The 72,089-nt window shown below is 40.2% G+C and overlaps 1 protein-coding gene across 1 annotated transcript; it reads left to right on the top strand.

Annotated features, from left to right (window-relative positions):
• The first annotated feature begins 15,955 nt into the window (after window positions 1-15,955).
• LOC133881460 (outer envelope protein 64, mitochondrial) lies at window positions 15,956-63,910 on the top strand. The gene is made up of 13 exons (XM_062320394.1): window positions 15,956-16,400; window positions 16,873-17,025; window positions 17,132-17,256; window positions 18,522-18,647; window positions 21,365-21,547; window positions 21,775-21,919; window positions 47,039-47,207; window positions 54,022-54,156; window positions 54,249-54,449; window positions 56,003-56,130; window positions 56,217-56,268; window positions 56,675-56,744; window positions 63,559-63,910. Exons 1-13 carry the CDS (start codon window positions 16,048-16,050, stop codon window positions 63,639-63,641), a joined length of 1,923 nt encoding a protein of 640 aa, XP_062176378.1. The 5' UTR covers window positions 15,956-16,047; the 3' UTR covers window positions 63,642-63,910.
• Window positions 63,911-72,089: the final 8,179 nt, after the last annotated feature.

The following is a 72,089-nucleotide window of genomic DNA, read 5'->3' as shown; positions in this document are numbered from 1 at the left end:
GGCCATCACCCCAAAAATCCCCAAGAAACCCTAGAGTTTCATCTCTAAGTGAATCCCAACCAAAGTCCACAAAGTCATTCCTCAATCGATGTCCACAAAACCCAAGAGATTCAGATTTCACTACGATACACCACACATCAGCCAACACAACAAAAATCAGTAATCAAACACAACATCAGAGGTCAATCGGTCAAATCCCCTTGGAACCCAACAAAAAATCCCAACTCAAACAAAGCTCTAATAATACCATGAAATTTTGTGCTATTAGGCAGTGGGTAATCTGAAAATACAAGAAAAGGGGTAGGAATTTCACCTTTGGAAGCTTCTCAGAAAACTACCGGAAATCTCCACCAATTTCGCTTCATTTCGCCAGAGATCGTGTCTCCTGGGTTCACCGGCGACGACTCACCGAAAATCGAATCCCTCAGCCGGCCACTCGATCACACGGATCACTTTGATCTCTCCCGATCTCAAGCCTCTCCAAGTCTCTCGGTTTTCCAGCTCTCCCTCTCTAATTCGGGTCTCTCTCTCTGTGTATCTCTCTCATCTTCAACGTGTGTGAGGAGAAGAGAGGAAGAGAGAAATGGGAAGGGGGTGTTGTGTGACGGAAGATGGAAGGAGAAATGAAGAGCGGGAAGGGGTCAGGCCGTGCAGAATAAGGAGAGGGAGAGAGGGGCGTGCGGCGTGAGAGGAAGGGGAAGAAAGGCAGAAGAAAAGAGAAAGAGAAGAAGGAAGAAGGAAGAGGCGTCGGCAGAGAGGGGGAAGAGAAGAGAGGAAAAGATAAGAAAGAGAAAAAGAGAAGAAATGTGATAAAGTGACATGTGGGACCTTGTGAGTGGTTCGGAGAAGATGATGAAATCCCCCAACCAACCGGGTTGTGACACGTGGCAATGTGAGATTTCTTTTTATTTTAAAACCTACACTTCCAATAAATTACTGCAGTACCCCACTTTATATTATTTCATCATTTACTAATTAACATTTGACCCCATATTTAATTTAAATAACTTTTACCCATTCAATTAATTATTTATTCCATTATAACCCATTATTATTATTACTATAGTTCTCTTATTTTAACATAGACTTATTTTATTTTCTTAACATGAATATTATTACCTAAAATATAATTATTTGTCTCATCTATTTAATAAATACAATCTATTAATTGCTAAATTTCCTATTTAATTTCGTGGTCTTTACATCATCCCATCCTTATAAAATTTCGTCCTCGAAATTTGCAATCAACACTTTTGATCTCACACACTTGTAGGAAACTACTCCAATGATCCTAAAAAATAATTTGCATCAAGAAACTTATCTTTAACCTCAAAGTCATAACTAATCCTTACACTTGGCAATCCCATACTTTATTCATTTGAACTTTACATCATCCTCTACAATCATTAATCACTTCAACTCTTGCATCACTTTACTATACAAAACTCTACAAGTATCACTTGTCTCTTTTATGTATATTTTTATCACAAGTCCAAGTCATTTCACTAAGTCTCCCCTCCTTATTTCAAAACTTACTATTCAAACTATAACTTAAGGCGAATCATTTTCATTCCTCTATCCCATTTACTTTAATTTATCCTTAGTACCTCAAACTCTTAGTCATTGTGGCAAACTATTCCCGAAAACTTTAGTTACGAAACTCATGCCTTTAGCAATCTCGATAATAATTTGATTGTCTCCCATAAATATCCTCTATTATTCACCTCACAAACTATTTAAATCATACTTGGAACGAATCCAATTAGCTTCAATTGTGACCTTTAAGACATCAAAGATCTTGTGTGGACTTACTAAGTGTCTCCCAATATTCAAAATCTTACTTAGCCTCATGTAGTTTTATGATTTATTTCTCTTAAATCATAGGTACTGATATCCTCAAATAGATGAACCATTGAAATTTTCATACTTAAACCTAACATTACTAGGCCTTGACTTAATCCTTTTTCATTATTGATGCCTTATCCTCAGTATTTCATCAATCCGATCCATTAATTTCCTACTATTCTATGGTCATTGATAGCTTAAAAACATAAATTTCCTTCAAATATTGGTTTTACAACCTACAGTATGCTATGACATCAGCATTTCATCCAAGACTATGCCATCTAGTAACCATTTTCTAACACTTGTACTTATCTCCAACAATGTTCTTCGACACTTATAGTTTTACTGAAAGCTATTCTTTAAACCATTCCTTTTTATTCTAACATTCCCTTGTGTCGAACTTTATGTCTTACACCCAAAGCATGTTGAACTTCCATCTTTTAAACTAATTCTCGTGTTAGAAATCGCGTTTTAAAAGGATTCTAGTTTATCCCTAACATTTTATTGAATGATCATACTTAATTTAACTATTTACTTTTAAATCACTCTTTAATTCATAGTTTATTAAAATAAGATATCTTAAGGTTTATTATTCTTTTCATTCACTTGTTTAGTCTATTTCACACTACCATTTTATTAGTTTAATTCGTATCTATCGGTCGGATTCTTAGTGGAGACATCTCTTGTTGATTGAGATGTTGTCTCGGCTAATGGTTGTCTCCTCGCTATGGTGCCACCTACGAAGTTTTTGATCCCCGTTCAATTGGTTGATTGCGTTCTTCAAGACTCGCCTTCTTCGATGCATCTTAGGAATATGTCGTCACTTCTCAAGAGAACAGTCGTTAGTCTACACACACGAGAAACTCTCTCTTACATCGCCTATAGCCTAACTAAACCTTGCTAGACTCCTCTAAAAGACTAAATGACTCAACACTTAGATTTACCCATTACAGCGTCACCAACAAGGGGCCACTCATATTTCGACCTAAGGGTTTTTATCCAAACCATACCTCTAAGACAAAGGAATGTCTTGCACTCGAATCTATTGAAACACCTGCAACACTTCCAAACGAGGAAGAGGTGATTGTCTAGGTGGCATAGCTTGTTTGCACAGAACTATGCTACATAAACAACACAAATCCTGACAGATGCATTACAATAATTATGTAATGCACATAAAGGACTTCATTTAAATCTTGTCTTGGTTGAAGCTTTTAAACTTCTAAGTCTCTTTTGTTATCCTTAGACTCTATTACAAACCTAGGCTTCCGCTTTCTAACAAACCCTAGGGCTAACTGCTCTGATACCATTTGCTGTGACGACCATTTTTTTTTTAATTATACAAAACATTTCATAAACATTTATCTCTTAAAATATAAACGAATCTTCACGGTGGCATGACGATGTGTCGCAAAGCCAACATATGATACATACCCCATAATATGTACCTGGTAAATCAGAGTACAACATCGAACTACTATGTAGCGGAAAACATAAACCTATAGTGGAAATCACATCTTAAACATCTATTATAAATTAATAACAACAAGAGCCATTTAACATCTATTTGTTTAAGTCTTTCCTCAATATAAATACATAACATAAATGCCTTTATACAATAACAAGTGACATAGGCGTCACAAGCCATCAAAAAAACCTATAAAATAGAGAATGCCCATAGCCCCGCAATTACGACCGTCGTGGCGAGCTTCGGTCATAATATTCCATGTGCACATCTATAACACCATCACTACGACCGGAGTACCTGCAGCCAAAGGAACATCATCTATAAGGTTGTGGGGGTTGGCCACATCCGTATAGGTGAAAGGATGAGTTCACCGCCTCAGTACTAATACCGAGACCTCAATGATATTAAACTAACTGAGTTTTCGCAATGAACCAACTTTCTTTTATAGTCATGGGAGCACTATAACAGCTACCAAATTTATAAACCTTTGTTTTAAAAACCCAATAGCTGATATAGCAAACACCGATTATTAGAAAACATTTAAAACATACTATGTAGTTGGACCCATACGTAGAAGTTCCATTGGCTTGGAAGCAACCACGTACACACCCACCTTCAATAATATTTTTATGTTGGTAGCTTAAATGCACAAAGATCTAACGTTACTAACTGTGATATCACCGTGCCTCAGGGCATTACAACTTCATGTCTATGGCACAAAGTTGTCCATGCTGTTACTAGAGTAAAACTCTGATATCCAAGCACTTGTTACTGATGTACCACGACAATCCATCTACCTACTCCTAAGTCACACGGATATCCCAACCAATAGTGTCACATCCAAGTACACCAAGCTTAAAACATGCCATCTCGCTCTTTAGTATGAGCTTACTATCATTTTCCGAATATGGTTAACACCGAATCCTAGGGCATTAAAACTTCATGTTTATGGCACATAGTTGTCCATGCGGTTACTAGAGTAAAACTCTGATATCCAGGCACTTCTTACTGATGTACCACGACAATCCATCTACCTACTCCCAGAACACTATATTACTTATACCGAACAATGACAATACCCTTGCACCTCCAAGCTCAATGTTCTTAAATCATGCAACTAGACGATAGAAGTATACATAAGTTCTTTGCCAGTAAAACTCTTAGGCATACAAATACGTCTAGCATAAAAATCACAATATCCTATATCATGAAAACATTACACAATTTAAACAATGGTATGCATGCTCATGATTGTCTTTTCTTTCCTTGTAAGGCTTACCCTCCCTTTCATTCTTATATTCATGCTTTATGCTTTACAATTCAAACTCTATACACCTATTCTTTGCAAATCATGCTTTCTTCAAATACGATAAACCAATCAACATGTAATTTTATCATTTTACTTTGTATAATTTAAATCTCAACCGCAGCTCACATTCAAACACTTTAAATCGTTTCAACACATTTCATCCATACATCATTTCATAACATCATTGATATTATTTGAACATAATTGAAACTACTCAAATTAACCAAAACAGATATATTCAACATACAGTTAGTTCAGATTTACAAAACAATATATATATTTTGCAATTCTATAATACATGAAAATAATAGTTTCTTAGTGAGTAAAATATCACCTGGCTGCATTAGACTTCTGACTTGAACATACCCTCGGATTCTAGTCACTTGGACTCTACATTGGAGAATCAATTGAAGTCTCCAATCCGGACACTATCCTGCAAACACTTGTGACGTTAGACTATGCTATTGAACTTTATACTCTATGACACACAAACTACCCACGTGCTCGCACGTTACGTTACTCACCGTAAAACTAGCTAATTACCTACACAATTATTAGATTGTTTATTGGTTCTAGGTTCTTATTATACCTTGCTTATTAATTAGAAGTTGCATTTACTATTTCATTTACCTACTTATTATTATTAAGTCACCTTATCATTGCTAACCCATTAATGACGTGTTACTTATTTACTAGGGTTAACAATATATATTTAACCCGTATACATGTATGTGTATATATACATTTATACATATACACACACAACATTTAAATCTAATCTAATAATACACATAAGGTTGGTTTAGTAATTCCTTATATGAGCTATGTCTCTTATGCTATAATCTTTATGCGTTCCATTTACTTACTATATTCTTTCACTTACTTATTCTTTTCTTCAACTATTCCATATTCATTTATTCAATTTGACACCATAATAACCTATTCTCTATTTCCACCGTATTTGTCATTTACATAAAAAAAGATCTAAACACTTTAACTTCAAACTCTTCCATCCTTTCCTAACTTCCTATACTCAAACCGCATTCAGCAAGAATTCCCATTTCAACCAACCACAACCTACCAACTAAACCAATTCATCATCATCAACCAACCCAAAATCCAGCCATCACCCATGCATTCAAAATCCACTACAAACTCACCCTATGTCATACAACCATCAAAGTCAATCAACGATTATAACCTAAAGAAAATCAACACCTAACATGAACCAACAATAATTACCTAGATAGGACATCCACACCAAGTTTGCGTACTACCAAGAACATCCCTCAAAATTCATTTCTAATAAAACATCAATAATCTACAATAAAGTATTTATCATAGGCTAACATAATCACCAATTTACAATTCTAAAACCATATTTGAATTTCACCAAAACACCCATCAAAATCTTTTAATATTCAAGATTCCATCATTGAATCAATCCTTCAACAAAACAATACAAGGATCAATTATAATCATCAACTAAACCATAGTTCCCCAAGCACTCCCCATTCTCCTAATCGGGTATCAACACCCTTAGGAAGATTTTATTAATATAGAATCACTCCAAAGCTTCTTCAAGATTTCTCCAAATCAGCCCATAAATATCATTCCCTATCAAATACTAAAGGCCCAACTATTTACGAGCAATATTAACCCGAAATCATCAAAACCCATAAGTGAATTAACTAAACACATACCCATGGTCAACACAAATTAGTACTTAAAGGAACACTCAAAAATCAACTCCAATCCATCAACAATTCATTACAACTAAAACTACATACCCAACAATTTTAACAATAATATTCTCAAACCAATGGTTTTACAAATAAACCAACATCCATACCGAATTTACAAATTCAAGCCAAAAATCATTTAACCACATGCCCATTCAGTTTCTTCAACAAGTCTAGAGAATTCATCAACAAACCCAACCAATTTTCCAGCAACCAAAAAGCAAGTTAAAATTATTAGAACCAGCACCACCTCAAAGAAATCATCATCTGGCCATCACCCCAAAAATCCCCAAGAAACCTTAGAGTTTCATCTCTAAGTGAATCCCAACCAAAGTCCACAAAGTCATTCCTCAATCGATGTCCACAAAACCCAAGAGATTCAGATTTCACTATAATATACCACACATTAGCCAACACAACAAAAATCAGTAACCAAACACAACATCAAAGGCCAATCGGTCAAATCCCCATGGAACCCAACCAAAAATCCCAACTCAAACAAGCTCTAACAATACCATGAAATTTTGTGCTATTTGGCAGTAGGTAATCTGAAAATACAAGAAACGGGCTAGGGATTTCACATTTGGAAGCTTCTCAGAAAACTACCGAAAATCCCCACCGATTTCACCAGAGATCATGTCGCCTGGGTTCACCAGCGACGACTCACCAGAAATCGCATCCCCCAGCCAGTCACTCGGTCACACAAGTCACGTTTGATCTCTCCCTATCTCAATCCTCTCTAAGTCTCTTGGGTTTCCAGCTCTCCCTCTCTAATTCGGGTCTCTCTCTCTCTATGTGTATCTCTCTCATCTTCAACATGTGTATGAGGAGAAGAGAGGAAGAGAGCAATGGGAAGGGGGTGCTGTGTGACGGAAGAAGGAAGGAGAAATGAAGAGGGGGAGGGGGTCGGGCTGTGCAGAATAGGGAAAGGGAGAGAGGGGCGTGCGGCGTGAGAGGAAGAGGAAGAAAAGAGAAAGAGAATAAGGAAGAAGGAAGAGGCGTCGGCAGATAGGGGGAAGAGAAGAGATGAAAAGACAAGAAAGAAGAAAGAGAAAAAGAGAAGAAATGTGATAAGGTGACATGTGGCACCTTGTGAGTGGTTGGGAGGAGACGATGAAATCCCCCAACCAACCGGGTTGCGACACGTGGCAATGTAAGATTTCTTTTAATTTAAAACCTACACTTCCAATAAATTACTGCAGTACCCCACTTTATATTATTTCATCATTTACTAATTAACATTTGACCCCATATTTAATTTAAGTGGTAATTACATTTTTCCCCCATCAACTATCAGCCATTGTCAACATGCCCCTATGAACTGACACTTGGACAAAAAAATAGCATCAAACTATCATCTTTACATACTTTGGCCCCTTTCGTCAATCTAATTCATGCAAAGACTTAAATGCCCTAACTCAATTTAAAAAATGACCTAAATACCCTCATCTAAAACAAAAAAAAATAACAAATAAAAAACTAAAAGAAATGGGGGTGGCGGCAGCCACCTTTTGAGGTGGCCAAGTGGCGCGGCTACCCCGGAACTAGGGGTGGCCACCCGGCCACCCCAGCATATCTCTAGGGTGGCCGTGCGGCCACCCCAAAGGCCGTGGGTGGCCCGCGAGCCACCCCTAAAGGTGGCTTCGGCCACCTCTTGGGGTGTTCACACGCCACCCCCTTTCCACCCGACAGCAACCCCCTTAGTTTTTTTTTTTTTTTTTTTTTTTAAATATATATATATATATATATATATATATATTAATTTTAATATTTTTTATTAATTATTGTGGATGGCATTTTGGTCTTTAAACCAAAATTAACGGTAAAAAATGGCATATTCCATCCAAGTTAACGGGATTCCCTGATGGAATGGGCCAAAGTATATAAAGATGATAGTTTGATGCTCTTTTTTGGTCAAAGTGTCAGTTCATGGGGGCATGTTGACAATGGCTTGTAGTTGATGGGGGAAAAGGTTATTACCCCTTAATTTAAATACCTTTTACCCATTCAATTAATTATTTATTTCATTATGACCCATTATTATTATTACTATAGTTCTCTTATTTTAACATAGACTTATTTTATTTTCTTAACATGAATATTATTACCTAAAATATAATTATTAGTCTCATCTATTTAATAAATACAGTATATTAATTGCTAAATTTCCTATTTAATTTCGTGGTCTTTACAAGATCATACTTAGTCAATAGTCATACAAAATAAGTGTTGTTGATATAATGATATGAACATACATTGCGCCATATCACTATATCAGTACATCACCTAACTTTTACGATTTAGAATCATATAAATTGTTATATTAGTTATAACCTATAGGTTATAACCTAAAGGTTATAACCTAATCTTTCTAGTTTATATTACTATGAATTGTATTCTTATGAGTTATGATTTAGGAATTATGTGACATTATGTGACTATAATTTATAGTTTTAGTCTTATAAGCTTATATATAGATGAATTGTTATATGCTTTATTATATCACATATGAATTGTTAGCATATGGGTTGTTAGATAATATTACACATTTTACATGGTTAAATCATACTTAGTCAATAGTCATACAAAATAAGTTTTGTTAACTTGTTGGTATGAACCATATGATTATTACATAATTTACATTATATAATGAAGATACATTGTGCCATATCAGTATATCACCTAACTTATAAGATTTAGTATCATAGAAATTGTTATATAACTTATATCATATGTTGATTCAAACTTATAATAATCGAGTTTAGTTTTGTATTCATAAATGGCTCATTTAATAATCGATTCGAGCACGAGTTGAGTTTAGTCAATTCGATCTCGAATGAACTCACAGGTAGCTCAGCTCGTTTACACCCCTACCTCCATTACTCAAGGTAAGATCACAAACCCTAAATTTTTTTTAAGTGTTGCAAATAGGGATTTGAAGTATCTAACTCTAGATTTTCTCTATAGGTTAATGTGATTAGCTAATGGGATGTCAAATGGAACTCTAGAATTTCTATGGGTTATCATGGGTAGGTGACACTTGTGATATTCAAGTGTCAATGTATTGCCAAGAGTAAAGTGGAGTTGTGATTAGTATTTAGTAGTGTGTTTGCAATGTACTAATGTAGTTGGGTATTGCGAGCTTTGGATTTAGCGCTATTCATCAACATCAACCAAAAAATTGTTAGTATTTATATTTACTAAGGATGATTTTATCCTTCAATTTTTATTTCTTAAAAAAAAAAAAAGAAGCTTAGTGAGCTTTCCCTTACTAAGTAAAAGAAATGAATTTTAAATGAACTTCTTCTAGTATGATATGAATGTTTAAATTCGAGTCAGTAATATGTTGAGATATTACATGATTTATGGTACTTTGGTGATTTGATTAATGTTTATGAGATATGTTTTGACGAATGTTCATGAGGTTTACCATTTTTGTAAAAGATATGATGTATGTTGGGAATAATCCCACTCAATCCGGCCGTTCTCAAAGGTCATGGATCTTTGAACCGGCATCGGCCAAAAAATAATCATGGGCCCCAGACCTAAACGGCATGTCTCCCGAAGAGGAGCCCATTGGAAAAATGTGTGATAAGCCACCTTCAGGAATGGCTATTTCCAAGGATACATGATCGGCGGTGTACCCAGCTCTAACCTCGGGAATGAACATGTCTCAGGCCCAGAGTCTGACTTCTCCTACTGAGTCTTTAACGTGCCTCGAAAACCAAGGTGTCAACCTAGCCGTTAAGAGAGTCAATGCGGGTTGCTTTTTTATTTATGGAAGGAGGCGACTAGGTCATAATCCCGGATAATCAGGTATCATATGCGATCCAGGGAAATCCGGTCAAAATCTTACTCCAAGACGAAGAGGGAAAGAATCCTAATTCGTGTTTGATAAATATTCCAGGTCCAAATCAAGCTCTGGTAATGCTCCTTGGACAAGCTGGGGACGTAATCCGAATTCAGGTTTGCTTCTACCTTCTAGCTTATAAATAGTCCCTTACACCAAGTATGAAACATAGATTGAATTATCGTGCATTAGGCATATTATTTCCTTAAAGTTTGACTTAGGCATCAGAGCGAGACTTGTTGGCAACCAGAAGAGTTCTCTTAACTTTGTTTGTTTTACAGCGATTGTGGGAACATGAGGAGCATCAAGGAACATGCTATCTACACCATATCCAAAACTGTTGTAACAGTTTGGTGCTGTCTATGAGAACGTTATTTTGTTTTCATTAAAACTATCTGCCATGGCAGTGCACATGCATTCAAGCAGCCAAGCCAACCAGCAAAGAGGATCCTAGCCAAAGCCAGTCATACAACCTAACCCGCCTCCTAGGGCTCAGAACGATCCCTCGCCTTCGTTGATCTAGCCGAGGGGTGGTGGAGAACCGAATTGAGTAACACTGTTGGAAGCCTTTATTATAGCACTGTCATGACAGAATGCGGAGTTGGTGCTCCGAATCCTAAAATAGTCTCATCCCGAGATAAACCTGGAAGAGCATAAGGAGTAGGAGCACAACAATCGCATAAACAGTCGTGATTATCGGGAAGATGACCACTAGGAAGATAACTTTCATGAAAAGAATCATCGGGAGGTTGACCACCAAGGGGGAGAGAATGGGGGAATCAACTTTTGGAGGAATCTACAGGAAGATGCGGGAGATTTGGGCAGAATTGATGTTGATCTAGAGAAGAGGTGCACATACATGACGTGGGAGATGGAAAAGAATAACTTAAGCTGGGGTGAATATAGTCACCAACACTGAACATGTAAGCTTTCTAAGGCGAGGGACATAACAGCCGTGAGAAGTTGTTATTTAACCTAAGAATAAGAGGTTTGAAGAAAGATTATCATAAAATACAAACTAATCAATCACAACGATGCATACTCAACATTCATTATTTATTCTACTATCTGTTACATTATCTATTTTCTATGTTTTATCTTTATTTTATGGGAACCATGAGACTCACTTGTTTGTCTATGTAAATATAATAATGTCTTCTTTACATAGATCATGATGCTGGAATTGAGAATGAAGGAGAAAATCTTTTCACCAGTTTTGATGGTTTTGAACCGTCTGCTAGGAGTTTAACGTTTGACTCTGGGAGAGCAAGCCTTGTCTTTATGTTGTTTTTATGTATATATTGACAATGTTTAATTATGTGTGTATTTAGTGTCGTATGTAACACATATTTGGTACTCCTTGTGTGTACATGTCATGTATAATAAAACAAAATCTTTTGTTTATATAATTATGAGGTAATTCAATCAGCTCACAAGTGTTATGTAGTTCAATCCTAGTATTAAAAAGAAAAAAATATTCTATTGTGAGATTATATCTCTTATGCAGTAGCATCATGTGGAAATCAAAGGTTTTCGCTTACAGTTTTGCTTGTTCAAAATCTGGGGCGTTACAATTTGGTATCAGATCGATTTTCTCTAAAGGCCATTGGACTATACTATACCTAGAACCAGTATGTATAACACAAGAGCTTTGTTAAATAAAAGACTCATAACCTTTTCTAAAAACCTTTATGAGAGAAATCGAAGTTATTGAATTGTTAAATTTTGTATGTAGTAGTCATGTCAGATACCAGTATGCATCATTATATGAAATCGATGTATAGGGGCAGAAGGAAAGTGGAATCTTTGTGTAGGACTAACGGTCTGTTCCTTTCTCCACTCTCCACCGACCCTCGTTTGCATTGTTAGTTGGAAAACCCTTATGCTTCATCTTCCTCATGCAGTCAAAGATGCTTCGTCTTTGTTACATTTTCATTAGATGAGAATTGTAATGGTCAAGGGAAAGCGTTAGCCATACCTGTGTTATTACTTCAAAATGACTAGTCCAAGTTACAATTAAAGCTCTGTAGAATCACTTATAAAGCCCAATCTCACCTAGCAAGCAACCAATATAGTATTTTGCACTTGTGGGAATATGTTTAATCCACCTACTCAATGTGGGCAATTAATCTTCCCAATTTGACACTAACTTTATGAGGTGTCACAATTTTATAACAAATGTCATAAAATATTAGCCATATTTGCACTATTACTTTAAAATTATGAGCTAAGTTATAATTATAGTTCCATAGAATCATATATAAAAAAGCTTAGTTTCAATGAGCAAGGAACTAAACTAAGCCAATACAATAGGATGAACTAAGGCGATATAGGCATAAGAAAAGAGCAATAAACCAGACCAACCTACAAAAATGAAACGGTCCCTCCATAACCGGTCATCCATAATATCAAATAAATCATTTTTATCTTTGGTAAATTTACCAAGGGCTATAGTCATAGTGATCCTCCTATTCAACTACTTCAACCATTTTCAAACACCTTATAGCATTTTCGGGGCGTTCGAGGCTTCTATCATTTATGTATGATTTGATTTCTCGTACACTGCCCCTTCCCTTCTTTCTAATGGGTTTCAAATATAAAAATCCATTTATTGGTACATAACCTGACCGAAGTAAATCTATGGACTCGATTCAGTTATTCTTTCCTAGTCTTAATAACCTCCTGGAATCAGACTTGCTATTAACGTGGGTATTTCCGTCCCTAGAGTAGGATCCGCAGCTCAACTTAAAGCCATGAAACAAGTAGCCGACAAATTAAAATTGGAATTGGTGCAATTCGCAGAATTAGAAGCCTTTGCACAATTTGCTTTTGATCTCGATAAATTAAGCTACTTAGAATCAATTGGCAAGAGGTCAACGATCACGCAAGTTGTTGAAGTGACTAATTCCTGGAAATGAAGAATGAATCATCTTTTCCGCAGAGGTAAATCATTCGGAGAGAAGTATAAGAAAATATTGATTGGGTTAGATTTCACGTAGTACTTGTGATCTAAAAATCAATCTGATTTATTTGGTACCTTTCGCTCGATGAGAAAATGGGCCAGATTCTACAGTCACCTTTTCCCTATTTCCCTCCATTTTTTGGCCTTTCTTTCCTCTCTCTCTCCAGCAAGAGAATCCATTTTTGGGACTTATCGCTTATGAACACCTTAATAATCTAACTATTCAATGTGAGACTAATTTCCTAGGGTGTCATAATCTCCCAGTCTATAATCCTTGACGTCCTCGTTAGGGCCTACATCATATAGTATCTCAATACCACATGATGTTACTAGGTTTCTCTAGCACCTATAAAGTTTGCAGGTGCTTGTAGTGCTTCAAACCGAAGAATTTTGCTTTATTGGTCTTCCCTTATGACTCATTGCATTCAACATAATATGTTGATGATGGAAGATGGAGTTTCCAAACAAGATAGGTCGAGACTTCCTACTAGCTAGTCGAGGAATGATAACAACTAACAAACAAGCTACTAGATACTAAGTAAATGTCCAATAAAAGAGCAGAGAGATCGGGGGCTTGCAGGTGGCATATGGAGGAGGTGAAAGGGAACCTGGGCTTCTCCCCCATTTTATAACGGTTCAGGAAAAATTGTAGCCACATCTTCACTATTACTCTAAAAAGACTAGTTAAATTACAAATAGAGCTATATAGAATCACTTATAAAACTCAGTGTTACCTAGTATGGAACTGATGCAGGATTTAATACCCATGAATATCTTTATAATCAACTCACTAGATATTGACAACTCATTTTCCCAATATTGCACTAACTTGTTGTATGTCACAAGGACATAGATGAAGCTTCGTCTTCGTCACTTGTTTGTCTTCATCATATGAAGACAAATCTAGATCTCCATCTTTTTTCGGAGAAAAACGAAGAGATTTGTCTCTTCGTCTTCATTAGATAGAGACGTAGATCTCTTCGTCTCCACTCTTCAGCCTATGTTTGAAGCTTCTACCTGACTCCACCTTCAACATTTTAGAGGTGGAGGTGGGATGGAAATGGCCTCCGTCGGAGAAAGAGTTGGAAAACAGGTATTCCAACTCTTCCAACCCTGGTGAAGGCGGAATGCAAAAACCCAATTTCCAATTGCGACACCTCTTATGCACACCCCCTATGCCCTCTTTCCTTTCCATTTAAGGTTTTTGCAAAACCTGTAAATACTATATATTTCTAATGCTTAGATAGATTGCATTGTGTCTCATTTATAAGAGTTTGGCACAACCCAAGACAGAATGACCAGGAATGGATTAATATCACCGTGAAGTCCTTAATTGATGAAACCTTAAAATTTATTGATTTAATAATTTTGGTGAACTCAAAAATAGAATTTGAGCTTTTTGTATGTTATTATAATAAAAACATCTTAAATGTTATTAATAGGTTTTCTTTCCGATTCACATTATCAAATGAATTTATTTTCTCTCCATGTTGAGCATTTTATTGGTGTAATTTTTTTTTTTTTTTTGGGGCAAATGATAAGAATACAAGTATAAGAATGGATCCCCAAGAGGTAGCTCAATCGGCTGGAGACCATGCCTCATGAAGTGAAGGTCACTAGTTCGAATCCCCCTTCCCCACTCTTGTGTGGATATGTCAAAAAAAAAAAAAAAAAAAGTATAAGAATAAAGCCAATCAAACATATAAGAGCATTTATCTAGCCCAATGTAGGTAAAAATGTTTTTTTTTTTCTTGCCTAAAAAATAGCCAAAAGACCTCCCTATCCGACTACCAAGTTTGTTTAAGAAATTGGCTAACTGCTATAATGCTCAGCAAATTTGCTAAGCACCTTAGCTTAATAATGCACTTAAAAAAAAAAAACTAACAAAAAAATACATATGTTTTTCTCTCCTCTAATAAAAAACTCACAATCTTTTTTGGATGAACAAAATAATGATGGGAGAATAATGCACTTGGGATTATTCTTCTGAAACATCTCTAATAAAAAATTAATTGGTTTATCAAATTTTCCGTGTGCGATTTTTTTTCTTTCTTTCAATTTTTTATTTTTTATTTTATGAATTCATTATTACTTTTTAAATAAATTCAACATTTTTTATGAAAAGAAATTTGAGTGTCAGAAATTTTATCAAAAATTGGGAACTTCCTGACATTTTTCTCCTTTGGCCAAAGCAACTTTATCGAGGGCTCTTTTTATTTATTTATTTTTGTCGTAATTTAATGAATTACTAAAATTAATTATATTTTATTTTTGTTGAAAAATATGACCGTTAAAAAAAGTCAAATTTTTAAAAATTTAACCATTAAAAAAAGACAAATTTTAAAAAATATGACCTCAAATGTCCCTGTGTCATCTGGCCAACGAAGGGTTGACCCTTGAGGGTCTAACATATTGACGGTAACATCGGGTAGAGATATAATTTTTTGTCATTTCAAGATACAATTCTTGATCACTTTACTCATGTGGCAAGGTGGTCTCCTTAGCATGAGTAAGGTAGTCTCTTAGCATGAAAAATTGATCTACATACGCAGTCAAATGAACGGATTAAATAATATATGTACAACAAAAATTGTGTTTTGAAATGCCAACGTAACATATCTCTGCCGGATAAGGTTATGGATGACATGAAAAATTGATCAACATATGTTGTCAAATGAACTGATTAAATAACGTATGTACAACAAACTCATTGGAAAGGAGGAGGACAAGGAATAAGGATCCTGCCCATTTGAAATTACAGGTGTCAAACTACTTTGATTAAAAGAAAAAAAGAAAAAACTCATAATAGGTAGGTAGAATATTCGCGCGTCTTGTCCGCCTACCTTGATACCCACGCACAACCGGCGCACGATGGCACGTAACCATTCACAGGACCATCCTCCAAATACCATCCCCTCTAAAACCCTCCCTAAACCCCTTCCCCCCACACTACCACTCCCAAAAGCCCTGCAAGCGATGTCGCAGCCACTGAAGCTGATAAAGGCCAATGCGTCCAACCCCAAGCTCTGGATCGTGGTGGGGATCGGCGTGGCGGGGGCCCTGATCGTGGTGGAGACGCGGAGGCGGAGGCGGCGATCGAAGCCGGCGGAAAGGAAGGATTTTGGTGCCTTTGTGGAGAGATTCGTGGTTCTCCCTTTACCTCAGCCTCCACCTCCCGCCGCCAGGCACCCTCTTGCTGGCCTCACCTTCGCCATCAAGGACATGTTTGTTTTCTCACACTCACTCTGCTTTGATTTGGTTTTAAATTTTGTTTTCTTCTTCTTCTTCTTTTTCCTTTTTAATTTTTGATTTGGGCTTTTCGAGGAACTTGTTGTATTTATTTGATTGCGCAAATGGCAAAAAGGAGGCTGTCTTTTATTGCGTTATTTTATGGGTTTTGAGAAATTTGCTTGTTCTACATGTGTGAGCGGAGACCATGTGGGTTATGTTGCCATATCAATATTTTATGGGCTGTGTTCTAGTATTTTGTAAACACTTTTAACTTTAATTTTTGTTTTCCTTTCGCTTCTTTTATTCTTTGGTTTAGTGATTATGTCAGATTTTAGTTAACTGTTTACGTTTGTGTGCAGAGAAAATTTCATATTTTCTTATTTGCGATCACTTCTAGATAGATTTGGTAGAGTGTACAATATTGACTTTTTTCTCTGTCTATTTCTTGTTTGGTGGGTATGGCAGATTTGATTTGAAGGATTATGTGACTGGTTTTGGGAATCGGGATTGGGAGAGACTGCACGAATCTTCTGGGAAGACGGCGGTGGCGGTGACTGCTCTGTTGAAGAATGGGGCTACTTGTGCTGGCAAGACTGTTATGGATGAATTTGCCTTTGGGTAAGCCTTTTACTCTCCCCACTACTTTCCATCTCTCTCTCTCTCTCTCTCTCTAGGAAGATGTAGCAACTTTTGTTATGGTGCTTGTGCCTGATTGTTATCTCAGGATAACTGGGGAGAACATACATTATGGGACCCCAACCAATCCACAAATGTCATCATGTATTCCAGGAGGTTCTTCTAGTGGTTCCGCTGTAGCTGTTGCAGCTGAACTTGTTGACTTTTCTCTTGGTATGTTGCTTGGTTATGTTTCATGTTGCAAATGCTGAATTTTCCCTCTCTTATCTGTCCACTTTGGAAAATAGAACGGCTTGTTTGAACAATGTATGGCTCAGGTCCGTATTATTTTAAGGGTTCTGGTGAATTGTTCTGTGGGCGAATAAGTTTTCGCTTTTATTACTTTCGAGGTTTATTCTTCAGTGAGCAGAATCAGTTATGTGGTTCATAGAACATTGTTCAGTCTCGTCTCTCTATCCATTTCCAAAATGATCTGGTTGCCCCATGACAACACATGAACATTATTTGGATTGAAATATTGTATCTATACTTTCTTTGTTGCAAAGAGAAGGGAGGTGATAAAAAAGACAATCTAAATTCAGTTCGTCGCCAAATAGTTGTAATGTTTTCTTATCTTTATCTTCCTTGGATCATTTATCTTTTATTTGTTGCTACCATTTTTTAGTAATAAATTCACACAAAGCTCTTGAAATTTTAAATAATTTGGGCATTGCATGAATGGTGCACTACATAATATTTCTGTTGTAAGTTACATTGCTATTATGATGTTATTTTCATCTTCCTCACATATTTATATCATCCTATTTTTTTTTTTTTTTTTTCATTATGATATCTCACCTTTTCACATAAGGAGTATCTCAACTTTGGTCGAACAGTTTGATCACATGAATCTGTTGCAGTCTCCCCCCCCGGCCTTCTCTCTCTCTCTCTCTCTCTCTCTCTCTCTCTCTCTCTCTCTCTCTCTCTCTCTCTCTCTCTCTCTCTCTCTCTTCTTTTCTTTATTTCTTTTTTTTTTTTTTTTTTTTTTTTTTTTTGTTTTGTTTTTTTTTTTTTTTTTGTTTTTTTTTGTTTTTTTGTTTTTTTGTTTTTTTTTGTGTGTGTGAGAATAGTTTTATCATACCAACTTCTCTTCAGGTTGGTGAAATTTCAACCAAGAATCCACGCATGGGAATATAACTTTCCTTCTTTTGATTTTCATCATATTTTCCCCCCTTTTCTCATACCCTTCTATGCAGTCAATTGCCATTGAATTGCCTTTGTTACCTAACATTGTAAGTAAAATTGAAGCCAGCTATATGTCTTGTCCATAATAATCAGAGCAATGAAGATAGTGCAGATTTTTAAATAGTTGATGCAGTTTTTCTTATTTACCTTCTTTACTTATTGTCTATGATGGTGATTGAAAGCGTTATGTTGTTTACCTAGTCTTGCTTCTTAATAAATGCAAGTTGATCATAGAAAGGTTCTTTTATTTGTAGGTACTGATACGGTTGGATGTGTGAGAATTCCAGCATCATTTTGTGGTATCCTTGGATTTCGACCATCTCATGGGGCTATATCAACAATTGGAGTTCTGCCAAATTCACAAAGTTTAGACACTGTTGGTATGGCAGATAAACACAATTCTTTAAAAATTGTTCTACGAAATGGCCCTCTATGCTAGCTTGTTTAGTTCTATAATGAATAATCATGTGGAGAAAAACCCTGTTAGCATTGCTTGACTACAACCATGGCAGTTTTGACTCTAACTCTCCCGAAACTATTCTGATGGCCCCACACCAGTAAATCATGAGCTCTTTCAGTACGTGAGAGTGTGTACTGACGTGCTCTGTGTGTGTGTGTGCACGCGCGCGCGGGTTTGCTGTCGGTATTATAACAACACATGAATTTTTTGGATGGTAAAGTCAAGTTTGTTGTTCGTTGAAGCCAAGTCTTTTGTGTTTGCGTTTGAGGAGGGGTGCTCTGTTTTACGCATTTGTGAGAGATGCAGGGGTGCTTTATGATCAGTCTTTCTAGGTAAAGTTGGTGTGGTCTGGTTGTTAGCCAATGTAGAAGCTTTGTCTTAGGCAGAGGACTCTATGGAGTTTGTGAAATAATCCAATGTGGTATTATTGCCTTCATTGCCCAATGTGGTTCAAATAGTCATGGTAGATTCTTGGCAGCTGCAGAATACAGAGGTGGTGGTTGGAGAGGCAGGAAGGGAGAGGTGGTAGGGTCTGGAGGGGCTTCACGGTTGAATTGTGAAAGTTTCTAGGGTACTATTAGTTTTCCTACAATGCTGGAGGCAGTGCGAAGCTCCCTTGGGTTTTAAGTGGAGGTGTTTCCTTGTTTGGCTTGATTGCATCCCCATTGGCGCTGATGTTGCAAGTTCACGTTGGTTCTCTTGGCATAAGATCATACACGGAGGTGGTGGATGGTTCAGGGCGGTTCACGGCAAAAATCATGAAGCACAGAGAGTGCCGGTGTTCCCAATATGTTAGAGCCGATGGTTAAGAGTGTTGTTGTGTGTGGGTTACTTCTCGGTGGCTTGGAAATTCAGAACTGTTAACGATCAGTTTGAGTGGGCTTTTCGCTGGTGTATGTGGGCCTAATTCAGATGTTGACCTCAATTGCAATAGGGAGCTGACAGGTTTGATTAGTTGGTGGGATCTACCTTGGTGCATTGGGGGTGACTTTGACGTTGCCCGTTTCAATAGTGAGAGATCAAGGGCCATTTTCTCTCCTGCTATGAAAGAGTTATACCATTTTTGAGTAGGGTCTTATGGATATCCCTCCCTAGATTGGAAGTTTCACTTGGTCTTACCACCGGGATTCCCCTTCGTGATCTAGAATCGACAGGTTATTCAGCTCTCCTAGGTGGGAGGATCACTTTGGAGACATTGTTAAGAGAAGATTACCCAGGATTCTTTTAGATTACTTTTTTATTCTTCTTGATTGTAGTGAATTTCAGAGGGGCATAGGTTACTTCAAATTTGAAAACATGTGGCTGAAAAATATTGTATTTTGGCGGGTGGTTGTTGTGCTAATGTTGCCGCTTGGCCTTATGGTTTGAATCTTTGGAAACATATTAGGAAGGATTGGGATGTCTTCTATTGTTTTGTTAGTGTTGAGGTGGGTGATGGCTCTCGTACCAGGTTTTGGCATGACGTTTGGTGTGGGGATAGATCTTTGAAGGATACTTTTCCGGGGTTACTATGCTATGCAAGGAACAGGGATGCTTTGTATTCCTTTAGGATGGGTCAGGGAGGTGACGATAAGTTATGTTGGACTCCTTCAAAAAGAAGATCTTTTGAGGTCAAATCTTTGTACAAAGTTCTCCTTCCCAACGTTGACTCCTCCTTCCTTTGGAAGAGCATTTGGAGGACTAAGGAACCTTTTACGATAGCTTTTTTCACTTGGACAGCATCTCTAGGGAAAATTCTCACTTTGAATAATCTCCACAAGTGTTACATCATAGTGAGAGATTGGTATTGTATGTGTAAAAAAAGTGGGGAAATCCTGGCACATCTCTTTTATTGTGATATCGCCATCACTTTCTTCATTGTAATGTCGTAAGAGATTTGTGGAAAATGGTTTTTCAGATGTTTGGAGTAGAGTGGGTCATGTCTAGACGGGTGGGGGATCTTCTGCTTTGTTGGAAAGGAAGGGTTGGTTGGAATGATATCAATATTGTTTGGAATGTAATCCCATCATTTTTAATGTGGTGCATCGAGAGAGAAATGAATGCTCATAGCTTCAATGATTGCTAGAAGACGAGTTTGGATCTCCAATTTTGTTATCTTAAATCCATCTTTGAGTGAATCTCTGCTAACCTCCTCTCTATCTCTAGCTTTGTAGATTTTTGTACTCTCTTTTCTCGTTCTTGTTTTGTTGGGTATTTTTCTCTTGTATACTTCCTGTGTATTTGGATTGCACTCCTTGCACTTTTAATGAACTTATTCACTTATATAAAAAAAAAATCATGTGGACATGTGGGTAGCCAGACTCGTAACTTTTCAGGATTATAATACTTTGCACCACCTTTTCCTTTTTGTGGTTTCACAGAAAAAAAAACTGCTGCAGAGGATGTGAGTTCATAGTTTGTAAACCATATTTTTACAATTTTCAATACACAGATGGCAGAGTTCCTTATACCAACACTGACATCGTATACGTACATGCACACTCAATGGGGTAACTCTATTGGAAGTGTAACTGCAGTTGCTATCTTTCCTGCTTATCACTATATTCGGGGACTTCTTTCTGCCTATTTGTTTGTAACATTTCCTTAATCAATTTTCCTGCTTTTGTTTGTTCATTTAATTATGTGGTTATCTTTCAGGGTGGTTTGCTCGTGATCCATCTACTCTACATCGTGTTGGACATGTTTTACTTCAACTGAATTCAGTGGAGCCTAGAAGGGCAAGGCGGCTTCTTTTTGCTGATGACCTGTTTCAGTTTTCTAAGGTTCCCACACAAAAGACATTATATGTTGTTAGCAAAGCAATTGAAAATCTTTCTGGGTGTAAGTTGCAGACTTCACGATATACACATGCGTAAATATATGGATATATATACACACATACACATGCACATGCAGAAATATGTCGTTTCATGTGTAGTTGCACTTATTATGTTTGATCATAAATACTTACTGCAGAATAGCATTCTTCCAGTCTGACCATGATATCTTGACCAACGAAATGTAGTGATGATATAAAAGTTGCTGCTTTGTTTTGTTTGGTTGTACAGATCAGCCTCCGAAGCACATGAATTTTGGTCAGTATATTGCTTTAAATGTACCCAGTTTAAAAGGGGTCCGAGAACCATCAACAAACCTGCAAAACGGGACATCTACTCTAAAAGCTCTCTCTTCTGTAATGGTTTCATTACAAAGGTATTCAAGAATGATTTAATTTTTGTCTTCTTCCTTTCCGTTGTGTTCTTTTGGTTTTCGTTACTAGATTTATATGTTATAAAATTGATAAGTTTTGATGAACATGTTTTGAAATACTTATTTTCTTAATTTATCATCATGAGATTCATGTTTGTCCTCTTTTTTATTGCTTCATAGGTGAATGTAGAGCGTCATTTGCATTAAATAAATCAAGCTGACAATTGTATATACATGTTTAAGAGTAGGAGGTGGATGAAGTTAAGTACTAAAGAAACTGACTGGTTTGTTGATTTCCAGTGGTTGTAATCTGATCTGACAAAGTAACCTATTTATGTATAGGTGCCGTATGAGAATTATGAGGCAGCAAATGCTAAAGTAGTACTCTTGCAGTTATATAGGTGATGCAGCCATGGAATAAGAGTGAAGGTATTAGTTTAGAGTGATATTCAGATTTGCCAGCTTAAGAGCTTCATTTGTGGGTCATCATCATGTGACGTTTGATTGAATTGAGACCTATGTGATTTCTAGTCTGATGTTCCAAGTGTCGTAGGGTGAAAATTGAGTCATTAGTTTATGAGTTACGGGCATTTTGATGCACATGACAGATCTAGAATTTCATTAAATTCTTATGCATAATTTTATGTTGAGTATACACGTGTGAATGTAAAAGGTTAAGTCCCGCATTGGAACTATCACATGTGTGATTGGTTAATATAATATAATTCGATCCAAACACAGACTTAAGCTTTTAGATTGAGTGATGTCCCAATATGTTATATTATGGTTTTACTAAGAAGACTTCACAAGGTGTCAATCTCCTTAATAAGTGGTATTAGAGCCAATGGTTGTGTGTGGTATAGTGGATGATAGTGGTCACTTTTGCATTTGGAGTGGGAAGGGTGCATATGCATGGATGATGAATCCCTTTTGCAAAGTAAGGATAAAGGTGCACGACATGGATAAAGCTCACATAACTTATAGAAGTAATCCTAGAGACAACCCATAACATTGGTAAAAGCTTCTATTCAAGGGGGAGTGTAACGATGTGGTGATGTACTCACACGTTAGAGGGAGATTGCTAAGTATACACGTGTGAGTGTATAAAGGTTAAGTCCTTCATTAAAAAGATGTGACATGTTTCAGTGGCTCATATAACATAATTGGGTCTAAATCCATATTCTTAAGTTTTTGGGTTGAGTGGTATAGCAACCTGTTATATTATGGTCTTACTAGAAGACTCAACAAGGTGTCAATCTCCCCAACATTTTAGTTTTAGGGTTATTTTTTTTGATAAGTAGGAAACCAATCTAATTAAAAAAAAATTTTTATTAAAAAAGCGTAAGGTGCCCTTTAGTACATTAGGAGTATACAAGGAAAACACCTAGTTAGAAAGAGAAAAGCGAGTGAGAAAGTCAGGAAAAAAAAAAGACAAAGGGTGGACATAAGCCATAGCACAAAAATACAAGGAATGGTAGAACAAGGAAAGAATCTCTTTCAAGGTACTTTCCAAGTCCTCAAAGCTCCTATTATTTCTTTCCCTCTATAAGCACCAAAAGAGGCAAAGGCGCCATTTTCCAAACCGCAGCGCTTCTTGATCTTTCAGAGGACCACCAACACGCAAGCAAGTCGATAACCTGTCTGGGCATAACCCAAGACATCCCAAAATGACTGAAGAGGGAACTCCACCAAACAAAAGCTATATCGCAGTGGAGAAGAAGATGATCCATGGACTCCCTAGTTGTCTTACACATATATCATCTGTTTATCACGATAACATGCCGTTTCCTGAGATTGTCCAGGGTGAGAATCTTGTCAAGAGCCGCGGTCCACACAAATAAGGTCGCCCTTGAGGGAGCTTGAGTGCGCCAAACACTTTTCCAGGGAAAGCGACTACTACCGGAGCTAGCTAACGTGTAAAAGAATGACTTGAATTTGAACACTCATTTTTTGGAAGAGACCCATCACAACTTGTCTTTACTGTCTCTGCTCACTTTGACTGAGTGCAACACTTGGAAGAAAGAAACAAAGACATCCACCTCCCAATCGTGTGCCTCTCTAGTGTAGCTCACGTTCCACTGGATTGAGTCGCCCAAATGCTCCAAATTATCCGCAACAATAGTGTCCTTTACACGACCAATACTAAATAAAGCTGTAAAAGCTACTTTGAGAGCCGTGTCCCCACACCACAAATCATGCCAAAAGCTGATCTTGGAGCCATCCCCCACGACAAATCTAGTGAATCGAGAGAATGAAACCCAACCTTTTCTATGTTCTTCCACACCCCACCCCCAAAGGCACTTGTTGGCTCCAGAGAACACCACCCACCCCATAGGCTACCGTGTTTAGAATCCACCACGACTCTCCACCATGCATCTCTCTCAGACCCAAAGCGCCATAGCCATTTTGCCTAGCAGGGCGCGATTGAAAGCCCTCAAATTTTTTATTCCTAGCCCTCCCTTGGAGATGTTTTAGGGTTATTTTCATAGTTATGTTTGTTCTAGATTATTCTTGAATTTCTAGTAGTATTAAGAGTCTTTTCTTAAATTTTCATAGGCCTTTAGTTTACTAATTAAATTAGGACTCTTAATCCTAGTAGATTAAGAGCCAACGATTTTTCATAAATAGGTTTTATTGTACCTATAAAAAAAAGGGTTTTATTCTATTCAAAGACTTCAGGCTTGATTAACGGAATTATGAGTGATTCATGTCGTTGAAGTGTGCGTGCTTTTGAGTTTTCTTTTCTCTTCTTCTCCTTCTTCTTCTTTTCTTCGGCACAATATTACTATTTAAGTTGCTGTTCACACAGTCCCTGAATAGCAACAGGCCTCTCCTGTTACCTTCTTTACAACTCAAATCAAGCCCTTCTCCTTACTTATCAAAACCCTAAAAAGATTACTGTCTCTACCAAATAGCCATCAAATATTAACACATGCCTTAAAATTCTATTTATTTGCTCAAAGTTCTATTATGCAGAGCTGCCCTGCAACCTGCTTGTTCTCTATTTCAGCCCCTGTTTGCCTTTCATCCTATTTTTTCAAGCCATAAACAAATTACAAGCCGAAACCATAAACCCTAGCTCTAAAAACCCCACTTTCAAACCCTGAGGTCACCACAATTATCCATAGAGGAGTTTCCAAGATCTATCGTAGTCAATAGGTTGGGAGTGATATTTGCTTGTATGGCTCAAGAAAAATTTATTCCATAAATAGATTGACATTATTAAACTTGGCTATTGTTTTAACTTATATTAACCATTTTTTTTTAAAATTTATTTTTATAAGTACAATTAAATGGCTTTCTTCACAAGTATGGCTTGCAATAAAAGCATACATAACCTTAGTAACATATAAATTTGTGATTTTGTATTGAGAAGTTTAATACATTAATATTCCCTTGAGAGGTATATTTTCTCGATTTTTTTAAGCAGTGAAGAGTTTTGGGTGTTTCATGGGGTTCTCGAGCAGTTGGTCGGTGGAAGCTAAAGAGTTTGAAGTGGTGGTTGTAGGAGGGGAATCAGGGGTTCGAATTAGGGAGAGCTGTAAGGGTAGACATAGGACGATCTTGTTGGATAGATCGGAGTTAGCTTGGCTGCTCAAAATCTTCGAGACTTTGGTGTGCGTGGAAGACTCTCGGGTGTTTTGGGATCAGTCTCGGTATGGATTCCCGCGGATCATTGCGCAACGGCATTTCAACAGACATGGCGGTTTCTTGGTTATAGAAGAATTTGTTGGGAGTCGGAGGAAGGACTCGATCTTCATACCGGAGGGAAGAGCCGGGAAAGGCTGGATAAGCTTTCGTGAGGAATTGCGCCTGGTTTCTGAGTATCTAAGGGCAGGTTCCAGAGCCAGGGAGGTTGATTCGGAGGTCCACGCGATTCATAGAGGGAGGAGGAGTTATGCTGAGGTGTTGGCAAAGAATGCTTCCTCGCTGGAAGCACCTTTTGGAGAGATTACCGGCCCTGTAGCTAGAGTGCCGAGTTGGGTTAGAGATCGCTCTGTGGGGTATAAGGGTGATCATTGCCCGGCGAAGAGTGATGTTTTTGGTCTGGCGAAAGAGCATCACGTTTTGGAGTCTCTTCCGGCGAAGCGGATTGGTACTGAGGAGAAGAATTCCCTTGCATGGGCTTCTGAGTTTCGGCAACGTGTGCCCATGCAGACGGTTCCGAAGGTCATAGCGAGGAAAGGAACAGCGGCGGGTGAGTTAGCTTCAGTTCCGGACACGGCTCCGATTCCGACAGTGGCTCAAGCTGGACCCTCTGTTGTGTTGGGAAGGTCGTCTGACACTAGGCATGGTGTAGCCGAACCTACGTTTCTCCCTGCAGCACGCAACAGCCATTCTGGTGAAAGCTTCGATGTGGGTGCCCTCAGAGAGTCGTTAGAAAGGATGAAAAAGGAGATTGACTTTTGGCTGAAGGGATTGGCTTTGGTTGATGGTGGTGGTCTGGGTCGTGCAGCCTCTTCTAGGGCCCGGATGGTGGGTTTCAAAGTGGCTCGGCCCAAATCTAAACCTAAGCCCAAATCGAAAAATATTGCATTATCCATTTCAGCCAAGGCCTCCAAAGGTAAGGGTGTCTTGGAGTGTCCAGACCAGGTTATGGAGTGGAGGGCTAAGGTGGATCCAGTCTTCCCCCCCCCTTGGGCCCATGCGAGTTCGGTGCATGATCTTGGGGCTGGCTCGACTCCGGGCTTGGACGCCGGTAACCTGACGTCTGGTGCCTCTTCCTCTTCGTGGGTTCAGGCTTTGGGTCATGTCGTCGCCTCCTCTTCTCTCGACGGCCAGCTTCGTTCGCCGGTGAGGGAGTCACCTGTGCTGGTTTCGGCAGGCTCAGATCCAGCCGCACGGGGGTATGATTCTCAGTTCAGTCCTCAGAGCTTAGTCGCCGACTGTCTGACTTCGACTCCAGCTCTGGGTGTAGATGAAGGGCAGCTCCAAGGACAGTCCAGACTCTTGGATAGAACTTTCTCGCCCCTTTGCAGCTCTGAGGTGCTGGTGGAGGCAGAGGAGGGGCAGAGGGAGGAGCCGGGTCAGAAGAGTGAGGGGGAGCTGATCGTTGGGTCCGGTGCAGCAGGGGATGAGTTGTGTTCTGAGCAGAAGCAGTTGTTTTGTAGTGAGTGCCCTGCCTTGTGCTTAGAGGGTGGTCTAGTGAGGGTGAAAGACTCGGTAAATTCGCAGTTGAGGAGTGTGGGTATGCTGAGTGTGCCTCGGGAGTTGACAGGGGACGTGTTTGGGCTTCAATCGGTGGATATGGAGATTGTTCCATGCTTTGGTAGTGCTGGAGGGGAAGGTTGTGAATGGATGGGGGGGCCAGTGGAGGATTCAGTGTCCCCTGGTCTGCAGGTTGGACTGTTGGGTGAGGATTCAAGAAGCTTTACTCCCGGGGAAGTTGGTTTGGTGGAGTTCAAGGAGGGGGGAGGGGCTGTTGTTGTGGGTTCTCCTCTCAATGCCTACTCTCTAGACTTGGGTGGCTTGGGGTACTCGGACTGGGTGATGCAGAGTGCTAACGAGATTTACCCCATTGTTGGGATGACATTCGTGGGGCATAAATTGCAATTGTTAGCTTTTCTGTCTTGTATAGAAGAGGAGAGAAAAGAGGAGAGTCGATTGGCTAAAGGACGCACGAAGGGTAAGAGGGAGATCAAGAATTTGGAGAGCTCTATTAACTATGATACCAAAGGCTCCGGATTGAGTAGCGGTAAGAGGAGGGCAAGGGGACTAGTAGTAGTGCCATGAAGCCGAAGATTCTTTCTTGGAACGTAAGGGGGCTGAATAATAGGCGTAAATGCTTAAGGATTTGCAATTTGCTCAGAGATTGGAAGGTGGATCTTATTTGCCTCCAAGAAACAAAAGTTAAGGATCCTTCTAGGCAGTTTGTGCGTAGTCTTTGGGGGTGTAATTATGTGGATTGGTGTTGTTTGGATGCTAGTGGGGCCTCAGGGGGTATTCTTATTTTGTGGGATAAGAGGGTGGTGGAGAAAGTGGATGTGTGCGTGGGGAGGTTCACACTTGCAGTTTCTTTGAGGAATGTTGACGATCACTTTGAGTGGGGTTTTGTGGGAGTGTATGGTCCGAATTGCAGGGTTGATCGGAGGGGTCTTTGGGATGAGCTGGCGGGGATTATGAGTTGGTGGAGTTTGCCTTGGTGTATAGGGGGAGACTTCAATACTACTAGGTTTCCTAGTGAAAGATCTGGAGTTGGTAGTGTAACTGCCATGAGGGACTTTTGTGATTTCATCTCTGATCAGGGTCTTATGGATTTTCCGCTCGCTGGAGGTTCTTATACGTGGTCGATTTCCTGTGATCCTCCTGTTTGGTCCAGAATTGATCGTTTTCTTGTCTCTCCTGATTGGGAAGATAGGTTTCCTGAGGTGTCTCAGAAGAGGCTTCCCCGCCTGTTCTCTGACCACTTTCCTATTATCCTCGATTGTGCTCACTCTTCTGCAAGAAGTAGGCCGTTCAAGTTTGAGAATATGTGGCTCAAGGTGGATGGTTTTGTGGGGTTGGTGAAACATTGGTGGGACTCATTTTCCTTTCATGGCTCTCCTAGCTTTGTGCTTGCTTGTAAATTAAAGGCCCTCAAGTCTAAGTTGAAAACGTGGAATGTAGAGGCCTTTGGTAATGTGGAGAGGAACAAGAGGAAGCTTCTTGAGGAGCTTCAGGCGATTGATATAGTGGAAGGTAGTAGGGCTTTGGTTGAGGGGGAACTTCAAAAGAAGCTGGAGGTTGTCAGTGAGTTAGAGAGATGTTCTCTGTTGGAGGAGGTCTGCTGGAGGCAAAAGTCCAGGGTGACGTGGTTGAAAGAAGGAGATAAATGCACAAAATTCTTCCATTCCATTGCCAACTCAAACAGAAGGAATAACTCTATTGATTCCTTGTTGATTGGAGATTCCATTTCTTCTAATCCGGCAGAGATAGGGGAGCATGTGGTTCAGTTCTATCAAGATCTTTTCTCTGAGAAGCATAGTTGGAGGCCTCGGTTGGATGATCTTTCCTTTGATGCCATCTTAGAGTCAGAAGCAAGGTGGTTGGAGAGAGTCTTTGAGGAGGAGGAAGTTAGAAAGGTTGTGTTTGCTTTTAATGGTGATAAAGCGCCGGGTCCGGATGGCTTCTCTATGGCTTTTTTCCAAGCTTGTTGGGAGGTGGTGCGCTTGGACATTATGGAGGTTTTTTCTGAGTTTCATGCTAGAGAAGTTTTTGAGAAGAGTTTGAATGCTTCTTTTATTTCTCTTATTCCTAAGACTCCAGGAGCTTTGTCTCTCAAAGATTTCCGTCCCATTAGCCTTGTAGGAGGTATCTACAAGATCATTGCTAAAGTCTTGGCCAACAGATTGAAGACGGTTATGGACAAGATTATCTCCAAATCCCAGAGTGCTTTCATCAAAGGAAGGCAGATTCTTGACCCAATCCTTATTGCGAATGAATGCCTTGATAGTCGTATTATATCAAGGGAGCCGGGAGTCATTTGCAAAATGGATTTAGAAAAAGCTTATGATCACGTTAATTGGGATTTTCTGTTGTATATGTTGAGGAGATGCGGCTTTGGGGGCAAATGGTGTTCGTGGATAGCTCGGTGCATTTCTTCTGCTAAGTTCTCGGTGCTTGTTAATGGCTCACCAAACGGTTTTTTCAGTAGCTCTCGAGGCCTAAGGCAAGGAGACCCTTTGTCTCCCCTTTTGTTTGTGTTTGTTATGGAGGCGCTGAGTCGCATGATTACTGCGGCAGTGAGTGGGGGTGTGTTGGATGGTTTCAGAGTGGGTGATGCTTCTTTTTCCCATCTTTTGTTCGCTGATGACACTTTGATTTTCTGTGATGCTAGCTCCTCAAAGATTCGGTCTTTGCGAGTCCTCTTGCTCTTATTCGAGGCTGTCTCGGGGCTTAAGGTTAATTTGGCCAAATCCAGCATTATTCCAGTGGGGAATGTCGATAATGTGGGTAGGTTAGCTGGCATTTTAGAGTGTGAAGTTGCTTATTTGCCTGTGATGTATTTGGGTCTTCCATTGGGGGCTCCTTACAAGTCTACTCGTATTTGGGATGGAGTTATTGAGAAGGTTGAAAAACGGTTGGCTAGTTGGAAAATGTTATACCTCTCTAAGGGAGGGAGAGTGACCCTTATCAAGAGTACGCTCTCTAACTTACCTACGTACTACATGTCTCTGTTCCCTATTCCGGTGAGTGTTGCTTCTCGCATTGAGAAGTTGCAACGAGATTTTCTTTGGGGTGGCATGGGTGAAGCTTTTAAATACCACTTGGTGAGTTGGGAGAAGGTTTGTACTCCAATTTCGAATGGGGGGCTTGGCATTAGGAAGTTGGTTCAGTTTAATCGCGCATTGCTAGGCAAATGGTTATGGCGATATGGCATGGATAGGGATGCTTGGTGGAGAGTCGCGGTGGACTCAAAGTATGGAAGTTTGTGGGGTGGGTGGTGCTCCCGAGAGGTTGCTGGGGCGTTTGGAGTAGGGTTGTGGAAGTTTATAAGGAAAGGTTGGGAGAAATTCTCCAAACTCCTTAGATTTGAGGTGGGGGAAGGGAGTAGGATCAGATTTTGGCATGACTTGTGGTGCGGAGATTCGATTCTGAAAGAAGTGTTCCCTGATCTATTTGGCATTGCTCGGGTGAAGGATGCGTCAGTGGCTGATAATTTGGAAAGTTTGGGCGGGTCCATTCAATGGAACGTGAGCTTTATTAGAGAGGCTCATGATTGGGAAGTCGATGTTTTTGCCTCTTTTTTCCAGATGCTGGGCTCCACCAAGGTGAATATGGAGAGGGCAGATTGTCTTAAATGGGTCCCATCCAAGAAAGGTGTGTTCAGGGTGAAGTCTTTTTTTGGTTCTATGATGTGTGCTGGAGGTACTCGATTCCCATGGAAGTGTGTGTGGCGGTCTCAGGCTCCCCGAGGGCAGCTTTCTTCACTTGGTCTGCAGCTCTAGGCAGAATTTTGACCTTGGACAATCTTAGGAAGAGGAACTTAATTATTGTGGATAGATGCTGTCTTTGCAAGCGGGATGGGGAATCAGTGGACCATATTCTTCTGCATTGCGATTTGGCTTCAGCTCTATGGAACAACATTTTCTCACGCTTTGGGATTGCGTGGGTCATGCCTAGGAGTGTGCTTGACTTAGTTGCTTGTTGGTGGAAGTCTGGGAGATCAGGGAGCGCTACTTCTTGGAAGATGGTGCCTAATTGCCTTTTTTGGTGTATTTGGAGAGAAAGAAACCTTAGGTGTTCTGAGAATCTAGAAAGCTCCCTTGAGGAGGTGCTAGAGTTGTTTCTTCATACTTTGTATGTTTGGTCGATGGCTTATTTGTACCCTTTATCTATCAGCTTTGCTGAATTTCTTACTTCTTTTTCGCTTTCTAGTTAGGTGTTTCCTGTTGTATACTTCTAGTGTACGTAGGGGCGCCTTACGCTTTCAATAATACTATCATTACTTATAAAAAAAAAAAGTCTTATTTTTTTTGATAAGTAAGAAAAGTTTTATTAGAAAAAGTGTAAGGCGCCCCTAAGTACACATGGAGTATACATAGGAACAACCAAAGCCAACTCACTAAAAGCACCCAACAAAACCGTAAAGCCCAAAAGGATCACCCGAGAGGAGCCCACAAAAGAACCCAACAAAACCCACAAGGAGGCAAGCCCTAAAACCCGAAAATCTCTAAACCCACGAGGGCACAAAACCCTACTACATGAGAGCCTTGCCTTTCCCGCGCCTAGAGGGCGCTCTTGCAACGCCGTAATTAATGGAACTTTTCAAATTCAAAAGCTCCCTCTTTCCTTTGGTCTTTTGGCGTGCTATCATCTTGTCCTGATGAAATTAATCTTCCATGACATCAAGGATTGCCAAAGACTCCTCGCCCTGAACCCCGTCCAACGACCAGTCTAAGGGCAACCCATCCCAAAAATCACCATCCTTCTCCCAAACAACTAACTCCCCATTAAGATCATACCCGACAGGCCAATCCTGAGATTGAGAAAAACCATTGCCCTCTACGGATGAAGGAATGATGCGACCTCCCGGTGGGGAGTGAATCCCTATCATCCCAACATCCTTGGCCTCATGAGACGCGGTAGGGGCTATCGCAGCCGGGCGAGGGTTGAGGAACCCCTTTTGAAGGAAACCCTTCTTCGCAGAACCCACAGAATTCTTCAACGGAGGCACTGCAGCTACTTTTTAGCAGAACAGATAAGCGTCTTTGAAGCAGCCAGGGAATCTGCTAACAGCCCCTCATTCTACTTCACTGAGTGACCTTCCCTGAGATCCCTAGCCTTCCGGTAATAGCTCTGGAAAGGTTTAGTAGACTGTACCGCGGGGAGAGAAGAACGAATCTTCTCACCCAATTCAGCCGCCCCTGAGAGAGAAGGAAAAGGGAAGAAAGGTTGAGTCAACCCAGCACCAACACCAACTGAGTTGCTAGACAGAAGGACAAAAGCATCGGGACTAGGCAGCGTGACGGATTCAACCGCTGGAACGAGAGGCAGATGGCTCGACACACTCCCAGAAGATGACAGCCCTAGAACCACCCCAGATTCTGTCCCCGACGAAATCTCTGGCTGAATCTCCGTTGAACCCATTCCCACATCTCCAGCTGGAAAAAGTTTCCGACAGCTAGGCCCACCCCCGGAAGAAGACAACCCCGGAATCAACCCAGAGTCTGTTAGCGATGCCGTCTCCGGCTGAAGAGAGCACCCTAGAACAACCGTCGACACGGGACCCGCATCCTTGGAAGTTTCTGTCTGAAACGATGCTTTGGTTTTGATTTTCGGCAAGAAGCAACCCAACCGAAGCCCTTTCCGTTTGAGGCCCGAACCGGACCCAGCAAACCGGCCCAGAAGATTCCCAAGAGCCTGGCCCAAAGCCAATTTAAAGCTGAGGAGCATCCTGGTCCACGTACGCAAATTTGAATTCAAACGAGATGGACCTCGTGCAGAGTAAACAACATGCTTCTTCTTCTTACCCAGCGGACGACGAGGTAAACCTTTGTCCAGCGGATCAAACGTAGAGCTCCCTGACCATACTGGAGGCGTGGACTTCTCCGTCGACCCGTGCGGTTGCTCCTCCAGGTCAAAGCAATTCACCGCCAATCTCCCATCTTCGACCACCCTGCACCATGACACCGAAAATAGGTCCAACCCACGCAGTTCTCCATCCGAACCCCACAACCCAGCATGCGTGCCATGAGAGACAACTTCCCCCCGAACCACAGCAACATACGATGGAGGAGACCCACCCAGCCGACTAGAAGAGACACCCCTTATCTGAGTCCCCTCCAAAGAAAACGCCTCAGAACCCATTGACCAATCCTTAGGACCGAGGAAATTGATCATCTTCCGCAATAACCCCGCAACCCGAGCCCAGCCCCAACCTTCACGGCTTTCAGGGAGCCAAATAGCCCCTTTTCGACCACCCTCAGCGAAGACTTCCACCTCTAGGTAGCAGCCGGACTTGTTCTCACCCCCTCGAACCATCAATACTTTCACATCCTCCTGGAAGTACTTGACGAATTCCTTCGCTGAAACCTTTAAGGCCTCCTCTACAGAAGCCAACAGCCAAGCTGAACCTTGAAGACCCAAAACTATGAACCCGTAGAACCCCTTTCTCCTCTCCTCCAAGCGCAGTTCCGGCACTTCAGCCTTTGCTGAAAAGGAAAAACGTTTGGCTTCAACAGAGAAGCACTGCTCCATCTGATGCAAATCTGAAGAGCTAGAAGAGGAGACACCCTGGAACCATACCCACAAAACAAACCCTGCAAATTAAGTCTTATTGAAAGCGTTAGGCGCCTCTAAGTACATTGAAAGTATATAGAAGCAAAACACCTAACTAGAAATAGAAAAACGAATAAGGAAATCAGAAAAGCTAATCGATAGTGGAGACAAAAAGCCACCTTCTAAAAATACAACGTATGAAAAAATGAAGCAAAAAATCTTCCATGGAACTCACCAAATCCTCGAAACACCTAATGGGATGTTTGGGTGCATTGTTTTTCAAAAACAAATTCTATTGGTATTCGCAATTTTTCAAAAACAAATCAAATTTTATCTGACTTTTTCTAATTTTGTCTCAGGAAGTCAAACCATCCAAACATTTTTTTCAACTTTATTTTGCCTCGGAATTCGCGCAATAAATTATAGTTGAATTTAAATTTCAAAAAATCGAACACCCAAACGTCCATAAGATTTCTTTCCTTCCAAACACACCAAAAAATGCAGATTGACACCATCTTCCAAATTGCAACACTCCTTGGCCTTCTAGACTTCCATTAACAAGCAAACAAGTCGATAACTCTTCTAGGCATAACTCAAGACATACCAAATCGAGTAAAAATGCTATACTACAAAGCAGAAGCCACATCACAGTGAAGAAGAAGGTGGTCCACAGATTCCCCATCTCTTTTGCATAAGCTCTGTTCACAATGATGATATGCCTTTTCCTGAGATTGTCCATAATAAAGATTTTGCATAGGGCTGCTGACCACATAAAAAAGGCTGCCCTCGAAGGAGCCTGAGTCCACCACATACTCTTCCAAGAGAAGCGTCTACCTTCAGAGTAAGCCAAGGAGCTGGAGAAGGACTTGACCTTGAATAAACATTTCTTGGAAAAGACCCACCAGAGCCTATCTGCACGATCTCCACTCACCACGGCTGAGTGCAACACCTGGAAGAAGGAAGCAAAGACACCCACTTCCCAATCATGCGCCTCTCTAACAAAGCTTACGTTCCACTGAGTATAATTGCCCAAAACTTCCGTATTATCTACAACTGAGGCATCTTTCACCCGAGCAATACCAAAGAGATCAGGAAAAACTTCCTTCAGAACCGTATCCCTGCACCACAGATCGTGCTAAAATTTTGTCCTACCCCCATCTCCCACCTCAAATCTAGCAAAACTAGAGGCACCTACAGGCTCAAGGGAGCACCACCCACCCCATAAATTGCCAAATTTAGATTCCACCGCAACTCTCCACCAAGCATCTCTCTCAATTTCAAACCACCATAACCATTTATCTAACAAAGCGCGGTTGAACATCAACAAGTTCCTAATACTCAACCCCTCTTCTGAAATTGGGGTACAAACCTTTGACGAACTGACCAAGTGATATTAATATCATAATCCCTCTATGATGGTTCAAATACATCATCTTTCACGTTGAAAAGCTTTTGCATCATTGGGCTAGGAGTCGCTGCTATTAATATAACCACTTCTTCATGTCATAGATTATAGAACAACAGGGTTGAAAATTAGCCATGTGGAGAACATCGTTTGGTAAACATACCTAGTAGTAACTTAGTGTCTAACAAGTTATTGAGCATTCATTCACAAGCAGCTAAACTCCTTGAGCATCTCAGTCTTTGTCTGTGCTTAGGCTTCCCAATTGCTAACCTAAGTGACTATTCACACATGGAAAAATTTCTGCTTTATTGTCTAGAACTTCATGTAGCCTAGCTTATAGCAATTGCCTCTCTTCGGGCTTCCAAGGGGACTGTCTTGTCAGCTTTATTTGCATCCCCCAATTAAAAAGAGCATAGGAGACCTGAAAGTCCCCTTAATTCTTTACTGAGCTAGGTTACTACTAGGATATCACATAGGTTGTTTGAGAAAAAATGGCTTAATTATTTTTGCCCTCTATTAGCCATTCAGTTCTATTTATAGAAGCTTTGTACACTGTTCTGGACTAGGACTACTCACCCATACAGCTTGCAATAAGACAGCTCATTAGGGATACCTCTCTTTCTTGTTAGAACATGGACACATCACATTCTTCTAGAATATGTACATATTACACCATTATTCTAACATTCCCTTTAAGCTGGAGCATATATGTCATATACTCCCAACTTGGAACTTATAAACTTTAATTGGCTATGACATAGGGATTTTGTAAACATATCAGCAAGTTGATTGCCAGACTTCACAAATGGTGTACATTTGTCTCCACTCAGTATCTTATTCGGATGAAATGACAATCAGCCTCAGTATGCTTGGTTCTTTTATGGAACATGGGAGTAGAAGCAATGTGCATGGTAGCTTGATTATCACAAAATGGGGGAATATGAGTGGGAACTAAAATATTAATCTCCTAAAGCAAATTCTGTAACCATGTTAGTTCACCAACATATTGGATTGGGCAACCACTGTTTGTTTCTTGCTTTTCCATGTAACTAGATTTCCTCCCAGAAATGTACAATACTCTTTAGTGAATCTTATATCTGAGGGAGATCCTGGCAATCTGCATCAGTAGAACCTTCCACCCGAAGATGTTTATTTTTCCTATAAAGTATACTGAGACCAGGAGAGCTTTCTTCAAGTATCGAACAGTAAAAATGACAGTGTCCCAATGTGGGATTATAGGTGCCCTAAAAAATTTGTCCAACACACTAACTGCATATGAGATATATGGTTTGGTGATGGTAAGATAGTTCTGTTTTCCAACTAGTTGATGATGTTTACTAGGGTCTTCAAATACTCGCTCTTCCTTCAAAAGTTTCTAATTTGGGTTCATAGGAACATCAACAGGACGAGCACCCAAAAGTCTTGTCTCACTTAGTAAATCTAGTATGTACTTCCATTGAGATAGGTTGATGCCTGTTTGAAATCTGGCTATTTCAATGCTCAAGAAATATTGAAGTTTGCCTAAATCTTTGGTATGAAATTGCTACTGCAAAAACTATTTTAATCTATCAATGCCTTCAGATCATTCCCAGTAATCACAATATCATCTAGATATATCAAAAACATAATATATCCCTCATCAATGCATAAAGGAAATACTAAATAATTCGTTTGACATCGATGAAGACCATATTCCATCACCACCTCTTAGAATTTGCCAAACCATGCCCTAGGTGATTCTTTTAGACCATGTAAAGTTTTTTTTAATATGCAAACATTACCTTGATATTCCCACTGAGTAACAAATCTTGGTGGTTGCTCCATATAAACCTCAAGCAATTCACCATGGAGGAATGCGTCCTTGTGATCCAACTGAAATAAGGGCTAGTCAAGATTAGTAGCAAGTGAAATTAATACACGACAAAGAAATTTTAGCAATTCCATGAGTCTGAGTATAGTCTTTAGCAAACAACCGGGCTTTTAATATGTTCAAAGACCCATGGGGATTAAATTTCACAGTATATACCCACTTGCAACAAACCAGGCTGTTTACTATGAGGCAGAGGAACAAGCTCCTAAGTCCTATTCTAATGTAGAGCCTCTATTTCTAATTTTATGGCTCTCCTCCAACCCGGGTCAGATAATGCGTCTTTAACTATCTTAGGGATAGGGTTGACAATTTTTGACATGATCCGAGAATCCGACAAGAAGTTTTAGGGTTGGGTTTTGGCTAAACGGGTTCGGGTTATAAACATGCGTTTATGACACGTTTATGACCTCTCAACCCGTTTATGACACCCGTCAAACCATTTATGACCCGTTTGTAATCCGTTTATGACCCTTATAAACGTGTCGTGTTCAGGTTTCATGTATCAACCTGTTTAGCTAATCGTGTCGGGTTCGGGTTGGCGGGTCAACTCGAACCCGACACAGTAACCCATTTTGCCAACCCTACTTAGGGATCGAAAAAATAGAGAGTTAAGAGATAAAGCAGGACATGGAAGGAGAAAGTGATAGACACGAGACAAAATTACTAATGGGATGTTGGGTTAACGTAGGAGCGTATTCCTTGTTGGAGAGCAATACACAAAGAATATGACTCAATGGGTGGAGCGGAAGATGAAGACGTTGAAGTTGATGGTGGGGACATAGGAGTCAGTGGCTACGGCGATGGGAATATACCTGCAAAGGAAGAGTAGATGATGATGTCAGGGACTTGAACGAAGGAGAGAATATGGGAGCTGGTGAGGAAATATGTTACGTACCTAGGGTATGTAACAAGAGCATTTTTGGAATTTTATTTATGTCCTCTATAAGAGAATAATTAGGTTGGGTTTTTAAATAAGATAAGAGTCGTATTATATTTTGGAAAGAATAATAGATTATTATTATTATTATTAGGAAAATAAGGAGTCTTGCTTATAAAGTAATATCTCCAATAGGGAAATAAGGGATTTGTCTCCCTTTAGAATTAATAATATTTATTTAGGGTTTGTAATATTTATTTATTTATCGTTCCGTAATTCCAGCTTTGTAACCCTATAAATAGGGTATTGAAGAATGAAATAATATCAAGAAGAAAATTATTAGACTACTCTTGTAGTTGCTTGGGAGTTTTTTAGGATTTCTCGAATAATCCTAACATTAGGAGGCCCAGGATACCTCGAATTATCCTACCCAAAATCTACCCAAATTATCCGATTTATCATTGTTCAACCCTCGTTACGGAGGTTCGTAACATCTTGGTATCAGAGCCGCGTTGCGATTACGGACCAAGGCAACCATGTCTGTCAGATCCTTCGAAGAATTTTGGGCAAAATTTCACAAGTGCACAAAACAGTTTTTCCAGCAATGGAAAGATGAAATTGCGGCATGTCAGGTACGATTCTCATCTTTCGCATTAGAAAACCCATTGAAACAACAACCCTCAAAGGACCCATAACCCATCACCGCTCCACAGAAAGACCAACCCTCACCCTCACCATCTCTGCCAACACCACCACAAATCAACCCAGCAATACAACCACTGTCCGCAACCACAGCCCCACCACCCTACAACTACCCAAATCCCACCCCCACTCAAAAGACAACCCCAATCACCATACCCACCATTGCAGAACCTCAAACCAGCCACCAACCACATCTGTTAGCCGCACCTTCGCCCAATACCCACAACGCCATCAATCCACATAAAGCCTCATCACCACGGATCAAACCACTACCACTCAAAATTCCCCCAAAAGTCAAACAAAACCCACCAATCACGATGCAAACCCACATAGCCGTTTCTTCAGGCTATGCCACAGCCCCCCATCTCTGGATGTTGCTATTTTTTCAGGTGCAAGAGGGAAGAAAAGACGAGCTTGTGACTGGTTCCGAAGAAGGAAAAGGGCACGGTACAAGCCAAGCTGTGTAGTCGACAGAAGGGACACAACAAAAATCAGGGCAGAGCTTGCAGAGTTCCTTGCTTTGGGCGTGAAGTTGTTAGGTCGTAGGAAGGGAGACAAGGGCTTGGGAAAAGGAGGACCGAAGAAGAAGAGGAAGGTGCTTTGGAAAAACATCTGGGGCTTCACAAATTCGGCGACTTGGCGATTGGTAAGAAAATGGGGCGGTGAACGTGGGGCAGAGTGTCGGCTCTTGAGCGGCGACAAGGAACAGGGCTCGGGAGGATGGGTAGCGACCTGAAGGTTCCAACGGAGCGAGAGCCTCCTCCGGGCTATTTTTCCAGTCAACCCAAACGTCCCCCAGATGGTGATTACGCAAGGGATGGCGATTTCGGCGTGTATCACGGCAGCCCAGAATTTTCCATCCAAAACAGGGACGAGCCTCCACGATTCTATGACGGATGTAGATATACAGGTTGACAGTTTCCGGTGAGCGAGGTGGATAGAGGAGCACGCTCGGGTTTGACTGGCGGAGGAAGAATGAAGATGGGATCGGAGATTTCTAGATTTTTGGTTGAAGGAAATGGAAATCCGAAATTTGCTGCTGGAAAAAAATTGAAGAATGCTATGGCAGTACCTGATATTTCCGGATTTTTTGCTGAAGGAGAATTCAAACTGGAATTTGCTAGAGGAAAATGGAAAGAAGTTGCAGATGGAAGAGAAGGGACGCATGTTGGCAGTGTGAAATTAGGACCTGTAGTAGAAAGAAATAGGTTACCAAATTTGTTTATCCCTAAATGGAAAATTGGAGGTGAGAGAGAGGAAGCCACGATTTGGGGGAAAAGAGAGACTCATCCGGTGCTGACTGGAGTTGGGCAATATTTATGCAACCTTTTTTTTTTTTCCAGTGCTACCCTCCACGTGGACCACGTCGGCAGTTATTGGAGTCATCTTTCTAGGACCTTGGGGACAAGGTCCATTTGAAGAGGGTAGGAGTGTTACGTACTTAGGATATGTAACAAGGGCATTTTTGGAATTTTATTTATGTCCTCTTTAAGAGAATAATTAGGTTAAGTTTTTAAATAAGGTAAGAGTCGTATTATATCTTGGAAAGAATAATAGATTATTATTATTATTATTAGGAAAATAAGGAGTCTTGTTTGTAAAGCAATATCTCCAATAGGAAAATAAGGGATTTGTCTCCCTTTAGAATTAATAATATTTATTTAGGGTTTGTAATATTTATTTATTTATCGTTCCGTAATTCCAGCTTTGTAACCCTATAAATAGGGTATTGAAGAATGAAATAATATCAAAAATGAAATTACTAGACAACTCTTGTAGTTGCTTGGGATTTTTTTAGGGTTTCTCGAATAATCCTAGCATTAGGAGGCTCAGGATACCTCGAATTATCCTACCCAAATCTACTCAAATTATCCAATTTATCATTGTTCAACTCTCGTTACGGAGGTCCGTAACAAATAGGACTTAGTACCTCCGTAACAAAATAGAAATCAGTAAAGGAAGAGGAATGGAGGATGTAGGCTACTCAAACATATATGACTAGGGGTCCTCTGCGTGATTTTTTTTTTTTTCGTAAGTAAAAACTTCATTAGTAAGCGCAGAGGGGCGCAACTCTAGTACACATGAAGTATACAAAAGTGCCCCTAATCAGAGGAAAGAAACGAACAAGAAAGTAAAAAATCAGCGAATGACATACAACCCGGGTTATGCGCCGACACTCAAAGATTTTACAAAATCGTTTCTTGGGAATAGATCATAAAAATTACTTTGTTTTGATGTCTTTTCATGATTGGTATCTGACAAGACGAGTTGAGGACATGCTTTTATAATCTCTCTACATCCCTGACCTATCGTTGGCGCGTGAGAGCGCATCAAGCTAGGAGACCCTTTCTCTTAGTTGTGAAGTCGGGGTGTGAGTTCCATCTTTCTGGTTCTTGGGTATCCTTTGTATTGTGTGTAGGGGCATCAACCAGTGGTTTCTCTTTGTGGGCTCCTTTCCGCCGGTGACTTTGTAACGTTCTCTGGGTCGGCCGTTCTGCGTTTTGGGGGTTTCTTGAGATGGAGAAAAGTTTTCTTGTGGAGTCGGAGATTTTTGTCTTCTCAGTTCTGGATGGGGCGTCAAGGCTGAGGGTAGGGGAGAAGAGAAAAAGTTTTTCCGGCAAAATCGTCATCAGTCCACAATGCTCGGAGTGGCTTGCATCAACGCTGGAGATTCTATTGGGTTTCCCGGAAGATCAAGAGTTCATCAAATCCTTCAGGGAAGGGTCGAAAATTTTGATTGCTCGGAGAGGTAGTAACTATGCTGGCCGTTTCCTTGAGGCAGCAGTATTCGGGTTGGGTGGCCAGAAATGGCTCATTTTGATCCCGGAAGGCCATGGTAGGTGGGGTTGGCTCAAATTCTCAAACAAGCTGAGAAAGGCCGTTGTTTTCCTTTCTGCCAAAATGGGCTGCGGATCTGGGTCCCCGTATGTGTCGGTCAAAAATGAGGGGAAGGAAGAAGAGGCAAACATGGGAATGGTTCCTTGCTGGAAGGGTCCCTCCTTTGTGGAGGTGTTGAGGTCAGGTTCGGTGCCTTTTGTGGGGGGTAGTCGTTCCAGGTTGAGCACTGCGTCGTCGGAGCCATGTGCTCTGGATTTTCTCCCGTCAGTGAGGCATGCAGAGGATGAGTTGAGGATGGCGGTGGACTGCTTCTCTTTGGAATCACCTCCGCTTGAACTGTTCGACAAAGACCGGCTTATCTGTCCTCTGGGTAAGAAGCTTCTCTCACATTCAAATTTGAAATTCGAATTTTCAAAACGTCGCACGTGGAGAAAGCTGGGCAATGGGTCTACCTTGGCTTTGGGCCGGGCTGTAAGGAATATTTTAGACCGTTTTGTCGGGACAAGACTAGGTCGTAAACGTTCAGGTTTCCGCTTAGCCCGACTCCTCCCGAAACTTTTAGCCTCCCGTTCGTTGAGAATTCTGCCGGAGATGTCGCCAGAGATTTCTTCTGGGATTCCTTTGGTCTGTCGTTCTTCTGGTGGCTTGGAGGATGCTTCGTTGGATACCATAGAGGGTGTGGGTATGTTGTTGTCGGGTTTGCTTGGGTGTCCTCTTTTGTCGGAGACGATGGAGGTGGTTCCAGAAACATATGATACAGGGACTGGACCTTTGGGTGTTAATGTTGTACGAATGGATAAGAACGGGGTTGAACCAGAGGGCTTTGATGGTGTCTCTGAGGGCTTGAGGAGGGCTAGAGAGGAGCTTGCTCCTGGTGTTTCTCCGGTTCTGTCTTCTTTCAGGGGTGGTTCTGTAGCCGGACCAAGTCTTCCTTCGGTATTCCCTGAGTTTTCGGGTTCTGTAGTTGGACTTTCCGAGACTTCTTCTCTTCTTCCAGCACTGGAGACGTCTTCCACCCATACAGATTCATTCTCTTCGGCTGAGATGGATGAGAACTTGACGTCGGAGTGGGAGATAGATGTTAGGAAGAAGGTTGTTGGGTTTTGGGAGAAGTTGTCCCAGGAGTATGTGTGGAATGTGTCTGAGGAGCATAACGAGAGGTTCAAGGCTATTACGGAAGAAATGATTAAGCGTCAGAAGACTAAGGGTAAGAAGGAGCTTCTGAATCTGCAAAGCTCCGTTAATTATGGCGACTCTAAAATTTCTTCTAGGTGTAGGAAAGGCAAGACCCATGTGATGTAGGGTTGTTTGCCCTGGGGGTTTTTGTGGTTTTCTCGGGGCCTTAAGGTTGGGTTGTTTTGTGGGCTTCTTCTTGTTGGGTCGGTGGTGAGACTTTTGCTTCTTGTATACTCCGTGTGTACTAGGGGGGGCGTTTTACGCTGTTTTTTTTAATAATATTGCAATTACTTAAAAAAAAAAAAAAAATGACTGGGACTAAAAAAAGGTGACATCAGCACTGGTGAAATAGCACTGCAGAACATGATTGTAACATTGATAACCCTTTTGAGTCTGAGAGTAATCGAGAAGCACAAATTTAGTGGGCTGTGGATCGAGATTATCAAAAACCGGTCCAAGGTTGTGGACATAATAAATACAGCAAAAAACCGTAGGGGGTAAGGAGAAAGGTGGGGAGGAAAGTAACAATATGGAGTAGGGAGATGCTCCATCCAAGATAGAGGAGAGCATCCAATTGATGAGGTAACATGCAATAAGAACAATATCACTCCAAAAAGTTTGGAATGCTCATATGGATCAAAAGGGTAGAACCAACATCCAACAGATGGTGATTCTTGTGTTCTACAACATCATTCTATTGTGTAGGGTGAATTACCTATCAAAAAAAAAAAAAAAAAAAAACTATTGTGTAGGGTGAATATAAGTGGTCTGACGAACAATATTTTTAGGGTATAGAGAGGCGGCAAAAAGATGAGAATCATATTCTTTGGCATTGTTAAACCATAAAATACAAAAAAATTTACCAAATTGAGTTTTAATTTCTTTCTGAAAAGTTGAAAGATGAAAAACAACTCAGAACGAATTTTCATCATAAGCAACCAAGTCATACGGGAATCACAAATGTTACAAAATAGTTGCAAAGATTTGTATGGAGTACTGATAGGACTCCATACATCAAAGTGCTCTAACTCAAACGGACTAGAGAAATGACTAACAGGGCGAGTCAAAATGGACACACGTCTATTGTTATTAAATTTGACAAGCTTCACACTGAAAAGATGTCACATTATTAAGATTTTCAATTTGATGCTTTAGATGGAAAGAGACGGATGTCCAAGATGACAGTGCCATTGAAAGGGGATGAAGAGGACCACGTGTTCATGGGGGAGAGAGAGGAGCGAAGGCTAGATAATAGAGGCCACCAACTTTTTGCCCTATATCAATCATCTGCTTCATCTTAAGATCCTGAAATATACATAAAGAAGGGTAAAAACTGACAGAACACTGAACGTCTTTAGTAATTTTATTGATTGACAATAAATTAAAAGGGAGACTAGGGACAATAAATTAAAAGGGAGACTAGGGATGTGTAAGACATAATAATTCAATACTAGTACTAAGCTGTGTGGTCCGAGAGCCTTTAACCTTGGCTAGGGAACTCTTAGCAAGGGTAATACTTTGAGGACACACAAGGATGATAGTTAGACAAGTTAGTAGACGCACCAGTCATATGTTCTGTTGCACTAGAATCGATAGCCCACGGATCACAAATAAAGGATAAGAGACAGTGAGATGCAATAATTGGCTGAGCAAGAGTAGCCATGGAAGCGGAAGAGGCCTGTTTATGGGCTAAGTATTTTGCATACTCATCTCTAGGAATAGATATCAGATCAGATTCAAGAGCTGGAGGAGTAGATGATGACTCAGATGCTAGAGCAGGATCCTTTCGAGAAGAGACATGATCTGATTATCCTTCTGATCCCAAAGAATAAGGAGTCTCCGGTTTTCGGCTTGGCGGAGACTAGATGGTCAAATAGGCCTTTGCCTCAAAGAAACATTTCCACAGATCTCACCCAATAAATGTACTTCTTCCTTTTGAACTTAATGGGAGTCATGGGAGCATTAAACGTGGAGGAAGGAACAAGATCAGATTTAGTAGCCATACTGCCCATGAAAACCCAGCAATAAGTGAATGATAGGCTGAAAATAGTACTAAACAAAGTGATGCGAAACTGGCCACCGGCGGCAACAAAGGTCGTTGACAACCACAATAAGAATGCTGATAGATCCAAACAACAACCAATCATAACATTGAACCACTAATTGTGTCTCTGGCAACCAGAGAACTACACATGGTAGACGGTGTTGACTTCCACAAATGATAGAAACCTCCGAAAAGCTTAACACCATTAACACTTACATAACAGTAACCCAATCGATTGAAATCACAACAAAGATTTACTGGTGAGCACTTCAACCACCACAATACAGAGATCACCGGTGCAAGCACCACATAACTACCCTGAATGAGTTAGTTGATCACAGCACAGACAACCATGATAGAAACCACAGTGAGGTTGATGGCGTCAACATCTCTGCTGGTACAGTGATGATGGCGCCATCTTCCTTTGATGAAAAATGTCTGGTCACGATGAACTTACTTACTAGTGACCAGATTAATGGTTGTAAAATCAAAATAGAAAAAGAAGAAGAAGAAATGTCAATTAAGTAAATGAAAAATGGGAACACAATCGAAAGAAAGGTTTCACAGTTTAGTATGCTCTAATACCATGTTAGCATATAAGGCAGTTTGTTTGAGGAAAAAAGACTTAATTATTCTTGCCCTCTATTAGCAGTTCATTTCTATCTACAGAAGCTTTGTACACTATTCTTGACTGGGACAGCTTACCCATACAGCTCACAATAGGACATCTCATTATGGCACCTCACTTTCTGTTACGGGTCTACACCATGACTAAGAAGGAAAGAAGTGAGCTGCCGAATACCATGCCTCTCCCAAGGAAAGTCTTGAGCTGCACAACATGGCTAAGATGGAAAGAATACTACGTGGAGAAGAAAGTGGCTGATTAAGGCAAGAGGACCCATTGTAAACGTAGGATACATGCTCATAAAGCAAGAATCCTACTAGGAGAATAAATGCAGGATTTTAAGGAGAGAAATAAGGGGCTTATTTCCCATTAGAGTAAGCAGGATTTTACGGAGAGAAATAAGGGGCTTATTTCCCATTAGAGTAAGCAGGATTTTACGGAGAGAAATAAGGGTCTTATTCCCCATTAGAGTAAGCAAGATTTTAGGGAGAGAAATAAGGGACTTGTTTCCCATTAGGGTTAGAAGTAATATTTACGTATTATATTTCCCTTATGTAATCATCTCTATATAAACCTAATAAAGTGGTCAATAAAGAAATGAAGAAGAAAAATTATATTAGACAACCCTTGTAGTTACTTGGAAGTTTTTTAGGGTTCCTCGAATAATCCTAACATTAGGAGGCCCAGGGTACCTCTACTATTACACCATTCACACACACCTACTATACAAATTACCATCATCCATCTCCCGTTACGGAGGTCCGTAACACTTTCTTTCTAGATTATGGACACATCACTCTCTCCTAGAATATGTAAATATTACACCATTATTCTAACAGTTACCAAGGTAGCATCCATCCCAAAAGGAGGTGGAAGATGTCGATGGCATTCTTTCGCATGTGTGTTGGGGGGGAGTTACTAAATTTATCGCTTAAAGGGGAATGTCTATGCACTGCATGGCATCAAGAGGCCTAAATTTTACTCATATTCTTACTGCAAAGGTGACAAAGGCATGGAGGGAACGGAATGCACGCTGTTTTGATGATTGTGAGACTGGTTTGATGTGGTGCGTTTGGAGGGAACGGAATGCACGCTGTTTTGAAGATTGTGAGACTGGTTTGTCGAATCTAAAGAGAAAGATGCTTCAAATGTTGTTTATGTGGAGAGATAGAATTAAGTTAATGCATGAATGTTCCTATTTTGATTTCTTAGATAGATGTTCTCTATGTTCTTTACATTAGGAGTTTCTTGTATACATCCTGTGTACTTTGGGTTGCGCCCCTTTGCGCCTTTTCAATATATTTTACTTATCAAAAATACCTGCTATGTTAATGTTTGATTGTCCAAGAGAATTTGACCTACAGATTGCTGAGGTCAATGCTTACCTTATTCTTATACGGTATGAAAATAATTCATTTTTGAAAATACACTTATCCAAGCACTCAATCTACTGGTCCCTTTCAAAGAGTTCCCAGAATGTATAGACAAATGAGGCATGTGTTCATTTAGGTTTTTAATGCATTCTTTTCTGTTTAGAGAAAGGTGGTTTGAACATAATTTTTGGCTAATTTAGTATTAGAGTATGTGTTACTCGCTTAGCTGCTAATCTACTTCAAGGTTTACCTGTGGGTCAATCATTGTTTTGGATATGATTTGCTCAGTTGTCTAATCTTTTGCTTTCTGCTGATTGTTCCTTCTTAAATTGTTCGAGATGATATTAGTTCATATTTGTTCTATCTATCATGATGCAAACTTGATTTTATGGGTTCTCTCTTTCTCTCTCTTTCTATAGTGAATGCAGCCCTTGAATACTGTTAGTACTAGTCTAGCTGACGCCTTTGGTTTTCTTTTGACTAATTTCTATGACGTGGACACCTGCTTTCAGATATGAATTCAAATCAAATCATGAAGAATGGGTAAAATCGGTCAAACCCAAGTTAGGACCTGATGTGTCTGATCGTATTCTTGCAGCAATTAACACCTCACGTGAGAACATGAAAACTTTATATAAGGTTAGGACTGAAATGCGGGCCGCGCTTCAAAATCTCTTGAAGGTATCCCCAACTTCTTATTTAAATATTGTTTTTCCTATGTATTTCACTATTAAGAGTTAAAGTTCTAATAATATTGTCGTTGCTCCATCAATTATGGCGACGCGAAAGATCCCTTTAGGCGTAGGAAAGGCAAGGCACACATGGTTTAGGTTGGTGTGCCTTGGCGGGTGGTGGGTTGCCTTGTATCTTAGTTGGGCGGGTGTAGGTTGGTGCACCTTGGCGGGTGGTGGGGTGCCTTGTATCTTAGTTGGGCTCTTTTGTAGTTTGCTTTTGGGTGTTTTTTCGGCTTCTGGGGTTTAGGTTTTGCGGGTTTTGTTGGGCTTTACAGGTTAGCTTTGGCTGCTCCTGTGTATACTTCTTATGTACTTAAGGACGCCTTACGCTTTTATTAATAAAGTTTTCTTACTTATCAAAAATAAAAATAAAAAATATTGTCGTTGCTCTTCCTTCTTTTATTTGTTTCTATTGATAATCAAGTTTATTAATGAGTTTGTTGGCCTTTGACATGCATCTATTTTATTTGTTGTAATAAATTAGATGGAGATAATGAAAAAAAGAAGGGTTAAATACCCCATTGGTACCTGAGTTTTAAGCGTTTTTAAATTTAGTACTTGAGTTTTCATTTGTATCATCGGTGGTACTTGAGTTAGGGGTAAAAACCCATTTGGTACTTTTGTTAGATTTTCTGTCCTAAAATTAACGGTTTGCCACTCCTTGGCCGGTCTAAGGTGGCCGAACCACCCTCCATGGGCCATGGCTATTGTCGAGGAGGCTTCGGAGGGGAAACAGTTAAGAGGTGCCTCGTTCGGTTGGCTGGGTGGAACTTGTCTGTATGCGGCCGTAGTTCGGGGGGAATCTGCCTCTCATGTCAAGCTTAATGGGCTGCCGGTCTCAAACGTTGAGACGCACGGTTTGGATCTATTTTCGGAGTCGTGGTGTAGGGTGGCCGAAGACGGGAGAATGGCGGTGAATTGCTTCGATCTGGAGGTGAATCTGCACGGGTCGTTGGTGGGTTCCTCGCTTCCAGCATGTTCTCCAAGCTTCGCAGTTGACCCAGTGGACAAGCTTTTGAATTTTTCTACGCTGGGTAAGAAGAAGACCCATGTCGTTTACTCTACTCGAGGTGCGAGAGCAAGTCATTTGAATTCAAATCCAAGTTCGTGGGTACGGATGCTCGTTAGTTTCAACTTGGCCATGGGCCGGGTCGTTTGGAAATTCCTGAGCCGGGTTGCTAGGTCCGGTTGATGCCTCAAGCAAAAAGGGGTTCGTTTGAGCCGGTCCATGCCGAAACTTAATAACAAAACTTTGCTCCTGTCAGATGCGCCTCGTTGTGAGGATACGGGTCTAGGGATCTCGTTGGTTCCTGAAGCTGGTATTGAATGCTCTGTGGGGGTTGGGTCTACTGCCGGTCTTCAACAGTCGGAGCTGAAGGAGCCGGTTCCACGTACTGAGATGTCTAAAGGAGCTAATCTTCATGCTGATCTCACTGTCTCCAAGGGACCTGTAAAACGGGCGTCTTCTGGGTTCACTTCCTCTGCCTTCGGGTACTCGGATTTGGATTCTAAGGGGAGTTCTGTTGGTTTTGCGCCACCGGTTGGTTTTGGCCCGTCTGGGGAGCTGATTTTTTACCCCCTGGCTGCTTGTCATCCGGACATGCGAAGGAAGGATAGGTTTAGGTGCTTGAGTCTATTTTGTGTGGATTTTGGGTTCTAGGTCTTTGGTTATTGTGGGTTTGTTTGGGTTTCATTAGTGTAGCTGTGAGTGCTCTTTGTGGGTTTCGTGTTCAGGGTTTGCGTTTGTGGATCTTTGGTTGTTGAGGGTTTGTTGGGTTTCTTTGTTTTTGTGGGCTGTTTCGTTTTTCGCTTTCTTGCTGGGTGATTCCTTTGTATACTGACAGTGTATTTAGGGGTGCCTTAAGCATTTAATAAAACCAGTTTATTACTTATAAAAAAAAAGGTTTAGGTCAGTATTGGGCAAGATTATCTCCAACACTTAGAATGCTTTTATTGGAGGTCGACAAATTTTGGATTCAGTGCTTATTGCTAATGAATGCTTCGATAGTCAACTTTGATCGAGGGAATCTGGGATGCTGTGCAAGCTGAATCTAGAAAAGGCATATGATCTTGTTAATTGGGAATTCTTACTTTATTTGCTGCAGCATTGTGGTTTTGGGGAGAAATGGAGGGCTTGGATAGAATTTTGTATTTCTACGCTGAGATTTTCTATTCTTGTGAATGGAACCCCATCTGACTTTTTTAATAGCTCTCGTGGGTTGCGGCAAGTGGATCCACTTTCACCTTTATTGTTTGTGGTGGTTATGGAGGCATTGAGCTGGATGTTGATTGAGGCAATGGATTAGGGTTACTTGACATGGTTTTTAGTGGGGTTTAGGGATAATGATGCTCTCGTTGTGAATTATTTATTGTTTGCCGATGACACACTGATTTTTTGTGGTGCTCAGACAGAACAAATTCGACATTTGCGCTATATCTTCTTATGTTTTGAGGCAGCTTTAGGGTTGAGGATCAACTTAGGAAAATTAGAAAATGTTCCTATTGGTGAGGTGGAGGATGTCAAAGGTTTGGCTCAACTCCTTGGATGTCGGGTCGCTTCTTTGCCTATGACTGATGCAAACCAAATAGCACAAGAATTAAGGGAAAAGGATATGGGCTACTTCGAGGGAGCCATGACTTCCAAGACACCAAAAGATGTTCTAGGTTTTGATAATACTCAAGCATGATTCTCTACTCATTAGGGTTATATTTAAATAGAAGATGGCTAGATCATAAGACATAACAATTAGGTTTAACCGTTGTTACATGATGCAGAAATTCTACTAGGAAAGATTAATACTAGAAGAATTATATTCCTTATTAGCTAAAACAATTGGGGAAAGAAAATATAAGAAAATATGGAGATACTGCTACTTATTCATCGCCAGCGCGAGGGCTACGGTACTGCCACGTAGCCCTTCCAAGATCTGTCCGTATCAATGACTTACTTGGGTTTGCCGTTGGATGCTTCTTATAAGGCCACTTCTATTTGGAATGGTGTTATTGAGAAAATGGAATGGTGGTTGGTTGCATGGAAGTGGATTTATTTGTCGAAGGGTGGTCGGATGACACTTCTTTAAAGTACTCTTTTCAACCTTCCTACGTATTACTTGTCGTTGTTCCCTATTCCAGTGGGCGTGGTTAAGTGACTTGATAAACTTCTAAGGGATTTTTTATGGGGTGGCATTGGAGATGAGGCAAAATTCCATTTAGTGAATTGGAACAAGATCTGTACTCCATTTAAATTAGGTGGGTTGGGAGTTCACAATTTCATCCAGTTTAATCAAGCTCTCCTGAGAAAATGGTTGTGGACATATGGTAGGAAAAGAGAGGCATTATATAGATTGGTGATTGAAGTCAAAATTAGAGTCTAAGGGGTGGTTAGTGTTCTAATGAGGTTTTGGGTACGTTTGGAGTGGGCGTGTGGAAACATATTAGAAGGGGGTGAGATAAGTTTCACAACTTTATTCGATTTGAGATTGGGGCTGGGGGCATGTAAGTTTCTGGCATGACTTGTGGTGTGTGGATAGATCATTGATGCTATGTTTTTTAGTATTGTTTAATATTGCTAGGAATAAAGATGCGAGGGTGGCAGATAATTTGGTAGTTCAAAATGGAGTTACTCAGTGGAATATCATCTTTACGTGACCAGTTCAGGATTGGGAAGTGGAGATGGTACTCTCTTTCTTCACGCAGCTTTATTTTATTCCGATTCGACATAGAGAGGATGATAAGTTAGTTTTGGAGCCTCTCCGAGTGGGGTCTATTTGAAGTGAAGTCCTTTTATGAAGTGTTAAATAGACAAGATGGTCCTTCATTTCCTTGGAAGAGTATCTGGCGTGTAAAGGCTCCGGCGAGGGTAGCATTCTTTGTATGGACAGCAGCATTAGGTAAAATTTTGATGCATGACAAGCTGCGAAAGAGGAATGTTGTGGTGATTGAATGATGCTATATGTGTAAAAAGAGTGGGGAGTCCATTGAACATCTGTTACTTCATTGCAAAGTTGTTCGCGATCTATGGATTTACATTTTTACTTCATTTGGGGTAGAGTGGGTTATGCCTCGAAGGGTGCTGGATTTGTTGACTAGTTGGGGCGCTTCGTTTGGGTATGATCCAGCTAAGGAAGTTTGGCAGTTAGTTCATTTGTATTTAATGTGGTGTTTTTGGTGGGAGCGGAATGCGTGACACTTTGAAGATGTAGAGACATCGATGTTGGAGCTAGGGAAGCGCTTGCTTAACACTTATATATTTGGATAATGGCTCATCTAAGTGTATTTACTTATGCAAATTTTTTAAATTTATTTTATGTTCTTTCCTTTTAGGGGTTCTCTTGCATACTCCCTGTGTGCTAGGGCTGTGCTCCTCTGTGCTTTATTGACGAATTGACATTATCATTTTGAGGTGTAAGGCTCCTTTGAGGCTAGCTTTTTTCACTTAGATAACATCCTGAGGGAAAATTCCCACCTTGGACAATCTATGCAAGCTTCACATCATAGTGCTAGATTGGTGTTATATGTATAAAAAGAGTCAAGAAACCCTGGATCATCTTCTTCTTCGTTGTGATGTCGCGAGGGATTTGTGGAATATGGTATGTCAGATGTTTGGAGTGGAGTGGGTTATGCCTAGACGGGTGATGGATCTCATGGTGTGTTGGTAAAGAAGGGTTGGTCGGAATGCTATCGATATTGTTTGGATTGTAGTCCCTTCCTTCTTAATGTGGTGCGTCTAGAAAGAAAGGAATGCTCGAAGCTTCGAGGATTGTGATAGAATGAGCCTGGATCTATAAATTTGTTTTCTTAAATCTTTTTTGAGTGGATCTCTGCTAGCGCCCTTCTCCTTGTTTTTAGCTTTGCAGATTTTTGTACAATTTTTCCTCATTCTTGATTTTCTTGGTGTTTTTCTCTTGTACACTTCATGTGTATTTAGGTTGCGCCACTTGGTCTTTTAATAAATTTCCATTACTTATAAAAAAAAGAAAAAAGAAACTAATGGCGACTACGCCATGGCAATACTCACAGATGCCATTGACAACCAACAGCCTGTCAAAACTCAGGTTCTGCCTCTGAACAAACCAAAACATTACAATCGCCGACGACCACCAGAAACTATGGCGAACTCATAGGGAATCGCCATAGTCAATGTCAACTGACCACAACAACCTCCCTAGATGTGCTTTCACGTCAGGGAATCAGAGAAAACTCAGCAGCCATGAGTTGGGTCTGGTTTTCACCACTAGAACAGTGGTGAAGAAGGTAGCATACCAAATTGCCTTCATACACCTGTCACGGGCATGAAGCCGATCAAACCAACCTGTGACCGATTTAACAAGGCACATATTGACTTCTTCAATTGCAACCTTGTCAAGATCTTCGTAGATCACACCATCTCCGCTGCTCCAATCTCTCTCTCTCTCCCCCCCCCCCCCCCCCCCTCCCTTTGTAACTGACCAATTCAAGCCAACAAAATGCTTTGTATCAGACCAATTATTCTACTGCTTTGATACGGCGTTTGGTTGTGAGAAATCCCAAGCTGATTACTATGGTTCGGCAAAGAAATTTCCCTTGAAACCGATCAAACCAACCCGTGCACTGCACCAACTCTTTACCATCTGTTTGAATTTAGTTAAAGCTCATATAGTAACGGTGAAAAGTGTTTTTTTTTTTGACAGATTTGAGAAGCGAAGAAAATGGACTAGATATACTCTTCTCTTTATCCACATAATAAACTTCTTCAGTGACCATCCTTTTTTATGTGGCTCTTCAGCATTGCAGATCCTTCTAAGATGTGGAAGTCCTGAAAATGAAAATATTTAGGGTTTGGGAATCAATATATTTTCAAAGTAATATACATATATATGCATATAGATATATGTGTGTGTGCGTGCGTGCATGCCGCGCACGCTCGCTCTTCCACAACTGAAAGTTCTTTCTCCCATGAAATCAGTTAGTAGCATGTATCAGTCATTTCAATCAAACAGAAACTTCACTGTGAAAGCACGCAACTAAATAAATTTCAAGACTTTTTTTAAAAAGAAGTTACAAGAGATAACTAAACTAAGAACAACTGAATAAGGGGGACAAAACAAAACAACGAGCCCAACAATTTCAATCTCTGTCGTTGACTGGCAAGCTTCTCGCCTTCTTGATCCAGCTCCATCAAGAAGCACTCTCATTTTCCATAATGAGCAGGGCAATCTTGCTGGGTCTCAAGTTTAAATTTCAAGACTTTTTTTGAAAAGAAGTTACAAGAGATAACTAAACTAAGAACAACTGAATAAGGGGGACTAAACAAAACGATGAGCCCAACAATTTCAATCTCTTCATTGACTGGCAAGCTTCTCGCCTTCTTGATCCAGCTCCATCAAGAAGCGCTCTCATTTTCCATAATGATTAGGGCAATTTTACTGGGTCTCATGTTGACAGAAAGGATCGCCATTGGATAAAGAGGACTTCTTCTCCTGTGCTTTCTTGCTCAGGGTTGGTTGTCATTCTTTTTGTTGTGTGTGTTTGTGTGTGTGTGTGTGTGTGTGTCTCTCTCTCTCTCTGTGTCTGTGTGTATTAAATATTACACTCTTCATAGTTTCACAATTGTTTTTTTGGGAAATTTTTGCAAAAGTCAAACACAGTTGTGTGTTTCTTTTTTTCTCCTTTTTTTTTTTTGTCACTATGTTTAAGCAGCTCATGTTGCTTATATCTGTTAATGCTTTTTCTTTTTCTTTCTTTTTTCTTTTTTTTTTTTTTTTTTTTTTTTTTTTTTTCAGGATGATGGTATATTAGTAGTTCCCACAGTGGCTGATCCTCCATTAAAGCTCAATGTGAAGAAACAACTTGCTGCTGAGTTCCATGATCGTGCATTCGCTCTATCAAGCATCGCTAGCATGTCTGGGTGCTGTCAGGTAACTTATTGTTTGTTGCGTCAGTTTTTATCTCGATGCTTTAGTTTCTGTAGCCTGGTAGACTATACATCTATTTTACATTCTATCGGCAGGTTACCATTCCATTAGGAAAGCACAATGATTGTCCAATCTCTGTTTCATTTATCACTTTCCATGGTGCTGATAAATTTCTTCTTGATACGGTCTTGGATATGTATTCATCTCTCCAAGAGCAAGCCAGCAATGCATCTAATCTGGTGCCATTGCCAGATACCAACGGTAACATGGATGCCTCTGAACTCTTGAAAGAAAAGGTATGTTCACCCCTAGTATTTTGACCCTGTAATAATAACACTTCATACAATGAAATGTTTCTAGTGCAGACATCTTTAATTTAGTTATTATTGATCATATGATGCATCTTTCAACATAGTGTTTGGGTTCTTGCTCAAATAGTACATGCCAGCACCTTTTTTGCATAAGGTTTTGGATTGATTTTGACCTCTTCTCTCATCATGATACTTTTTGGTGTGCTTTAATGCCTTCTTTCCCAGATATAACCCAGAATAACGTTTTAGTGTGTTTGCTTTGTTCCTTTTGCCAATAAGATTGTCCTTTCCGTGGATGGAAATGAATTATTCTCTGCACTCTTCTTCTAGTTGAGTTTGTCTGAACCAGGCTATTAGTGAGATTCAGTGTCTTGTAGTTGTGCTTTGCAAAATGAAATAATCTGGCTGAGGATTAGACATTAAAGCTGATCATTTACAGTTGTTTAAGAACTGCCGTGTCTGTCCCTCTCATTGAATCTTCTTTCTGCCGTTTAATCATGTAAGGCTCTGAGCTAAGTTTCCTGCTCCAGATGTCATGTATACAAATTGGTCAACTTTTTCTCAGTATTTCTCACGAATTTCTCAGATTCATGTATACATAAATTGAATTATTATGTGCTTATGGAGTGAACATGTCAGAGGCTGAGGCAATCAGACAGAAGTAGTTTTTGTCTGTTTCTGCCAAGAAATTACCTGTAAATACTAAACTTCTAGGCCTGACATCCACTTCAGATTAATATTTTCAGATCTGAAGTTATAATTACTGTGGCTGGGTAACTTAATGTCACTTCAAATACCAAGTGAGGTATGAACTATTGATTGACTTGTTCAAAGTCTATGCGTATATGTTATCACCTGTTTATCTTTATGCTCAGTCAAACATAAGATTAATTATTTTAAAAGTTTGATAACATAAATTAACTTAACATTTTCCTGCTTCCTGTTATAAGGATTTTTAACTGTTGTTCTGGTTTCCAAACTTGTATATGCTGCTTTATCAACTGTCTTCTATCATGAGTTGCAATTTTAGAGAAAGCTCTGTCAGCAGTTCCTAATAAATCTCTATGGTCATTATTTTGTACATTTAAAGAGGTTCATTGTAAATTATCTTATTGTCACTATTTGTGTTATTGTGCTGAAGACTTATCTATCTATGATGGTACATAGGCTATCTGAAAGGTGTTTTTGGTTATATTTCTCTTGAGAATGCTAGTTTTAATTGGTTAGGTTACTCTGCTGGTTTATTATTATTATCAATTTACAGATTTGTGTCAATGAGCTTTAGCTCAAATGGCACTTCATCTCCCCTGTAAAATGGGGTGGAAGGTGAGTTCATGGGTTCAAGACCCACTGGGTGCATGTATAATTTACCAATAAAAGAATCTGTTAGACTTGTTTGAGATTCAAGAGAAGCACCTTATCCACTAAAATTATTATTCTCTTATTATACAAGCATGCAAATATGCACACACAAACACATGCATGCACAACATATACTGTCTGAGCATTTCCATATAACTTTTAAAACATTGTTGCAGGGAAATGCTGCGTTTAAGGGAAGGCAGTGGAATAAGGCTGTCAATTACTACACTGAAGCTATCAAATTGAATGCGACAAATGCAACTTACTATTGCAACCGTGCAGCTGCTTATTTAGAGTTGGGATGGTATGTTCTTTAATTTGTTATCCAAAATTATTCATTTATGTTCTTTTTGTCCAATGACTTTGTATTTGTTGTTCTAATGTTTGCAGTTTTCAACAAGCTGAAGAGGATTGCAGTAAGGCAATAGTACTTGATAAGAAGGTGAGTGGACGAGCTTGTTGTGCTGACTGCTCTATGCAAAACATTTTCTTAATATCTCCGTCTTTTTAATTCCTTAATTTTGTAGCAATTGGCCATAGTACCAAAAACGGGCCGGGGGGGGGGGGGGGGGGGGGGGGGGTCCTGTTATGCTTAAATAATTGACCTAGTATTATATTGAATCTGATTTGCAGTTGTTTTGGTCTTCTCTACTGCATTGCTTGGGGATTTTAGGGATTTAATTACACTTAAAGATGCTGGCTTTTGTGTAATTAAAAAATATGTAGCATTGCAAAAGATTTTTGATTCATGACCTGCATTGTCAAAATAATGGGACGTGAGATGTATATTGCATGCACAGAGAACAGACATTAATTGTGTTATCTATAATGTTTTATTGTTTGTGCAGAATGTTAAGGCATATCTGAGGCGTGGAACAGCTAGAGAATCTCTTCTCCGTTATAAAGAGGCTGCTGATGGTAAGAATCCTGATTGTACACTATCTAAATGTTCATCTTGTATGTGATGAGCCGCAGCTTCTCCAGGTTTTGGATTGTATAGTGATTTTGCACATTCCTGTTCAGCATCTTCCTTCCAAAAGTTTAAAGATTACTTATTGATCAATATAACTACTGTATACACCAATGAAAAAGTACCTACAGTTATGGACTATCAATCGTTGTCCCCTTTCTTTTTTTAGGCTCAAAAATATAATTCCTCGAGTCATGGGATGTGTTTGTGTGCAGGGAGGGAAGGATGTTGATTTATGCATATTAAATCCTTAAAAGACGTGCCCCCAATCTTTGAAAGGACATGTGATTTTGCTTTTAGTTTCTACAAATTCGTATGTAAAAGTTGTTCATTGTACTGATCAGTCCCTGCTAGTAGAGTCAAGTAGGGGTTTTCATTTTGCTCGAAGGCCTGACTGAAACCGACCAAATCATGTTGGTTTCCGAGTGAGTCAGCTCGGGGGTTGGGTAAAGTTTTTCATCCTCTTCGATTCCTTCTTCTCCTACTTCTCTTGATTTCTTGGAATGCTTATCATCCTCTTCTTTTGAACCCCAACCCTGTTTGGTTTTTTCGTTTTGGCTTTCCCTCTTTGTCGTCGAAGCTGAGAAACCCTAGGTCACTGTTGTCGGTCCCCTCCCACCACCCTCCTCCCCCAGGTCCTTCATCTTCAGTGAGGTAATGAACCTTCTTGCTCAATCTACGAAAGATCTATGGTGAGCCTATCCCTTTCACCTACATATCTACCACCTGACCACTTGATCTACCAATCTTAGAGATCCAACTCCCACGGCGCAACCCCGCTGCCCAACTGACAAAGCCAACTGCTCACCAACCAACACTAATTCGATAAGAGCTGGTTCTACGGGCGGTTCGGTCTGAAAATTTAATTTCCAACCGCTTTTGGGTCGGCACTCTAAAATACCACTATTCCGACCTGAAGGGTTTAGTTTTGCACCCCTAGAATCAAGGCTTATTAACGTACATATGAGTCCTACTTTTCATCCACTAATGTCTTTTTTTTTTTTTTTTTTTTTTTTTTCTCCCTCACTATATCTCATCTGGTTCCACAACATCCTCAAACGTCTCACCACCCCACTCCATGAATCCTTCCTCTGTGATCTTCACCGTCCCCAATATGAACCACTCCTTGAATATCAAGCTCTCTAACGGGAACTTCACGAGTTGGAGAACTCAAATTCTGGCTTACATCAAGGGCCAAGATGCGTATGGTTTCCTAGATGGCACCTCTCGGCCTCCAGCCCAGAGCATCCCCAATACCAACACTGATGCTGGTGCTCCTGTCACTATGGCCAACCCGGAATTTCTTGCCTGGTGTCAATGGGATCAGATGATCCTCAGCGTGTTGATATCCACGCTCACAAAGCCCCTCGTCGTTCATGCCATAGGATGTGCTACTGCCCATGATCTCTGGACAACATTGGTAACCATGTTTGCCTCCAAAGCTAGATCTCGTGTCATGCAGATTCATTACCAACTTGCCACATCCAAGAAAGGTAACTCCTCCAGCACTGAATATTTCCAGACTATCAAGGCCATGAGTGATAACATGGCTGCTGCTGGACAGGATTTGAACGATTTTGAAAGCGTTTCATACCTCCTTGCTGGCCTCGGATCAGAGTATGATCCTTTTGTTACTTCTGTAACCGCTCGTCTGGATCCATTATCTATAGATGAATTGTATGGACACCTTGCCCATGAGATGCGTATTGAGCATCATCTCTCATCCAATGAGCAATCACAGCCATCAGCTCATTTTTTTGCTTGGGCTCCCTTGCCTCATGGATGTGGCTATCGGGATCGTGGTTCTTCCTTCACTGGACGCAGCACCTATCGTGGCCACGGTTCTTCATCCAGCAGCCATGGTCGTGGCTCCTACTTACAAGATTCAACCTCATCTTCTTGGCCTATCTATACTAGCTTTGTGGAAAGATTGGTCACACTGCCCCTCGGTGCTACCAACAACCTGATCCAGCATTATCGTCTGCATCTCATCACAACCCTCAAGCGTTTTATTCTTCCCCATCGCTGCTCTTTGAGGAAAACTGGTATCTGGATACTAGTGCCACTCATCACATCACAGATGAGATCCAAAATCTCAACATGTCTTCCGAGGAATACACTGGCCTGGATCAGATTCGCATAGGCAATGGAACAGGTTTGTCCATTAATCACATTGGCTCTGCATCTCTTTCACTTTCTCGCCACAAATTTCTGCTCAAACAATTGCTTCATGTTCCCTTAATCTACAGAAAGCTTATTTCAATATGTCAATTTGCTCTTGATAATTCTATTTTCTTTGAATTTTATTCCTCTCATTTTGTTATCAAGGACTACAAGACCGGGACTCCAATCCATCAAGGCCTGATTGAGCATGGCCTCTATCAACTCTCTCCTTCGTTTGTTTCTTCATCAATAACTCTGATACGTATCTAGGGTAATTAGAATTAGGTTTTAAATTAGGTAAGTGTCGTATTATCGTTTAAGAGAATAATAGGTTTATTAGTATGATATTAGTCATATAATAATTTTTTTTTTTTTTTGTTTGATAGGTAATTAAAATTTTATTAAGAAAATGAAGCGTAAAGCGCTCCTAAGTATACAGGTGCTATACAAAGGAGAACCAAAGCTAACCCGAAAACCCATCAGACAACCCAAGCAACAGGAAAAAAAACCTAAGGCCTCGAGAAACAAACTACAAAAACCCCCTAGACATACAACCCTAAATCGCATGGGTCTTGCCTCTTCTACACCTAGAAGAAATATTAGAGTCGCCATAATTAACGGAGCTTTGTAGATTCAGAAGCTCCTTCTTGCCCTTAGTCTTCTGACGCTTAATCATTTCTTCCGTAATAGCCATGAACCTCTCATTATGCTCCTCAGACACGTTCCACGCATACTCCTGGGACAACCTCTCCCAAAACTCTACAGCTGAAAGTAGAGAACCCGATTCCCCATCTACGCCCAACAGATCCACACCCACTGAAGCCACCCCAAATTCTGACCCCAAAGAAATTTCCAATGAAGACTCCTGCAGAATTTCTGTCGGACCCGAGCCCACATCACCGTCTGGATCAGAGTGCTGACAGCTAGACCCACCCCCGGAAGGAGCAAACCCAACATCACCCCAGAGTCTACCGGCGAAGTTATCTCAGGCAGAGGAGGAGACGACGAGGTCTCCAGTTAAAGAAGACACCCAGGAGATCCCGACGATGCCATACCCACACTCTCAAAGGTTTCCAACTGAACGTCCACCAAGACACCAGTAGAAAGGCGATCCAAGGGAGACCCAGAAGAAATCTCCGGCAAAATCTCCGACAGGATGCTCAACGGACGGGAAAGAACAGGTTTCGGGAAGAGTCTGGCTAAACGGAAACCCGAACGATGACCCAAACTAGTCCCAACAAAACGGGTCAAAAGTTTTCTTATAGCCCGGCCCAGAGACAAGTTAGACCCAATAACCAGCTTGCTCCACATGCGACGTTTTGAAATTTTAAAATTCAAGTTTGGATGTGCTAGACTCTTCTTACCCGGCGGACAGAAAGGCCGGTCAATACCATCGTATAATAAATTAATTAGGAAAATGAGGAGTCTTGCTCATAATGCAAGAATCCCTAGATTAAGGGATTTATATCCCATTATATTAGGTTTTTTATTAGGAAGGAAATAAGGGAATTAATTATCCCATTAGGTTTAATATTATTTATGTAATATTTATTTATTGTTTCCGTATTTTCAGCTTTGTAACCCTATAAATAGAGTATTGAAGAATGAAATAAGATATCAAGAAAAAAATTATTATAATTCAGCTCTTGTAGTTGATTAGGAGTTTTTTAGGGTTTTTCGAATAATCCTAACTTTAGGAGGTCCAGAGTACCTCGAATACCCTACTATCCCACACACTTCCCCATCCAAATTATCCACCTTCCATTCCCCGTTACGAAGGACCGTAACAAACTCAAGCACTCGTTGGTGAGAGGACTACCGCCCATCCATGGCACAAACGATTGAGACATCCAGCCCTTTGGATTGTCAACCATGTCTTATCTAAATTTCATCTACCAGTCTCCACTCATAAGGCAATCACTCCCTGCACTGCCTGCCCCCAAGCCAATGGCCATCAACTGCTATTTTCAGTTTCTACTTCCAATATTTGTAATTCTTTAGAATTAATTTTTTCAGATGTTTGGGGTCCTTCCCCAACTCTTCCTATCAATGGTAATCGCTACTATGTTTCTTTTATTAACGCCTTTAGTCGGTTTACTTGGGTGTTTCCCATTCAATCGAAATCTGATGTTATGTCCGTCTTTATCAAATTTCAAACCATGATTGAACGCTTATTCAACTCAAAAGTTAAAAGTGTACAAACTGACTTGGGTGGAGAGTATCGCGACCTCAGTAAATATTTTCAATCCATTGGAATTGTTCATCGTGCTTCCTGCTCCCACACACATCAACAACAAGGATGCGTTGAAAGAAAACATCGACATCTCAGTGACACAACCTTAGCTCTACTTGCTGATAGCTATCTTCCCAAAACCTTTTGGAATGAAGCTTGTCCCACTTCATGCTATTTAATCAATCGGTTACCCACTCCCTTGCTGAAAATTTTTTCTCCATTTGAGAAACTCTTCTCCCATCCCCCTGACTATAAATTCCTTAAAATTTTTGGATGTGCTTCCTTTCCAAATCTTAGAACCTATAATTCACATAAGTTTTCCTTTCGCTCGAAACAATGTGTCTTCTTAGGCTATAGCTCGCATCACAAAGGCTACAAATGTTATCATCTCGAGTCAAGCCGAATGTATATCTCTATTGCTTTCCTAATTTCATGAAATTGTGTTTCCCTTCTTTACAAAAACATTACCATCTGTTTCATCTACCTCACACCCTACCCCTTATAGCTCATTCTCTCTTCCAATAGCTTCTCCAAACCTCTCGAGTTCTACTCCTCCAATCCTCCCATCTTTACCGGATACTTCCATCATCTCTCACTCACCTTCTACTTCTTCTTCACCTCAAATAGAGCCACATGTCTCTCCCATCCAACCTCTGGAATCGGCTCCTCCTAGACTACATCCCATGCAAACAAGATCTCAAAATGACATTCGCAAGCTACAGAAACTCATAGATGGCCCTGTCAGATGTCCTTTACCTCGGGCTTTACCGTCTGAATTTGCACTTATAGAACCTACTTGCTTCTCTAATGCCGTCAAGATCAGTGAGTGGCGCAATGCGATGCAAGTTGAGTTCAATGCATTATTCAAAAATCACACATGGTCTCTTGTTCCTCCAATGACAGCCAAGAATGTTGTGGGCTGCAAATGGGGGTTTAAACTCAAGAAAAAGGCTGATGGCTTTGTTGAACGCCTTGTTGCTAAGGGATTTCATCAACACGCTGGCCTAGACTATGGTGAGACTTATAGTCCTGTTGTAAAACCTACTACTATACGCACTATATTGTCCATCGCATACTGCGCAGGTTGGTCACTCAAGCAAATTGACATTCAAAATGCGTTTCTTCATGGTATCTTGTCTGAAGACGTATATATGGCTCAACCACCGGGCTTTGTACAAATCTGTTGCCAACATTGTTGCTTAATTACTTTGGATCCAATCTCTCTTGCTAGACCTTGGCATAAAACTCCATTCTCCACCAAAGTTTTGGGGCGATAACATTGGTGCCACATATATGTCAGTAAATCTCATTTTCCATGCACGTACCAAGCATGTGGAAATTGATTTTCACTTTGTTCGGGAACTAGTTGCTGACAAATCATTGGAAATTCTTTTTATTCCAAGCTCCGACCAACTAGCAAATGTACTTACCAAGTCGATAGTCTCCAAAAGATTTCATCTCTTATGTTTCAAGCTCAACGTCCAATCTCCCCCACTGATCTTGCAGGAGGGTATTAACGCACATATGAATCCTTCTACTTCTCATCCACTTCGTAATGATCAAGTCAAGAATAAGAGTCCAAGTGAACCTCATGGTAAGAATCCAAGTAATAAGGCATGAGAAGATAAGTATAAGAAGAAGAGTTCTAGTTGTATATGTATCAGCAAACAAGAGTCCTAGCTAGATGTGTATCCGAGTTAAGAGTTAGAGTTAACTTGTAAACAACCTCATCATGTAATCTCTATATATATCAATACAAGCTCACTTAGATGAGCAAGGGAGAATACAGATTCAATAACCTAATATTCAGAGTTCTTATAAGTCTTAGTTGAGTAATGTCCCTGCTAGTAGGTGGGAGAAAATATTCAGTCTGAGTTTGTTACATGCCCATATGTGTCTTTTAGTTGTCAAATTATTTAAACTTTAAAATACTGGGAGTGTCGTGGACAGTGAAACTGTGAAATTATGTGTCCAGGTTTCTGTTTACACACACCTACATGGGACAAAACCTGCTGCAAATTTAAGCGATAACACAGGCTAGCTAATCTTATATGCATGTTTGTTTCTTAAACAACCATATAACTGAATTATTATTTTGGACTCAAATATGGATATAATTCAGATCCTTATTCAACCATGTCAAATAATAAATTGTGTTCTGCCACCTGCTTATCTATGTAGTTACATAGTCCATGGTCCATATGAATATCCCTGTTGCCATGCCATGTTATGGAACACTGAATCAGACACGCAAATAGTTGCACATATGGCTCATTAATTCTTATGTGTGTACATTGGCAAAATATTAATATAGGTTCTGCAGTCTTCAACCCGCTTATAGAATTCTTTTCTCTTTGTATATGCAGATTTCAAGCATGCTCTTGTTCTTGAACCGCAGAATAAAGTTGCTAGTCTTGCTGAAAAAAGACTTCGAAAGCTGATGAGTTGACACATGCTCACTTGTCTCTCTCCCTCTCCCCCCCTCTCCCCAAGCAAAAAGAAAACACAGAAAGGATACTTTGGGATGTTGAATGTGGGTTTCTGAGAATATAGACCCTTCTTCTGTACCCAAACAGTAAAAGAAAAAAAAGAAGAAAAAGCAGAAAAAGATGTGAGGCTCTGATTACGGCTGTTGCAATCTTTGTTTGTTCCTAATTCTGTGCATATTGTTTAATTGTAAGTAATTTTTTTTTTAATCTGAACTTTCATTGAGAAACATTAATCTGATATTGTCTACCTGCATGCATTACTGTGCATGCATAAATACATGCAATGCTTCTTTTTTGCTTTTTTTTTTTTTTTTGTTTGAGCTACTCTAAACTATTTTCCTCTCGAGTGGTCAAGAGTTTTAGACAAATTTTTTTTTTTTTTTTTTGTGAACAGTCGGGGGTTTCTGCTTGTTGATTAAGGTGAGTGGACGAGGTTAAAATTCTAAAATATAAGCCCTGAATGGAGGCAAGGATTTGCTCCGCATTGGCTCCTTTTCTTTACTATCTATGCTCAAATAGACCCTCAACGAATAAACCTTTATTTGACATTTGAAACGTGCATATTATTTGACCCATTGGCTATGAATTAGAGGGTTGAGATATCTAACTTCAGATCCAATTTTACGTCTGTATCACCCGGTTGGTTTCTTTATAATTCTAGTACTAAGCTTAAACTAGCATCACATTCAAGTGGTTCAAAATACGCTATTTTAGGAAATTGCAGCGCTAGGTTTGCTCATAATTCGAATTTCATTGACTCGATAGTAAGTCACGGATATAATTAGAGATTTCTTCCATCCATACATGATCTATGACTTGTTGAATAATTGTTTTGGCTAATCTATGGACAGCAAAATTTACCTCTATTAATATGACCAATCTACCAACTTTGCAAACAATTGAGCACCACACGTATGTCATCAATAATATGTCTGTACCTACAATTCTGGCTGCGAGATTTGATAGCATTCAACGCATGAAGCACATCACCTTCCAATAAAATCCTCTATTGGCCTAGATCACTACCGAATTCTACTGCATTAAGGGCTACCAAAGCCTCAGCTGCGACAAGCTCTTTATTCCCCAATTTTGTTAGGCTTCTTGTTGCCGGGACATAACCCTCGTAACCCCTCACTATGATACACATTCCCATTCGTCCATTTTGTTGTGTCCACCGCAACATCCCCAGTTTAATTTTTGCATGCCTAATGTAAGAGCTTTCCATCTAAGATGTATCGTTTCCCCATGCCCCTCACTTTCTTTTGCATTTGCCTTATTGAAATCATCCAAGGCATTCCTTGCCCCCGAACGACAAGTTAGGGTCAAGAAACTCCCCCCCTATGAACTAGTGTATTGCGTCTGAACCATATGTTCCTCGAACATAAAACAAAAAATTCAAATTCTCCAAAGTGGCACCTGCTAGCCATGTCCTCCACAACCTGTAGAAAATCAAATCTACTACAAGAGCTTTTCTGAAATGTTATCCCATAGGCTCCCCATACATCCACCGCCGATGGCAGCTCCAAAGAATATGTACTAGACTTTCAACGTCTAATCCACAAATAGGACAGAAGGGTTCCTTAACTATACCTCTTTTCAGCAAGTTCTCTTTGGTGGGCAAAATGATATAACATGCTCTCCAAAATAACTTCTTCTTTGCATTAGGCAGATTCAAACTCCAAATTAACTTCCATATTCCACTACAACCCTTACTCGTTGACCCTTCTTCAATCATGTGATCATGCACTTCCTTCTCCAAATGATAAGCACTCCACACCATAAATTCTCCAATTGTAGTGCCTCTCCAAATCAAAAAGTATCAGGTTGCTTATAGCTGCTAAGTGGTATCCTACTTATAGTAGCCGATTCCTCTATGTTAAAATCTCTTTGATGAAAACTAGATTCCACCATTTAGAATCTGGATCTATGAGTTCAGTCACCTTTCCTTGGAGACTGAACAGAAAAAGTAGTAAGCGTTGGGATCCATTTATCCCCCTAAATTTTTATTGTTGACCCATCACCAATTCTCCAAATGAGCCCCTTTTTCAGTAATCCTCTTGCCCTTATGATACTCGGTTAGGCAAAGGAGGGGCGTTTAAATAGCTCCGCCTCTAAGATCGTGTAGTTGGCATAGTATTTAGCCTTCACAATTTGTGCTGCCAAACTCTCCGAATTTTGTAGAAGTCTCCGACACTGCTTGGCTAAAAGAGCTTTATTAAAACATACCATATCCCTAAAACCCATGCCACCATGTACCTTGGAAAGCCCTAGTCACTCCCAGCTCATCGAATCGTCTTTGTTGCATTCTCTTGGTGTCCCCACCAGAACCTTTGCATCATTGAATTTAGCTCCTTGCATAAGGTTTTTGGTAGCAGAAAGATGCTCATACTATATGTGGGTACGACTTGGACCACTACCTTCAGTAAAACTTCTTTCCCTGCTGATGATAAGAACTTGAGCTTCCAGTCATTTAGCCTTTTACATACTCTATCTTTAATACTCTGGAACGCTTGGGTTCTATTTTTGCTCACAATAGATGGCAGTGCTAGGTATTTGTCGTATACTAGTATCTTTGCATAGCCTGGATCCTTGAAATTTCTAGAAGTTGGTCCCGGGCCTTTTGACTCGTATTCTGGCTGAAAAGGATCGAGCTTTTCTCCTGGTTTAATTTCTGTCCAAAGGCTTTCTCATAAATATTCAGTAGTCTCGTCAACCTGCACCAGTGTAAAGAGTTTGCCTTGCAAAAAAGCAAACTGTCATCAGCAGAGAAAATATGATTAATTCTAGAGCCCCTCTTGGAGGTTGGAACACATGTTAGCTTTCTGATGGTATTAGTGTGTTGTAGTAGAGAACTTAATGCCTCTGCACAGAGAATGAACAGATAAGGTGATAGAGGATCCCCTTGCCTTATGCCTCTGGATGGAACTATTCTCCTTACTAGAGTACCATTTACAATTATCACACAGTTCACTGTTTTGACACAGTTCATAATCAAACTGATCCATCCATACTTATTTAACAATGGCCTTGCATTCCCTATTCCTTTCCCAACTTGCTTCATACCAAAAGCGCCGCTTTTTTATTACCCGGTCCCTCCCTTTTAACTATTTGATAAGAGGTGAATGGTTAGAGCTATGGGCTGCAAGAATAGAGACCCCCGAAGTGTTGAACAACTCACACCATTCCTAGTTAGCAACAGCTCCATCCAGCCATTCCTGCGTGAACTGCTACATGTATCTCTTGTTATTCCAAGTGAACTTATGCCCAAAGAAACCCATGTCACACAGCCGACATTCCTCCAAAAGTGTTTTTAAAATCTTCCATTTGACTTCGAGGCCGTCCACATGCCCTATATTTCTTTGAGAGGTCTAGTATTTCATTAAAATCCCCAGCACATAGCCATGCCACCGAATCATACAAGGAAAGACGTCTCAAAAGTCTCCATGCCTCATATCTCGTGTGTTTCTGGATGCCCATAAAAACCCATGAATTTCCACCCATGGCCAGTTCCATTAGTATTGACCTTGGTGTCAATATGTCTTCAACTATAGTTTTAGATCTCCACATCAATATCATCTTGCCAAAAAAGTGCCAAGCCTCCACTTCTACCAACACAGTTCATAACAAACATGCCATTGTAACCAGTCTTATTTTTTATTATTTCCATTTTATGTTGCCTCAGCTTGGTTTCCATTAAGAAAACCATCATGGGTCGCTTTTCCTATACCATCTGGCAAAGGTCTCCAACTGTCAGGGGGTTCTTAAGCCCCCGGCAATTCCATCTTATTTGCTCATTGCGACTAGCGGGGCTGGAAAACAACCTCTGCCAAAGAAAATTCACCATTTGTCCCCTCCTCCTCATCGTCCAAAACTAACCCCTTTAATTTTATTTTATTTTATTTTTTTCGCCCTTCTGTCACCCCCTTCCCACTACCTTTTCTTTTTTTCTCCTCAGCAAAAGTCGCACATACGGGATCGGCTGGTATTTCCGGACGTGCCCCGCTCCCAATCTTGTCCTCCTATTTCATTTTTTCACATTACTCCTTTCCTGGTGTGTTTTTTCCCAGTTACTTACCACATTCTTATCTACCCTGCCCTTGCCTGTACAAGCAAGGTCCCCACTCACAACTGGCTTCATTTGATGGGTTTCTTGGGAATCAACATCCATAATAATGGGTTCCATTAACTTCTATATTTCAACGTGCAAAAGGGTGATATTATCACTATCTAAATATTTATCATCTTCTGTAGCCACCTGTTCCCTACTTAACAAAATGTGAATTGGCTGCACAACACAGTGCCCACTATTGATATTTGACCGAGTCAGCCAATCCACATCTTTATTAGCCCTACTTTGCACCTCACCTCCCTTCCCTTTCTTTTGTTTCCCCTGGTATGAGCCACTTTTCTCTACCTCTCAGAAGCCCCTTTGATGATCACCAGCCCATTCCTCTCCTCCATTTGACCCACTCCCCTCATGAAAGCTAACTTTTTCTAGTCCCCTTTCTTCTTGCACCAACATAGATGTCTCCTACTTTAATCTCTCTCTTGGACATCATGTGCTGGGCCAGCCTTGGCTTCTTTTGTCTCCTCCATAGATGTCTTCGTCCCTCCGCCATGGTAAACCGACTTAGTGGTCATCTTTCGGGTTGGAGATGACACCCTAAGCCAAGAGCCGTATTGTTTCTCTTGTCTGCCCCTATAGAGACACCTTGGTCCAGCCACACTGGCATCTCCCCCCACCCCGGTGTTTAATAACACCGCATTCAAAACAAATTATGGGCAGCTTCTGACCCCTTGCTAGAGGTGTATTGTTCGACCCCTCGCTAGAGGTCTTCCCACATCAACTTCCACCTTCACCCGCAAATACTTTCCCCATCCCACCCCATCAACTGCAACATCAATATCCTCCACAGAACCCACCGTATTTCCAATTAGCAAACCCACCTCTCAATTCATACAAGGTAAAGGAAGATGGTGCATTTGGATCCAGAATGCTACTTTTGAAAAATCCATACGGTGAAGGGAAGTCAATCCATCATACTGCGTTATAGCCAAAACACAATTATCAAACAACTATGGCCTGCCCTTCCATACCCTCCTCTTATCTCCTTCGTCAGAGAACTCAAGAAGAAATAGATTGGCATCTAGATCCTTAAAAATCATCCTATAGAACAACTTCCAGATGCGCATTAAGGTGGAGCAGATTACCTCTTTGCCAACAACCCGGTCTGCCAAAAGACGTCCAACCACACAGAGCTCACCCTTCCTCCGCGTCTCCTCCACTGTCATCGTCTGGATGGTGATTCCCTTGATTTTGTCGCCTGTCAAGGCCAGTCTTCCACACAGGTCTAAATCTCATCTACCATGGTTCTTCTTCAAAAATCTCTATTTCCCCTGCACTTTCCACTCACCGTCCTCAAGAAACAAACACGCAAACTCTCCCCTGATATGCAAAGATCACCACTACCTCAGGGTTCCGCTCGAAATCAAAGCCCTAATAGCCAAACCCACTTCTCCTCTTGGCCGTTGCAGAGAGCAAAACCTTTCCATCGAAACAGCAAACCAATGCTCATCTTGGCCGCCACAGAGAACATATACTTCCTTTCGAAAAAACAGGCAGCATAATCTCCATTGATGGGAGACGATTGCCACTATCTCAGGGTTCTGATCGGAAATTATAAAGTCCCATTTTTTTTTTATACAAAAGCAAAATGAGTCATCACAGCGACATGACTATTTGTCACAAAGCCAACATATGGTACACATCCCATAATATATACCTGGTATATCAAAGTATAACATCTATCTATGCAGTGGAAAACATAAACCTGAATAGTGAAAATTACATCTTATAAAACTATCACAAGTTAATTACAGCAACAGAGCCAATTAAATCGTCCATTTGTTTAATGCTTACTCATAAAGTTATTTACATACCAAAAGAATGGCTAACAAAAGTACGTGCCATATACAAAACACGACAAAAGAGGACAATCCGAGTCCAACATATCTATGATCTGAGCGAGAAGCTTCAATCGTAGTATTCTAAATACCTAGCCACTAGGTCATTATCGACATCAGCGGTACCTGACGCCTAAGTATTAGCATATATATAGTTTTGGTGTTAGCCACGTCCGTATAGGTGAAAGTATGAGTTCACCAGCTCAGTAATATATTACACACTAGTTTTCTCAATGAGCCAACATTTTCTATTCTATCATATGTTTACAATAACGGTTACTTGTGAATTGATAGCTTTATAAAAAGGTTTCTTAGCCGATAAAGTGAAGCATGGTATTTGGTTCACAAATCTATTAGTCTACGTTACACATATCTACATATATATAAAATGGTATGCCAAAATTACTGTTATTGTTGCAGAGGATTATTCCTTTGATGCTGTTGCTTTGATTGATTCCGGATCGGATATGAATTGTATCCAGGAAGGATTATATATATATATATCATGGCTCAGATATTCTCGTATACAAGCTTTCCAAACCTTTGGAAAATACAGGCATACAATTATATCTAAGAGTAGTTGACACTATGCTTTGGCCTTTTGCGCATACAAGTCATTCGAACTTTTGGGAATCTCAATGTATGCACATTCCCAAACATGGTATCATAAGAAAACATTCGATGTAATGTCTCGGCTATATACGCATGCATTTCTTCCAAACCTTTGGGAATACATGCATACGTACACTCCTAAACTTTACATCACTTTAAAAACAAAACATCGTTATATCTCGGCCGCACATGCATATAAGACATTTTGAACCTTTGGGAATTCCAATATACGTGCACTCCAAATATATAACATTCCAAATAATTCAACCAACGTCATATCTCGGTCATACATGCATACATGACGGTCTGAGTCTTGGGGAACTCATGTATTACAAACACTTCAAGTACATGCAATCTCATGAAATTTACTCAACGTCATTACCTGGTCGCGCATGCATACATGACATTCTGAACCTTTGGGAATTCATGTATTACATACACTCTAAATACATGTCATCTCATAGAATGCAATGCTAACTAGTCGAATATCACTATACATATGCTTTCCGTCCCATACCAGAAAATATATGCATACTAATAGGTCTAGCATAAGATCCTTTTCCAAATCATGTTACACATCACTATCCTATGCATGCTCATCTTTTGTTTCTATTGCCCTGGGCTTTCTACCCGGTGGTCTTACACTTGCTTTGATGCCCCGGGGCTCTCTACCCAGTGGTTTTACAAATGCTTGTTCTGTTGCCCCAGGGCTTTATACCCGGTGGTCTTTCGTTTCATCGTTACTTTCCATGTACCTACTTGTGCTTTCGTGTCATATAAACATTGTGTCCATGCTATCTCACATACAAATCACTTCATCTCATGCTTTTTTCACAAACTTTTATCAATACATGCATACATAAAACACTTCTGAATCCACATGATCTCAAACATAATTTAACCAACTCATTTTCTCATCAAAACATCAATTCAACATACTTAAAACAATTCACACGCAAATATCATATGAAAATACAATTGGCTCAAGGTTATCAAATCATATAATTTCTTTTCATAAAATATCGTAAAATTCTCAGTAAAATACTCACTTTGGCTGCTCGGTTCCCGATTCAACTATGGATTTCTAGCCAATGCTGCGATGCATTTTCTGTATCAACACAGTGCATGACATCTTAGAAATTCTAACTCTAAAAACACACTTAGCTCTTAAATTGCTCAAGAGCTAGACCCATGGAAAACCCATAGAATTTCTAGGGTTCCATTGACAAAGCCAATAATAAATAACACTAACCCAAAAGATAATCTTAGGGGTTAGGCACTTAAAACTAAAATTTAAACGATAACCCAAAAGTCAGGGTTTTGGAAACTTTACCTAAAATTCACCAAAACGTGTCCTGGAGCTTGGAGATCATTTAGAAAGCTCCAAAATGTGTAAATCCTAAAAGGATATTAGAAGATCAAGCTCAATCTCTCAAGAATTAACCCAAAATCTAGAGAGATTAGAGATTTTGAAATTACCTCAAATCAATCGGTGAAAATGTAGATCTCTTTACGTGCATAGATCACGTTTCCGGTGTTGGATTTGAGTTTAGAGGCTTGAATCTTCAAGAAATATGGGTTTTGTATCAAAACCCTAGAGAAAATGGAGAGGAATGGAGTGTTTTGTGTGGAAATGAGTTGAAAAGAAGCTCATTTTCGCTTTATATCGCATGTTGTCTGAACGGATTAAGAGGTTGTCCAGACACACGTCACAGGAATTCGCAGATTATCATTCTGCAACTGCTGTCCGGAGAGGGGTAGTGGCTATCCGGACAGCACCCAAAGGGAGTGAATTTTTGCTCCCTACAACTTTCGTCCGGACCCAGTTCTTT

The sequence above is a fragment of the Alnus glutinosa genome, chromosome 11, assembly GCF_958979055.1.
Source record: "Alnus glutinosa chromosome 11, dhAlnGlut1.1, whole genome shotgun sequence".
Classification (NCBI taxonomy): Eukaryota; Viridiplantae; Streptophyta; class Magnoliopsida; order Fagales; family Betulaceae; genus Alnus; species Alnus glutinosa.
Note: the sequence above shows the minus strand (reverse complement) of the source record. Positions and strands in the feature narration are given on the sequence as shown.

What these genes read in the sequence shown, in the direction of transcription:
- LOC133881460 (XM_062320394.1), top strand. Translation starts at nt 16,048, where the DNA reads ATGGCACGTAACCATTCACAGGACCATCCTCCAAATACCATCCCCTCT. An exon ending in ACCTTCGCCATCAAGGACAT is followed by an intron (nt 16,401 to 16,872) that starts GTTTGTTTTCTC and finishes TGGGTATGGCAG; the next exon opens with ATTTGATTTGAAGGATTATG. An exon ending in ATGGATGAATTTGCCTTTGG is followed by an intron (nt 17,026 to 17,131) that starts GTAAGCCTTTTA and finishes TTGTTATCTCAG; the next exon opens with GATAACTGGGGAGAACATAC.